The 68,152-nt window shown below is 34.4% G+C and overlaps 5 protein-coding genes and 12 long non-coding RNA genes across 57 annotated transcripts in view; 8 read left to right on the top strand and 9 right to left on the bottom strand.

Annotated features, from left to right (window-relative positions):
• Positions 1–412, top strand: part of LOC130697979 (uncharacterized) — a 1,220-nt gene extending 808 nt beyond the window's left edge. The window contains exon 3 of the mRNA XM_057520768.2: positions 1–412. This exon is cut by the window's left edge and continues 245 nt beyond it. Within this exon, the coding sequence (XP_057376751.1) occupies positions 1–104 (104 nt within the window). The 3' untranslated portion in view covers positions 105–412.
• A 2,782-nt stretch (positions 413–3,194) lies between these two features.
• Positions 3,195–4,033, top strand: LOC130697980 (vitelline membrane outer layer protein 1 homolog). Its single transcript, XM_057520769.2, has 2 exons — positions 3,195–3,552; positions 3,616–4,033. Exons 1-2 carry the CDS (start codon positions 3,242–3,244, stop codon positions 3,932–3,934), a joined length of 630 nt encoding a protein of 209 aa, XP_057376752.1. The 5' UTR covers positions 3,195–3,241; the 3' UTR covers positions 3,935–4,033.
• Positions 4,034–4,869: 836 nt separating this feature from the next.
• On the top strand, positions 4,870–5,611 carry LOC130697982 (vitelline membrane outer layer protein 1 homolog). Its single transcript, XM_057520771.2, has 2 exons — positions 4,870–5,195; positions 5,262–5,611. Exons 1-2 carry the CDS (start codon positions 4,912–4,914, stop codon positions 5,560–5,562), a joined length of 585 nt encoding a protein of 194 aa, XP_057376754.1. The 5' UTR covers positions 4,870–4,911; the 3' UTR covers positions 5,563–5,611.
• Positions 5,612–6,318: 707 nt separating this feature from the next.
• Positions 6,319–7,119, top strand: LOC130697981 (vitelline membrane outer layer protein 1 homolog). Its single transcript, XM_057520770.2, has 2 exons — positions 6,319–6,632; positions 6,722–7,119. The coding sequence occupies exons 1-2, from the start codon at positions 6,376–6,378 to the stop codon at positions 7,053–7,055; spliced, it is 591 nt and encodes a 196-aa protein (XP_057376753.1). The 5' UTR covers positions 6,319–6,375; the 3' UTR covers positions 7,056–7,119.
• Positions 7,120–8,070: 951 nt separating this feature from the next.
• On the top strand, positions 8,071–9,030 carry LOC130697987 (uncharacterized). Its single transcript, XR_009003093.2, has 5 exons — positions 8,071–8,260; positions 8,337–8,466; positions 8,539–8,629; positions 8,693–8,843; positions 8,910–9,030. It is a non-coding gene; the product is annotated as an uncharacterized LOC130697987 (long non-coding RNA).
• Positions 9,031–9,488: 458 nt separating this feature from the next.
• Positions 9,489–13,602, top strand: LOC130697976 (solute carrier family 4 member 11-like). Its single transcript, XM_057520764.2, has 16 exons — positions 9,489–9,647; positions 9,701–9,916; positions 9,997–10,247; positions 10,407–10,447; positions 10,520–10,730; positions 10,805–10,892; positions 10,953–11,076; positions 11,139–11,363; positions 11,428–11,638; positions 11,696–11,809; positions 11,866–12,072; positions 12,137–12,383; positions 12,448–12,554; positions 12,617–12,785; positions 12,851–13,024; positions 13,087–13,602. The coding sequence occupies exons 3-16, from the start codon at positions 10,004–10,006 to the stop codon at positions 13,517–13,519; spliced, it is 2,595 nt and encodes an 864-aa protein (XP_057376747.1). The 5' UTR covers positions 9,489–9,647; positions 9,701–9,916; positions 9,997–10,003; the 3' UTR covers positions 13,520–13,602.
• Positions 13,603–13,873: 271 nt separating this feature from the next.
• On the top strand, positions 13,874–16,074 carry LOC130697984 (uncharacterized). Its single transcript, XR_009003090.1, has 6 exons — positions 13,874–14,289; positions 14,382–14,573; positions 14,661–14,738; positions 15,044–15,639; positions 15,723–15,848; positions 15,911–16,074. It is a non-coding gene; the product is annotated as an uncharacterized LOC130697984 (long non-coding RNA).
• Positions 16,075–18,251: 2,177 nt separating this feature from the next.
• On the top strand, positions 18,252–20,870 carry LOC130697986 (uncharacterized). The gene is made up of 9 exons (XR_009003092.2): positions 18,252–18,931; positions 18,987–19,090; positions 19,156–19,369; positions 19,423–19,808; positions 19,879–19,941; positions 20,016–20,117; positions 20,191–20,258; positions 20,319–20,408; positions 20,470–20,870. It is a non-coding gene; the product is annotated as an uncharacterized LOC130697986 (long non-coding RNA).
• Positions 20,871–36,281: 15,411 nt separating this feature from the next.
• Positions 36,282–36,903, bottom strand: LOC130698202 (uncharacterized). Its single transcript, XR_009003216.1, has 3 exons — positions 36,813–36,903; positions 36,425–36,746; positions 36,282–36,342 (listed from the first exon to the last, which is right to left on the bottom strand). It is a non-coding gene; the product is annotated as an uncharacterized LOC130698202 (long non-coding RNA).
• A 2,491-nt stretch (positions 36,904–39,394) lies between these two features.
• LOC130698003 (uncharacterized) lies at positions 39,395–41,741 on the bottom strand. 3 transcript variants are annotated; one of them, XR_009421757.1, is made up of 10 exons: positions 41,638–41,741; positions 41,453–41,553; positions 41,295–41,378; positions 40,900–41,234; positions 40,645–40,837; positions 40,288–40,586; positions 40,147–40,217; positions 39,933–40,078; positions 39,789–39,864; positions 39,395–39,703 (listed from the first exon to the last, which is right to left on the bottom strand). It is a non-coding gene; the product is annotated as an uncharacterized LOC130698003 (long non-coding RNA). The 3 variants fall into 3 exon arrangements; XR_009003117.1 differs by having other exon boundaries at positions 39,933–40,217; positions 40,288–40,397; positions 40,460–40,586; XR_009421756.1 differs by having other exon boundaries at positions 39,933–40,217.
• A 2,095-nt stretch (positions 41,742–43,836) lies between these two features.
• On the bottom strand, positions 43,837–46,183 carry LOC130698007 (uncharacterized). Of its 7 annotated transcripts, none has more exons than XR_009421727.1 (10): positions 46,080–46,183; positions 45,894–45,994; positions 45,736–45,819; positions 45,341–45,675; positions 45,086–45,278; positions 44,729–45,027; positions 44,588–44,658; positions 44,374–44,519; positions 44,230–44,305; positions 43,837–44,145 (listed from the first exon to the last, which is right to left on the bottom strand). It is a non-coding gene; the product is annotated as an uncharacterized LOC130698007 (long non-coding RNA). The 7 variants fall into 7 exon arrangements; XR_009003139.1 differs by having other exon boundaries at positions 44,374–44,658; positions 44,729–44,838; positions 44,901–45,027; XR_009421726.1 differs by having other exon boundaries at positions 44,374–44,658; positions 45,341–45,488; positions 45,553–45,675.
• A 2,097-nt stretch (positions 46,184–48,280) lies between these two features.
• LOC132088277 (uncharacterized) lies at positions 48,281–48,714 on the bottom strand. The gene is made up of 2 exons (XR_009421710.1): positions 48,675–48,714; positions 48,281–48,589 (listed from the first exon to the last, which is right to left on the bottom strand). It is a non-coding gene; the product is annotated as an uncharacterized LOC132088277 (long non-coding RNA).
• A 113-nt stretch (positions 48,715–48,827) lies between these two features.
• On the bottom strand, positions 48,828–50,628 carry LOC130698006 (uncharacterized). Of its 10 annotated transcripts, XR_009421708.1 has the most exons (8): positions 50,525–50,628; positions 50,339–50,439; positions 50,181–50,264; positions 49,998–50,120; positions 49,786–49,923; positions 49,531–49,723; positions 49,174–49,472; positions 48,839–49,103 (listed from the first exon to the last, which is right to left on the bottom strand). It is a non-coding gene; the product is annotated as an uncharacterized LOC130698006 (long non-coding RNA). The 10 variants fall into 10 exon arrangements; XR_009421705.1 differs by having other exon boundaries at positions 48,828–48,964; positions 49,033–49,103; positions 49,786–50,264; XR_009003130.2 differs by having other exon boundaries at positions 49,174–49,283; positions 49,346–49,472; positions 49,786–50,264.
• Positions 50,629–53,270: 2,642 nt separating this feature from the next.
• On the bottom strand, positions 53,271–55,071 carry LOC130698011 (uncharacterized). 7 transcript variants are annotated; one of them, XR_009421736.1, is made up of 8 exons: positions 54,968–55,071; positions 54,782–54,882; positions 54,624–54,707; positions 54,229–54,563; positions 53,974–54,166; positions 53,617–53,915; positions 53,476–53,546; positions 53,271–53,407 (listed from the first exon to the last, which is right to left on the bottom strand). It is a non-coding gene; the product is annotated as an uncharacterized LOC130698011 (long non-coding RNA). The 7 variants fall into 7 exon arrangements; XR_009003151.2 differs by having other exon boundaries at positions 53,291–53,546; positions 53,617–53,726; positions 53,789–53,915; XR_009421734.1 differs by having other exon boundaries at positions 53,291–53,546; positions 54,229–54,376; positions 54,441–54,563.
• A 2,093-nt stretch (positions 55,072–57,164) lies between these two features.
• On the bottom strand, positions 57,165–59,512 carry LOC130697999 (uncharacterized). Of its 7 annotated transcripts, none has more exons than XR_009421719.1 (10): positions 59,409–59,512; positions 59,223–59,323; positions 59,065–59,148; positions 58,670–59,004; positions 58,415–58,607; positions 58,058–58,356; positions 57,917–57,987; positions 57,703–57,848; positions 57,559–57,634; positions 57,165–57,473 (listed from the first exon to the last, which is right to left on the bottom strand). It is a non-coding gene; the product is annotated as an uncharacterized LOC130697999 (long non-coding RNA). The 7 variants fall into 7 exon arrangements; XR_009003097.1 differs by having other exon boundaries at positions 57,703–57,987; positions 58,058–58,167; positions 58,230–58,356; XR_009421718.1 differs by having other exon boundaries at positions 57,703–57,987; positions 58,670–58,817; positions 58,882–59,004.
• Positions 59,513–61,636: 2,124 nt separating this feature from the next.
• Positions 61,637–63,984, bottom strand: LOC130698004 (uncharacterized). 6 transcript variants are annotated; one of them, XR_009003123.1, is made up of 11 exons: positions 63,881–63,984; positions 63,695–63,795; positions 63,537–63,620; positions 63,142–63,476; positions 62,887–63,079; positions 62,702–62,828; positions 62,530–62,639; positions 62,389–62,459; positions 62,175–62,320; positions 62,031–62,106; positions 61,637–61,945 (listed from the first exon to the last, which is right to left on the bottom strand). It is a non-coding gene; the product is annotated as an uncharacterized LOC130698004 (long non-coding RNA). The 6 variants fall into 6 exon arrangements; XR_009003125.1 differs by having other exon boundaries at positions 62,175–62,459; positions 63,142–63,289; positions 63,354–63,476; XR_009003126.1 differs by having other exon boundaries at positions 62,175–62,459; positions 63,142–63,279; positions 63,354–63,476.
• A 2,278-nt stretch (positions 63,985–66,262) lies between these two features.
• LOC130698000 (uncharacterized) overlaps positions 66,263–68,152 on the bottom strand; it is a 2,348-nt gene continuing 458 nt past the window's right edge. The window contains exons 4-10 of one of the 7 annotated variants that reach the window (XR_009421713.1): positions 67,768–68,102; positions 67,513–67,705; positions 67,156–67,454; positions 67,015–67,085; positions 66,801–66,946; positions 66,657–66,732; positions 66,263–66,571 (exon numbers count right to left, since the gene is read on the bottom strand). This is a non-coding gene — a long non-coding RNA (uncharacterized LOC130698000). Of the gene's footprint in view, positions 66,572–66,656; positions 66,733–66,800; positions 67,086–67,155; positions 67,455–67,512; positions 67,706–67,767; positions 68,103–68,152 lie in introns of all 7 variants that reach the window. The other 6 variants (XR_009003104.1, XR_009421712.1, XR_009421714.1 and 3 more) reach the window with 6 other exon arrangements.

Here is a 68,152-nt window from a genome sequence, read left to right as displayed (position 1 = left end):
AGACAAATACCAAAACGACAACAAAGACTACAACGACGAGTACCAAGACATTCTATTTGTCTGGCTGCAAGCCAAGTCCATTCCCATTTACTTTGTGCAAATGAATAAGAGCCAAAAAAGAAAAACTATATTTATATCATATAAATTTCATTCACCGAGTGTTTTAAAAGTAATCATCCATTTCTTTTTTGTCTTTGCAACTCTCTTTCCAATGCGACATGTTATTTATTTATTTATGGCGTGAAATGGAATGGGCAAGTCACCCATATCTAGCATTGTGTTGAATAATTAACTACATTAACGTTTTCCTTAAAATAGTCTTTATTTAACTTGATTTTTTTAAAAATAATTGTCTGTAGTTTATTTATTTGCTCAACAAGTCGTCGAAAGAAATACAAAATCATAATTTATACGTTGTGATTCATTTCATTTCGTAATTTTGGATTCGTCTGCAATGTCGTGGCCTAAATACAATCGCTGGCACGTCCAGTCAGATCTACAGTGCTAATCTGCACTTTTCTAACAAATTTTTGCTACCTTACCACAAAAGTGCAACTAACTTTCAAAGTACATTTCACTTGACTGGTCAACATGTTCCTGACGAATATCATCCTACTCAATTTTCAGAGCACATTCTGCTACGAGAACTTCCTTGTTTTCATCGGGTCATACGTTTGAGCAAGTATGAACTTGAACGCTGACTTTTAATTTGTCTACGTTTTGATATGGATGTTGGAAATTTCTGGTTTGCTGGCCAGTCTATGACATGTACGCGAATGCGGAAAGGAACACGTTGATGATTGCTTGTGGCAACAGATAGCTGTACCTACGTAGACGCATGAGCACATTTTCCAAGTTTAATGATTTAACTGGAAAATAGATGGCATCTGCCGACACGACATTATCTACTCTGTTGTGCAATACAAATCCATTGGCGTACATCAAAATCAACTACAGTTATATCGTATATACATTAAACTAAAATTAACATCAATTCTACAAATGCGATATTTAAAATATTTATCGATACAGAACGGCTTGCATTACGCAGTACTTCATGGCACATCGAACGACCAGCAGCCGATCTTAAGTTCTGTTACCCTCACAAGCAAGGAAGCAGACTCTAATATTTGTGTCCCGTAACATTAGAAGAACCAAAACTCAAAAATGGCCACAGCCACCAATTTCCATACAAGGTAATGAATATTTAGTGTCCACCTCATTATTTTGATGTTATCGAAGATGTTTCAAAGCTAGACGAAAAAAACACGTTTTGTATCCCTGTCTAGCATTGGACGAGAGGATCAGCACTAAACATATCCTTTTGAGTGAAGGACTGCCATTTTGGGTATTTTGTTAGGTAAGCTGGTTTTCTTTGGTCATAAACTTTTTGCTTCATTTAAAAACATTCTAGTTTTTATTTTTTTATTTTGCCTTTTTTGGTGGTAACGTCCATACTCAATATTTATGTAATGTGTCGGAAAAACAAAATCAATTTTTCCCTGTTTCGAGGGCAAAAGTTCAACGTCTTGTGCTGCCCCTCGTGGCATTGTACTTACATGCAGGAATTCCCCTAAAATTCGTGATAAAACCAAAATAGCAAATTGCTAAGAGTAACGAGACATTAGACAATAACTTTTCATCACATAATTCAGAATAACGTGACCCAACTATCCTTTCGTCTAGTTGCAAACCGATTGACGCATTCGGGGAGTTATGACAACCTCCAATTTGCGAATCGGCATACTTTACACGATAGCCTGGAAAAACCAGGGGGGAAATATTGTTAAGTATCCGACATCAAAGAAAAATCAACAAAGGGGATAGCATCTTTCCAGATGTCGAAACCGGCAGAGACTTTGAATCAATGTGATTAATTATTGCGTTTCGGTTCTAGTTGTCTAACGTGGTCAAACAGCATTTCATTTGCTTATAATACCTGGTTTGATTACTTTGCCCTTATAATGCTATTCATATAGTGATATCTACCGCGTCCTAACTGTTCTACAATTAGGGAAGGAAAAACAAGGTCTCATTAGCCTTTTTTTTAATATATATATACCTACTAGATAGGGACGACTCTAGGCGATAAGAAGAATAATAGAACATCTTTTTTTTTTGTTTATTATTTTTTTGGGGTCATTTGGGAAAGATAAAAAAAAAACTTAATTATTAGCATATTTAAATTGCGCCTACAAGTTCCGAAATTCTGTCCAAATTGAATTGTATCGTCACCATTTGATAATTTCTGATTCATGTCATCGTCCAACAGACAGAGCCAAGCATATCAAACGGAATTAAGCGATGGTCCTTCAACATTCCCGTTAAGGAAACGCCGACAATTAGAAACCTGTTTTTTCCGTTGTCTACCTGTGACATTGCCTGCCGTCAGAAATAATCTCAGATTTTTGTTAGTTACTTGGAGTATGTCAGAGAATATAAAGGCTGTTGAAAAAACCTGAAAAAAAAATATGCAAGATGTAAAGTGATTAATATGTAATGTTTTTTTTTACCTTACCATCAACTATTCTTTGCTCGCAGACCAATTTCGTCAAAATTGTTGCACAGCAAGTTTTTAAAAAATGTATAGTTTTGGGTGAAATTTCGTCGTCAGATGGCATAAGGAAGCTGAGATAAATGACGATATCTTTAACCCAATCCGGTATTGCATCATCGCAGATCTCTGATCACAGTGATACGTGCAGGTTGAAATGAGTGGCAATCGACACGTAGTCCGAAGGACGTGTTACCTTCATCCTTATCAGGAATGTGATAAAAGTGGATCTCTTTCCAAAGTCCCACCACAACCACCACACCTGCTGCAAAATCAATGTAAGCAATTAAACAACAATTAACAAAGATCTCTCATAACTAGAACAATCATTTGTAGCAATTCATTGTAATCAGAGACATACAAAGAAGAAGATGTACTGGCAGGAAATGATGCAAGTAATGGAAGCCCTGAATCCATGAACGCCCCCATGTGAAGCAGACGATTGTAGAACCACATCGATATCTAATTTGTATCTATCTACAGAGTTGGAGCTGGGGAAAACCTAACTTGTCTACGCCTTTCATCGCCTTCCCGTACATGATATGTATTTTCAAAAATATATATCATGTTATTATGTTTCGGTAATGCATATGTCAAAAGGCATAGATATATAGCCTTTATAAATGTGCTATCGTGCTCATCTCCATTAGTTGTTGCTTTGCCGAACGTAGGGCAAGACTTGTTTTTATGATCTTGATTTCTTTGCCTAATTCAGGTAATATTTTCCAATCAGCCATGATTAAGAATGTTGTTGTAGGATATTTAGCCTTGTTCGTGTTCCTTGGCCTCGCTAATGGACAGCAAGTCATTACTGTCACCAACGGCGAGACTGACGGACGTTGGGGACCATTGGAAACTTGTCCATCAGGTTCCAGAGCCGTTAGCTACCAAACTCAGAATGAACTTGATGCTCCCGTCGTTGATGATTCCGCTGTGAACACTATCGCTATCTTTTGCGACGATCCATTGCAAACCAACTTGACTTCCACTCCCGGACAGTAAGTCCATTTCATCTCGAGGAAGAAACTTATAATGTAATTTGATTATTGGCATCCATATAGTACAGGAAATTGGCAAAATGTTCAGACCTGCCCGTTCGGTGCTTACATGAAGAGCTTCCAATTGCGAGTCAGTCCAGCGGGCAACACGACAGATAACACGGCCGTCAACGACATTCGTTTCATGTGCTCCAATGATCGTGACATCAATGGAATCGGCAACAGAGAAGGATATTGGGGCGAATACAGCGCCGAATGTCTAGATGGCATTTGTGGAATTGAAACTCGTGTTCGTCCCGATGGTGGACTTCTGGTTGACAACACCGCCCTTAATGATGTCCGTTTCACTTGCTGCACTGCGGTCGACCTCAAGAAATTTTAAGTTTACGTATCGTTGTCATCTTTATAAAACGCTCTAGGAATGTGAATTAATACTGGCCAATTTCGATACGTCTGTAGTACAGAACGAGGTTGTAATGTCTTTGTACCCCTTCCTATAATAAGCACATTATACAAAAACTTAGCGTTTAACAGTACACAAAATCAATCACTAAGCCAATTACAAGATGCATCGATGCCTACAGTACGATTATTCCAAAACGATAAACGTGAAAGAAAACTTTTTGGGCTGACAAATTGGCGAACAAAGCCATCCCACTATTTTCACGTAGATAATACGAAAACATGGCTACCTTTCCAAATTTGAGGGCGCATTCAGCGACCCCTACTTAAAAAAAAATTTTCGTAATTCAAATGTAAGGAAATGTTTTCAAAACTTATGGAGAGAGCCTCTAATTCCCGTGACCCTGTAAATTTTTTTTTTTTTATTATTGATATTATTCTTTCATCTTTTTATATCTTATTTTAAAACTTGGCATCTCGTATACAATGGACTCGAACAACGAGCAGTCGCCATGTTTTACAGTGCAGTAACGTGTGGTATTCTTTCGCATGTGGTATTTTTATTAAATCATAGATGCGTCTACGTGGTCTGATTAGCCTAAAGTGGATATTCAGGAAGTGAACTGGACAGGTCGAAGATGATGAAAGGTGAATGTAGCATATTAGCCAATGAACTATGGAGCCCGGTAGTCATGTGAAAACAACCAGTCTATTATCTCGTTTCTGTGTTAACCTTGTTTCCAATGCCAGTGTGCAACAATAATGGCGGCACCAGAAACCAGACCAACAGGGAAAACCGTAAGCATTATAGGTGAGCAAAGCTTATCAGATAAAACCATGTATGTTTTTCACTCTTCCTCTTACAACGTCAACACAAGTCATTGTGTTCGAAAGTGAACATTTAATGTGCGGTGTTTTGATGCAAGTTGATCAATTGACGTTTTCTATCAATTTAAGATGGTCGTTCATCGCCTAGTAGCATTTTTTGTCAGCTTTTTAATGTTGAGCCTGGTGCTTCAGCCCAGGAGCACCGAAGCTTTGAAAATCATTTCGGTTACCAATGGGGGAACGGAGGGAAGTTGGGGATTGCTGGAAATTTGCCCTGATGGTTCAAGAGCCATCGGCTATCAAACGCAAAACGATCCACTAGACGTGATACTTTACGACAAAACAGCCATGAATTCCATCCGTTTATTTTGCAATGACACTGCAGGCACCAGTATCACTTCAATACTTGGAGAGTATGTTATTGTTTTTTACCAATTCATCTCTACAGACAATATGACTTGTTATCTTTGTTATTCTAGTACTGGAACTTGGGAATTGAGACAAAATTGTCCTCCAGGTGAAGCATTGTCTTCATTCCGTTTGAGAGTTGAGACATACGACCCGGAATTATCCGACAACACGTCAGTCAACAGCATCCAATTCTATTGCACAGATGGGACTTTATTGAATTTCAATGGCAATTCGGCCGGTATTTGGGGTGATTTCAGTGCTGAGAACTGCGATTTAACGGGCATCTGTGGACTGGAAACTCGTGTTATGCCTATGGGAACTTTGGGTGATAACACCGCTTTAAACAACGTTGGTTTTCTTTGCTGTTGATTCTTTCTGTATTAACCATAAGTGAATTAAAACAAAAGTACATTTAGAACTTTTTGACGTTCCAAATTCATCCAAAAAGAAAATTTACGACAGCTTACTAAAGTAACATATCAATCAGATTGACATCACATGACTTGTTGATAAAAATGTCACTGACAGGAGATAAAATGACGTTTATCAGACGTCATCTACCGTTGCGGATGTTTGCGTGGACGTCATATGACAGGTTTACTTAACTATCTACCCACGGCACAAGCTGATTTTTAAAAAAAAACCTCGCCTCCCATTGTGATGACGTCACGGAGCGGAGGTCTGGTTTAAAACAGACAGCTCTTCAAGGACTTCAATATTTTATTGATAGATGGCTCTACTTTGCAGACAAATTATCAAAATGAAAACTCAGAAATTATCTTCCAAACTTTAATAATATTGATGCTACATGGAACGAAATGATTCATTTGCCACATGTTCGCATGGAGCAGGGGATTCAACTCAAATTATTGCACACAACATAAAAAGCATGAAAAAAAAACAACATCGTTTCAATCGTGACGCCTATGATAGCCGATGCACAACAACAGAACACTAAAAAAATTTAGACTGCGGAAAAACAAACAAGTCAATTTAAATCAAACAAACAAAAGTGAGTCCATTCGTGTTTGTATTGCGTTGTATTGTACCGTACAGGACACACAACTTTATCTTATGAAGCCAATGACACCAATCGTAAGCCATTGCGGATATATAACGACTAGATGCAGGCCAACATAATCCAGTGGTTGGTTTGAGAAGCAAAACTCTTGACCGTTCAACATGATCCGAAACGTATTGAAGTATTTGGCGGTTGCACTCTTCGTTGGCCTCGCCAACGGTCAAGTCATCACCGTCACTAACGGTGAAACTGACGGACGTTGGGGACCATTGGAAACTTGCCCAGCAGGTTCCAGGGCTGTCAGTTACCAAACCACTAATGAAGCTGATGCTCCAATTTTTGACGATTCGGCTCTGAATACCCTCGTTCTTTTCTGTGACGATGCCGGCCAAACTACTTTGACTTCCACCGCAGGACAGTAAGTTCGTTATTAACCTAGTATTAGAAAATAAACATTTTTTTTATATCGTGTTTCTGTACTTCCAATTTTAACTCAAATTTACCTAGTGCTGGAAATACGCAACCCGTACAGAATTGCCCAACTGGTACGTTCTTGAAAAGCTTCCAGTTGCGTGTTAGCCCAGCCGGAAATCAGACGGACAACACTGCCGTCAACAACATCCGTTTTACATGCTCTGATGGCAGCGAGATCAACGGAATTGGCAACACAGGCGGCTTTTGGGGCGATTACAGCGCTGAATGTGTTGATGGTATTTGCGGAATGGAGACTCGCGTCCGTCCAGAAGGCGGACTTTTGGTGGACAACACTGCCCTTAACGACGTCCGTTTCACTTGCTGCGCCCCAGCCTACCGCAAGCGTTCCAAGTTCATTAAACCATAGTAATTACCTTCATTTTTTCCCCAGTATAATGTGAAACAATACACGTTGCAGAATCAATAGCAAATTGATTGTACATTTTCTTTCCTTTCTCCTGTGATTTGTCATAAAAGAGTGTTGGAGTGGTTAAAAAGCATGATAATGATGAGGCATAAATCATCATACATGATTATTATACATATGTGATGTATACATAGTGGGGAAAACAGCCATGCTGCTTCTTCAAAGAGTGCTTTGAGGTATTTCCATTTGATGACCTTTCCTGACAATTAATGCCCCCATCATTTCTGGGGATTGCTTACTTCTGAAAATGCCTATAAAATAAAGCTTAGATTAAACTTCTACAATTTGTAAAGTCTTAGTATGTGGGTGTTCCACGGTTATCACTTTGAAAAGCAGTGAACTAAAAGTAACAACAGGATTTTGAAGGATGATTTTTCTTTAAGCAAATAAAATAATATGTTTTTATTTAAGTTTACCTTATATATCCAACCATTGAGATTAGACACACAACAAAAACAATGTTCTATAGCAAAGCTGACAGCAGGATTATCTCCAACCATATCATATGTTTCACTGTTGAACATCTGAGGTATTTTCTGGGACTGTGATGGCTTCTCATTGTTTAATCAGTTTAATCAGCCATGGCTGCTTTTTGTAAATGCCACAATTGTTGACCTAAAATGAAACATAGTTGGTTCTACATTTTATTATATAAAAAAATGTATGACCTGACAATGTGGGCAGCCATAATTACCAAGTCTGTCCTCCTATCCCTGTTTTTACTTAATTGATATCTTGAACTTTTGAGTCTTGATTAATCAGCAACTAATTTTTAGTTCAATTGGTTATTTACGATTTTCAAATACCGTGCTGGGAGCAACTAGGTTACTTTTCAATCAGCGTTTGCCTTGCTAGCTGATAAAAAAATATTTCATTTGTTATTTTTCACCATGGCCTGTATACTCATCGATATAAACAAAGGACAAAAAAAATGGCGTCCTACAGTTGCAAACGACAAAGGTCTCGAAACGCGTGGACGCCGTGACTTACCATAGGGCACACTGCCATATTCTCGTTTAATCTAAGAAATCGGTCAGCAAAGAATATTCTTTTTACAAAAAAAGCTTGCATGTCGTGTGTGGACAACACGTGGAAAGAAAACAAGTATATTCTCCAAGAAGATCTCATTCTTCAACCATTGCATGGTAGGTTTCTACATCTTCTTCAACAGATTTGCTGCCACACAGACCATCATGGTTTACATAATTTTTCTATTGATAGTACCAAGTTGAAGGATCTAGCTATGTTCTATTTGGCACCTTTTGCCTTTGTATCTCAAAGCCCCACATGAAGTTCGAGTACAAAAAGGTCATCATTATCAGGCCAAAAGTTTTAGAAATGTTTTGAACAGGTAACACCCAACAAGTTAAAATAACTACATTTCTCTTGTTTTTCTCACTGTACTCTTTAACTTTTTGAAAAGAGAGATGGATAACGTGGGGATCTAGAGCATTTTCTCAGCATTTGTCATTTGAAACTAGAAATTATATTTCTGCAGAGATGTGAATACTGGGGTAAATAGCGTGGTTTGTCCTTTAATTAACCACCACATTCTACTTTGCCTAACATTATTCTAGTTCGATTGAGGACAACTACTACTACTACAACAGTAGCATTTCATCAACGTTCTTGTGTTAGATGAACTCTAGGAATAGATTGTTTTATTCTTCAAAAAACAAATCACCAAGAAAGATAACATCTTAAATTCACCTATCCTGGCAAAATGTGGTATGTATATTTTCTACATGATAATAGAAAAGAATAGTCTTTTATTGGTTCTCTTTAATCTCCTAGAAGTTAAAACGAAAAATTATTCAAAGTGTGCGCAAGGCTAAGGACGGTGCCGGACGTTTGAAAACCTTTGGACGCAACTTAACCAATAGTGACCGCTATTAAAGAAGTTCTGTATCAAACTGTGTGTGTGTGTGTGTGGTGTGTGTGTGTGTGTGTGTGTGTGTGTGTGTGTGTGTGTGTGTGTGTGTGTGTGTGTGTGTGTGTGTGTGTGTGTGTGTGTGTGTGTGTGTGTGTGTGTGTGTGTGGGGGGGGGGGGGGGGGGGGGGGAAAAAAATAGAAGGTGGCAACTTTCTCATTTTCCAGTGCAGTATCGAAAAAAAATCAAGCCGCGCTGTATGTAGAAGTTTACATGGCCCCAATTATAGAGGCATGTTGGGAAAATAGGATTTTCACATTTTAGCAAATGCGATAAAAAGAATTGCTGTAAATTATTACAATCGTTTAAAACTTTCACTTTTGCGCTTTCGCTTCGCTGGTAGGTTCACGTATTGTTCGATATTTTTCTTTTCCCTAAATGAAACTCTTTTTACACTTTCAGTTGGATAAGCTATTGCCGCCTCGAGCTATACGTTGTCGCTTCGCCTATGTGCCTCTATCAGAGAAAAATGAATTGGGGAAAAGCGAAAGCAAAATACCTATACAAAAAGGAGAAAGTCTGTAGGTCCGCTGTGCTGTTATGAACTTGAAACCGACAGTGAATTACATCATGGAGCCAAGGCTCATAAGTGGCTATTTATGGTAAGCAGGCTTTAGTTTCCTTACGATAATAAAAGTCTATGGGATTCGCTCAGGACTGCCCCATTAAGACGATGACCAAATTGTAAGGCGCGCTTTCACCATCTAGTTGACCATGCCTTCCTGCGAGATGCTTATAAAAGCTTTCGCTTCATCAGCCTTGTGCAGTACGTTTGGCTGCCGGAATCCGTTGAGTTCACACATGCGTGTCTCGATTGAACTGATTAACAAAGCAAGGCTTCTTGTCATTCGGTTTGACGCTCAATTCTCAAGTATTTAACGAAGATTCCTTCACATTTGATGGTGGTGTTAATTGAATAAAGGTGTCCCATTTATGTTCCTTTATTTCCAGCTAAACCATGAAGGATTTAACAAAGGAAACGCTTGAAGGGATGAGCTGTTATGAAAACAACTTAAATTGTTTACCATCGAATCCTGATTGGCCCTGCCCAAATGCTATGGATATGCATAGTGTCAAGGATTCCCCTGTGCAGTCTGACGGCCAAGTGCATTTGGATATCAATGAAGTAGGCTTACAAACAAGAACTAGCAACACTAGTCCAGTTTGGGAGTTTCGTGATAATGAATGGCGACTCACCTACGGTAAAAACAAGTATTGTATTTCACTTCATTAAGTCCTGGTTTTGGTCTTGATTTAAATTGGGAACTCCTTAATGGCATTCATTGTGGTTAAATGGCTCTTTTCAACTAGTGCTCGTGATTATTATGTTTTATTTATATCTCTAAATTATTATTTTGCAGGGGAATGTGAAGAGACGAGTCTGGTCTATGCCAAATACGAGGTGAGCTTTAAAAATGTCCAAGATCTAAGAAAACCACTTAAAATTTACAAGAATATTTTTATTATGTTGCAGAACTTACCTCTGCAGGATTTTGACGCCGAAGTGAGACCGAGCGTCGATGTAGACCAATTTTTCAACCAGGCGCATGTTCTTTTACTTGACGACGTTGCAGAAGAGACGTACTCGTCCTCAGTCGATTTGGTGGACATGTTGCTGAACAAAATTGGATTACCTATGTCTGTGGTTGAAGAAGCCAAAAATATCCTCTTTACACACAATGCTGGTACGTAGATAAAACATTAAAATGCAGTGCTATTTGGAGCAGGGCCTTTTTTATGATGTGTTCTCATATTCCAGCCTCAAGTAGAACAATTCAGGCCACATACAGCCCCAAAGACAAAATTAATGCCAATTTTGCCTACGAAGAATCTTGGATATGCCTGGTGTAAGCAACTTTGTTCTTGCTGATATTGAACCCTAAAATACCAGACATAATTTTGTTTAGTGGCGATATTCCATCACTTGTGCAGCGACACATGGCCATCGTCAGGCTCAAACATCCAACGAATATGGGAACGAATTGCCGTGATCTCCAACTTTTTGTGCTCATACTCTGTCCAGCTAAAGAGGTAATGACATCAAACAAATATATTCTTTGAATCAAAAGTACTTTGTACACGGCAAATGATAGAAAGGGACAAAGAATGCCTTGGAGACGGGCCGTACATTTGCTACATTGTTAGCTGATCATCATCTGCGCCGTCAATTGGTGGAAGTAGTTACCGAAGAAGGATTCAAGCAGCTTATTTTCAATCGAACGCGAGAATTGATTAAGGAACAGCATCAGAGTCGTTCAGCCGTTTCTAACAAATTGGACGCCGATGTTGAACCACCCAAAAACACCGCAATGAGTAACGTGAGTTTGGCATTCGTTCACAGACATTACGTGTGCAGATAATTATATTCGGTTGTATAATCAGGGTATCGGGAGACTTTGTCAGTTTGGGCAAGGCATCCGAGATGATCTTTCCCGTCGACTACCGCATTATGTATCGGACTATGTCGATGGCATAATTGGAGTAAAAACACCTCAAAAGGTTCTTTCCACCACCTTTTTCCTCTACTTTGCCTGCCTCCTTCCGGCCATCGCTTTCGGTGTTCTCAACGATCACAACACCCACGGGAAAATAGGTAAATTAAATTGAAAGAAACTCAAATCTCCTTGTTTTTACATTTTTCGTCAATTAGGTGTCAAAAAGGTGATCATGGGGCAAACGATTGGTGGTCTATTTTTTGTCATATTTGGTGGCCAGCCACTATTAATTCTTTTAACTACTGCACCTCTAGCACTCTACATCAAAGGTATGCCATTTTTCAATTTATGATTAGGATTTGATCGTAATTTAATCGTTTATCAGTTATTTCCAGCATATGTGATGATTTCCAGTTGGATTTCTATGCCATGTATGGCTGCGTTGGCCTTTGGTGTGCCTTTTTCCTTTTACTCTTTTCGCTTTTTAACGTCTCACGATTGATGCGTTGGTGTACCCGTTCTACAGAGGACATTTTTGGCCTTTTCATTTCGATTGCATTTTGCGTTGATGCTTTTCGGGATACTGCCAAAAGTAAATAATAATAATAATAATTAATTTTTAGAGCATATTTCTTACGTATGATTTAATTTTTCAGATTTTCAAAAGAATTTCAATTCTCCTCAATGTTTGGGCAATGTGAACATGACGGAAGGCATCAAATCATCGCTGTCTTATTATTTAGTGAATGAAAATACAACAAACAGCTCAACGGCAGAAACATTTATGGCGGCCATCGAAAAGCCGATGACGATTGAATGCAATCAAGCCAGTTCGCTGCTTTTCCTTTTACTGATGCTCGGCACCGTTTGGCTAGGCGTTTCCATCTTTAATTTCAAGAAAACGTATGGACACCTGATTTCGATACCGAAATCATTCAAATTGATTAAATTTATTGAATTTTTCAAGGAATTTCCTCTCTACTGGAAAACGGGAAGCCTTGGCAGATTATGCATTGCCCATCGCTGTTGTCACCATGAGTTTTGTTGGTTCTTATCTCTTCCAAAACATTAAAGGTAATTTGATTATCATTTCAGCAGTAATCGTCCAACCAGTTATATCTTGTATTTCATTACAGTTGAGCCGTTCCGTTACGATGACAGTGAAAATGTATTTTCTTTGACACCGTTGGATCGCCTTCCTGGATTGGCCATCGTCGGAGCAATGGGTTTGGGTTTTGCCTTGTCGTTGCTCATTTTGATGGATCAAAATATTTCATCAGCGATGGTGAACACGCCACTCAACAAGTAAAACTCAGGCAGTTATTTCATTTCGCTCCTTTCATGTATATTCCTGTTTTTTTATCTACCAGTTTAAAGAAAGGGCCGGCATACCATTGGGATTTATTTGTAATGGCCATTTTGACGGCTGCATTGTCTGCTGTCGGATTACCATGGATGCATGCACTCGTACCTCACTCGCCACTTCACGCCCGTGCCCTGGCCGATGTCGAGCAACGTGTTCATCAAGGCCACGTCTATCAAATGTAATTCTCATTGCTTTAGATTAAAAAATTTGGACTTTAATCTTAAATAAGAATTTTTAAAGAATTGTTCGAGTGAGGGAGACCCGATTGACCGTTCTATTTTCGCACATCCTCATTGGCTTATCGATTCTGTTGTTGCCCTACCCATTGGCCTACATCCCGCCGGCCGTTCTCAACGGGCTTTTCCTCTATGTGGCCATCACCGGACTCGACGGCAATCAAATGTTTGAACGCATCACACTCTTCTTTACGCAGCAATCCGCTTACCCGCCAAATCACTACATCCGACGTGTTCCACAGCGCAAAATCCATCAGTTCACCGTATATCAAGTAGGTCAGCTAATGTTGATGTGTCTGTTTGGTTTTGTGCCCTGGCCTTACATGAAGATGATTTTTCCTTTAATTCTCCTTTCGCTATTACCGATTCGTCGCATGATTATTACCCGACTAATTGCTGGACGTTTTCTTTCGATCCTTGACAGTAGCGAACATTAAGAAATTTAATGGATGCTATTTTTGTTTTCTTCTTACACAATGTCTTGTACAGGACAGAATATACTTGGAATATGCCCCACGTGGATCGGGTCGATTTTCTGGGTGATCGGGTCGATTCTCGGGGTGATCAGGTGGGGTGGTTTATGTTTTCGGGGCTTCTTATGCGGGTTATGCGTTACTGGTTGTGTTGTATCTGGTTTTGTTCGTGTTGTATGTCGGTGTACGTAACCCAATTGCAATCGGTGGAATGTTTACGAAAGTGCAATCATTTTTCTAGCTGATCATCGAAGGCTTTTTTTTTTAATAATGTGGTTTCATTGAACCCGCCATCTTCTAAAATGATGATAGGGTTATCGGTGTGACCCAGCAACCGTGCCCTGCCACTGCCCCGGTTTATAAAATGTCTCTGTCATCCCGTGATTGGCCCATTCCAGGCATGGAGGAGGTGGTGACCCCGGATCACAGCCAATCAGGTGTTTAGTGCCGGGTTGCCGGCTACTGCTTTCGTTTCGCATTACGACGTATTTGGAAAAGTATGTGAACATAGCATGAGGCATTTTCTGGCGCTTAAGTTACAAGAAAGAAAAGCCTTTCTTCATTTGGGCGCAAAACTCTTAGGCAAGAGGTAAGAAGGTAACATAGCCTTCCTAATCAAAGTGTTTTTTGCCATGCCTGAAACAATGAAGGAAAAAAGGTGTCAAATCAGGCTTCATCTCCGCTCAGTGACAGGGAGGATGAAGAATACATTGTTGGTAAATTCTCGGTCTGAGGTTAGTATGGAAATATATCTAAATATAGTATGTTAATATAAATTGACCGTCTTGTGATTATAACTGAATCTGAAATATCTTATTATGAGAAGAAGGTGAAGTTGGGTATAAGCTGATAGGGATTGGTGTTTCAAACAACGGAAATACTTGGGAGCCCAAGAATATCTTTATTGTAATAATTTCATCGCAGCATTCGAAAGCAGATGTCTACCGTTGAATGAGAATCCCGAAAACAAGCTAAGCCAAGAGAAGAAAATTGTGAAGAAAGAAGAACTAAAGCACAGGTTTGTTTCAAATTCTTAACTTGACGCAATGAACATCAATATGATCAGTAAATCTATAGTTTTCTACATGTCATTATGGATACGCAGTCTTACAACAGGATTTCATCGAATGTAGAGGTGGACACAATTTTTGGAGTGAGCGATGACGTTGAAGAAACTATATAGGTAACCATTTTGTTTTGTTAAAACTTCACCATATCCTTTTCAAGCGAGATTTTTCTTTTGTTTTTAGATAGTTGTAGAGATGTGTAAAGGATGGTGGTTGTAGGGCAGGAGAGTCATTCTTTTATACAATCCCGTTCCATTTTTATTATAAATAGTCTTTTTAGCTGTTGAATGTAGCTGGGACATGAAATATTGGAATGGTAGTGTCAGGACATTTGGCATGCTATGCCTAGTTTTATTGATATTCTATATATTCAATTCTATATTTAGTGGTATTATTATAATAGTATTATGTTTTATTACAGGCTGACCAGAATTACAAACACATTGTCGCAGCAGTCATTCAGTGCTCAGATTAATTTGGCTTAGCATAACATTACTTCGGAAGCACGGGTCTGTTTTAAATTCATAAGTCAGTTTGAAAGGGAAGGTTAAGATAACTTTGTTTTTGAAGTAATTCCTTTCACGCTGAGTCATTGTGTTCTTTTTTTTTCTAAACTTTAGAGAATATCACAAGTTGGGCGCCAAACAGTGACATCTAGCGGATGAAAAGTGAGGTAAGTTTTACGCCAAGCAATGACATCTAACGGGGGAAAAGTGATAAATTGTACGCCAAACACTGGCATCTAACGGGGAAGATGAGGTAAATAGCACGCCATCTAGTAGGAGAAACGTGAGGTAAATGGCACGCCATCTAGTGGCGGAAGTGAGGTAAATGGTACGCCATCTAGTGTTCAATAATACAGCTTGTAATGAATTATGTCAAGTGAAATTGTGACAGAAAAATAAGGATGTTAAATCACGGTACAAACCTTTTTGTTTCACGGTTTGCAAGAAAATGGCTCGGAAATGGAAATGATGTCACTTCAATCTTCAACAACCATTTTTTTGGCAGCAGTAGGTAGGGAAAATTTAATATGCATTGTGTAATTTTTTAGTCAGTGTCTTGCTGAGTGAACTTGCAGTTTTGTAAATTTTTTTAAGATAACTGCAAATGGTAGTCCCTAAATCAGAAGAATTTTGTCCGACATCTTTACTACGTGAACTTTAAAAGGCCTTGTTATACCAAAGGGCGCCTAATGGAGAAATTGGGCTTCATTAACGATTCCAGTAGTTGACATTTACAACTAAATTGTTAATGTTTAAATTTGATTGTATTTTCTTTTATTCAGACTAATTGATTCTAACAGCTTCATCTCCACTCAGTGACATGGATGATGAAGAATACATTGTTGGGAAGTACTCGGTCTGAGCTTAGTATGAACATTTATCTTAATATAGTATGTTAATATAAATTGACCATCTTGTGATTATAATGAATCTGAAATATATTAGGAGAAGCATGGTGTAGTTTGGTATTTGCTGATAGGGATTGGTGTTTCAAACAACAGAAATACTTGGGAGCCCAAGAAAATCTTTATTGTAATAATCTCATTGCAGCATTCAAACAGATGCATACCGTTGAATGAGAATTCTGAAAACAAGCTAAGCCAAGAGAAGAAAATTGTGAAGAAAAAAAGAACTAAAGCACAGGCTTGTTTCAAATTCTTCACTAGATGCAACGAACATCAATATGGTCAGTAAATCTATAGTTTGCTACGTGTCATTATGGATGCCCGGTCTTACAACAGGTTTTGATCGAATTGTGGAGGTGGAGACAATTTTTTGAGTGAGTGGTGATGGTGAAGTAACTATATAAGTAACCATTTTGTTTTGTTAAAACTTCATATCATTTTCAATTGAGATTTTTTTTCATTTTTAGATAGTTGTAGGGATGTGTAAAGAATGGTGGTTGTAGGGCAGGAGAGTCATTCTTTTATACAATCCCGTTACATTTTATTAAAAATAGTCTTATTAGTTGCTGAATGTAGCTGGGACATGAAATATTGGAATTGTAGTGTTAGGACATTTGGCATGCTATATCTAGTTTTATTTATTCTATATATTCAGTTCTATAATTAATTGTATTATTATAAGTAAATTGTTATGTTTTATTACAGGTTGACCAGAATTACAAACACTTGTCGCAGCAGCCTTTCAACGATCATTGTTTTTCAGTGCTCAGAATAATTTGCCTTAGCATAACATTACTTCAGAAACACAGGTCTGTTTTAAATTCGTAACTAGACACAATGAATAACAAGATCTATAGTTTTCTTCATGTTAATATAGATGCCCAATCTTCCAACAGGATTTGATAGAAATGTAGGTGGAGACCTTTTCATTGTTATTATTATAAATCTTGAATTTGATAGGAAATATTGCAATGTTGTTACTGTCATTGTCTAGTTTTATCCGAAAATTATTGTTGGGTAATTATATTTTAATTATTTTTCTGTATAACTTATTATTATATTTATATTTTATTTATTGACCATTGTTTGTATTGTTGGTCACCAGAGTTACAAAGACATTTGATTGCTCGTTGGGAGTCTTTCAATAGAATTGTAGTGACAGAACATCTGCCTGGTGGTGGACAAAGATACTTATCTCTGGGTAATTGTATGTTTTGTTAATCATTTATCTAGTCTATTAATTGAGAAGGAATTTTGTTATAATAACATTATTTTAACGCAGAGTGATCAAATATTAAAACACATCAGCGAAGACTTTTAAAGCATAGGGCTTTCAGTGATCAGATTTAAGGTTAGCATACCAACAGATGATATAATACTTACTCAGCATCGGAACATGTTGAAATATCAAGTAGATACACTGGAATTGTAGCACACAGAATAGATCTTTTAATAATGTGTTGCAAGTAAAAGAATTACATATACTTTTTACAGCTGTATTGATACGAATGTCGATACCTAATAATTACTATTTACATTCAGGAATAGCAGGTCAGTAGTGTGAAATAACGTACATGATTTCGGGATGAGCACCAGCAATAATAAAATCTAGCAGACACAGTGAATACAGTATTGTACTATAAATGATTTCAATAATTAGTGGTACTTAACAATTTTCAATTACTCATTTGATGCAGTTTGAAGGCAGCCAGAGTAAACACTGCAGCATCTACTCGCAAAAGGACTGAAAAATAGTCATTTAAATACTAGTGGTAACAGATTGAATTATTCAAAATTACTTTGCTAACATAGATTTAGAGCTAACTTAATCGAAGTTAATATTTTCTTACTTTCTACAATTATAGAAGAAAATGAAGCATGTTAGCATTAATTCAACTTACCTGACGTAATTCTGAAGGTCGATAGGTTGAAGGGCAAATTTTTATGTCCAGGTGAGCCCGAGGTTATAGCCATTCCCCATCGATTTATCCTACGTTACTTTGATTTTCTTTTGTTACTTTTTTTTTATTCTAAGGGCCTAAAACAGATGAAGAACCTCGGACATTCACAAAAAAGGAGGGGGGAGAGGAAGAGAAAAAGAATCTAGCAGCTCAGTAGCTCTTTCACCTGCACGCGGTGCACTTGTGTAGATTTGTTGCTTGCACTCCTCGTCTAATTATTCTTAGAACTTTCGCACGTGCTCTTAGCTTTCACTAATTGTAGATTCATCAATTAGGCACTGCATCAGCACATGGTGTAGCCTCTGCACTGGTTTGGTTAAGTCTAAATTAAATAGATAAATGTAGATAAAGTTAAGGATAGGTAGGTTTAAAGTTAAGAGTTAAGTTACTTTAAGTAAGGCGTAAGCGTAGCCCACCTCACTTCGTTACTTTGGCACAGGTTACTTTAAGTAAGGCGTAAGCGTAGCCCACCTCACTTCGTTACTTTGGCACAACACCATCTCAGCCATTTTCTTTCACTGTGTTACCCAATTTTTAACTGTAGTCGCCGTTCACAAACCAATTTTCTACAAACAATTGTACGTTTCTTCTTTTTCAGGTTTTTTTTCTCCAATGTAACTGTAACTTGAGTAATTGATCCTGTTAAAATTAAGTTGAAACTTGTTGCTGTTCAAATATTCAAAAATTTCTTCTTTATCTTTTGCTTCCTTGCAATCACGAGGGCAATCTTTGGGACCAAAGAGGACACTGGACAAAGATCACCATTGCAGCCACTGAAATGTCGCCCTGGGTTTTGAGATATATATTTCCAAATTTAGTATCTGTTTATTGTGTGCTATGTTTTAAATTAATGTTGTGTACCTAGTAGGGCTATATTACTGAAGAGGACCTGTGAACAGTGAGGGTCACTGCCAAGATCCTAGCCCAAAATTGCAAGGTATTTAAAACATTTCAAGTTTCTTTCCATGTTCTATGTATTACTCTGTGTATAGGAGGGCTAGCAACACCACCAAGGAGGATTACTGGACCTCGGGATTGCTGCTGAAGTTGCCAAAGATTGTCAAGTATTACCTTAACAATCAGATTTATCACCAAGGTCTGCAAGTTATTAATTTAAAAAATTTTAAGTATTAATTGATGTTTTGGTTTTTATATATGTAGGTGGTCAACGATATTAACGAAGGAGTATCCGTGGACAACGAGGTTCGCCGCCAGTCAAGATCATTGCCAAGCATTTGTCAGGTGTTTACCTTAAACATTGAAATACCTAATCATATTTGCTTTTTGTCATTTTAGGAGGGTCTTTAGCACCACCAAGGAAGAACAACTAGGATGGCCCATGGGTGTACCATTATTTACTGCCAATGTCTTCAAGGTATAAATATTAAGTTTCAGATATGAATTGATGTTTTCTTGATATACATATAGATGGAACCACGACACGACCGAGGGGGACACTGAATAATGTGTGTGTGCAATCAAAATATAATCACCAAGGCTTGAAAGGTAAATAACCTTTAAAGTTTTAGTATATAACCTTGTGTTTTTGTGTGTATTTAAGAGGGCTGACAGCACAAATGAGGGAGATTGCTGTACTCCGAGGATCGTTGATGGGCATTTCGAAATTATCGTCAACGTCGTCAAGTTATTCATTTTCAAAATCTTTATTTGTTATTTGTGTCTGTTGTTTTTTTGTTTTTTTTCAATTTAAATAGGAGATCCACTACACTACCGAAGAGAACCACTGAACAATGAGGGGAATTAAGTAAACTTTACTTACCAGAATGTTCGGAGGCACCAGAAATTGTCATCAGGTTCAGTGTATTAACTTGAAAATTAAAGTGTTAATCGATTTCATTTGTTTTTTTTTGTATTGCATATAAGTGGTCTCATGACATAACCGAAGAACATCACTAGACAATTAGGATTATCGCCAACCATTATAAGGTATTAACCTTATTTTCTAAGTCTTTATTTGTTATTTGTATCCGTTATTGTTTTGTTTTTTTCAATGTACTTAGGGGATATCCACTACACTGTCGAAGAGGACACCTGGACAACGAGGAGAATCAAGTAAAGTTTACTTACCAGAATGTTCAGGAGGCATCAGAAATTGCCATTAGGTTCAGTGTATTAACTTGAAAATTTTTAAGTGTTAATCGATTTCATTTGTGTATGTGTTTTTTTGTATTGCAGATAAGTGGGCTCACGACATAACCGAAGAACATCACTGAACAATTATGATTATCGCCAACCATTATAAGGTATTAACCTTAAAATTTCAAGTGTTAAATCTTGTGTATTTTTCCTTCTTATGTATTTAGACGGCTACAGAGGAGAGATACCTGGCATTGTGGATGTTTAGCCCAGTACTTCAAGCTCACAAGAAGGGTGGAAAATAGCAGATGAAACGGGTGGGTATTGTTAAATCGACATTTGGTTACATTTAATACTTTTATTTGTGTGTTCAATCAGGCACATTTAATTCCTTTTCCTTACCACTATTTTCCATTGAAGTACTGTGGGTTATGGTTTCAACTTCAATGAGCACGTAAATTCACTACACCTTTGCACCGTGGTTCTTTTACTGCTTTTGTTAGCTATAATGTACAGGTTAGGGTTGTTTGTATTTAGTTTATGTAGTCCAGCTTGCATCGGTATCACACTTGGTGTTTAGTTGGTGTATTTTCATTAATACTAATTGCTTTCAACATAAAAACAGTACAAAATCAATTGATTTGATTTGTGTCTACTTCTTTGTTATGAATATGGAACAGTGGAGAATAAAACAATAACAATTTATAGTGGGTTATCGGGTTGTTCACCGTGATACGATAATTTGATAAATGTTTGACGGGGCAACAACCCGGCATTCACATGCCTGCAGGTATTATATGCCTAATAACTTATCTTAGTACCACTTTATATAATTCTGTCATACAGGTTTGGTTTGTTTACTATTATGAAACATACAGCTGAAAACCTGGGTTTACCATGCAATGAAGATTGCATGACGCTCTGGATTCAGCTTCGTGTTATGGGTTTAAGACTAAGGTATCAGTGAATACATTTATTTACAAAAATGTTTGGTCTATATCAATGTTTTTTTGTTTCTTTTAAAGACTGACCAGAATAACCAAGCTGGCAAATGAACTGTGGATTGGAATGTGAGAGAATGAAACATGGATTTGAAAAAAATGGTAAGATAAATAATGATTGTAATCCAAAAGCCAAGAAAGATTGTGGGTTGGTGAAATACAATAATTCCATTTTTTGTGAAATAGATAATGAAAGGTGTAGGAAGAAATATCGATTGATTATCCAGTTACGAATGGTTTATTGCATTTATTTTGACATTGCACGTATGGTAAGAAAACTATAACACTGTTTTTTTTTTTTCTTGCATTAATCCAACAGTTTAAATAAACTAACCATGTTTACTAACTGTTGACAAATTTTAACAGGTCAGAACATTTCCTCGTGGCTATATATTGCAATCAGTCTACACCTACAGGTATTACATGCTTAATAATTAATCGTAGCATCTTCCATAATTCTGTCGTACAGGTTTTTACTGGGAATTTTTGTTAGTTTGTTTGGACAAAACCAAAGTCTCATTTTCTGCGATAACCTCAAGGCAAAATATGTCTTTGCCCTAACGAGTTTCTGTCAGTAAGCATGGAAATAAATCAATTTATTTTATTTATTTAATAATTGGGACATTGTGTAACAGATGAATGGATCAAACATTGTCAACGTATTGTCAGAACAAATCGGCTGCATGCGCCCTGGAGGTGAAAGGAGTTATTTTTGTGATAGAGAGGCCATTAAGCGGGCAGAAACTGCAGCATTAACTGTATTTCCCTTTTTAACATTCGTGGTGACGTACGTGTATTATGCTTATTATGTTTTCCTTTTTGAGTTGTATCCAAAACAAACTTGATTTTGCCTATGTTGTATTTAAAATTTACTATATTCTAAGATAAACAAGTTTATTTTTACCGTTTATTACAGTTACTAATGTAAAGGTATTCCCAGGCTGCAAATCTTAAAGTTTTGCAAAAAAGTAATTTACGTTTTTGTTACTATTTAGTTTTCCTCGTGTGTTCGTTTATATTATTATATTGTATTGTTATGTTGTGTATTTATATTGTTTGTCGTGTGATTTAACCTCGTGAATTTTTGAAGAACCGAATCATGTTTTAAGTTTGAAGTATCTGTATTTTGAACTAGGCAATATTTACACAATTATACAACCATTTCACACAATTTATTATAACTTAGACAATTACACAATTGATATTACATACAACAACTATATACAATTTGACACCCACTTAATTTTCAGTAACTATGGGGTATCGAACCCTATCCATCGGCGTGTCTTGCCGATGCTTAACCATTGAGCTATAGTCACTTACTTTTTCAATGTTTTATACCTTGAGTCAACGCACGAACATATTGTCTAGTTAATATTTTAATCTTAATATACTATTGGTCAGTCTGACCAGTGTTTGAATATGTATCATGGCATATCTGTTGAGGGTCCGGCTACGATGTCAGATGCCAGAGGTTCACATCCAGTAAGGGGTAAAATTGTCAAAATTAAAAATTCGATAATTAATTAAAGTATAATATATTTTTACTGTCACTTAAATGTTTGTAACTGTGGAAAAGATGACGTTTCGCTATACCATTGGTTAGTCTGACCATAGAATTCACAAGTCTTATAGCTTATGTATAGAGAGTCCGGCTACGGTATCAAAAGACTAGGTTTCTAATCGTACGGATTGCTAAAGATATCGGCAAACATGCGTTAAATACTTTAATGTTTATTATTATATTTATTGAATATGTGTAATAGATTTTCTAAAGATGACTTGCAAAAATGGTTGCCGTTAGAATGTAACTCATGGCTCAATGGTAGAGCATCGGCTTCGTAAGACGAATGATTAGGGATCGATCCCCAAAAGAGTTACTATACCATAAAATAAATGATTCAATTGAACAAAATACACGATACAATATTATCAAAGGTTTCTAACATTGATATTGCTATGCAACAATCCCAAATGCAGAAACCATCATGATGTTCGGAATTCTATCATGTGATTCAAATATTGCAATATATTCATCAATCTAAATGCAAAGACTATTAAATATTTTCCTTTCTGCACAGCGAACATAGCTGAATTGGGTGGGTTCAAATCCCATATAACTATGTCGATGCTCTACCATTGAGATACTTGTGACACTTCAGGAAACTTCAAGTCTTTAACAATTACGTAAGGTAACAGTGCGCGCAAGTCAATAGAAAACCTGATCCCACTGGGGGGATATAGGGGGGCAGATGCCAGAAACGCAAAGCGTCCGCTTCCCAACACTAAGGTTCCTGGTTCGATTCCCAGGTCAGGTTTCCTATTCCAAAGGCCTCCTACCTTCCCAGGTGTCACGATTCCACGGGGCCAGTCGAGTTGGGTAACTTCGTGCGAAGCACGCGAACGGATATTTTACCAAAAGGTAATCTCGAAAAAGATAAAAAATTTCAATAAATGGGATATGTTACTCATTATTAAGTACATAGAAATTTTTATAATTTACAACGGATTTTAACCGTAGCAATAGTAAATGTGATATGTACACACAAATTTCTATACACTTTATTGAGTATATAGAAATTTGTATAATTTACAACGGATTTTACCGTAGCCATTAATAAATGAATATTAGAAATCTTATGCAATGATTAGAATTTCATTTAATATCATGGGATCTACTTTTGGGATTATTGCATAGCAATTTTAGAAACCTTTGAAAATACTATATCGTATTCTTTGTTCATTTGAATCAGTTATTTCATGGTTGGACTCTTTTAGGGATCGATCCCTAATCTTTTGACTTACGAAGCCGATGCTCTACCATTGAGCCATGAGTTACATTCAATTAACAACAATTTTTGAAAGTGGTTTTTAGACAAAGCTATTACACATATTCAATAAATATAATTTAATAAACGTAAATGTATGTATTGCATGCTTGCATATTAATTTAGCAATGCAGTAGATTTGAAACCAAATCTTCTGATACCGTAGCCGAACTCTCTACAGACAAGCTATAACAATTGTGAATTGAATGGTCAGACCAACCAATGGTATAGCGAAACGTCATCTTTTACACATTTTAAGTGTCAGTAAAATTATACGATATTTTATATTCAATTTCAATAATGATATGATAATTTTACCCTTCTCTGGATTTGAACCTCTGACTTCTCGCACCGTAGCCGAACCCTCTACAGATATGCCATGATACATATTCAAACGATGGTCAGACTGACATATAGTATAATGAGATAAAAATATTAACTAGACAATATGTTCGTGCGTTGACTCAAGGTATAAAACATTGAAATTGTAAATGAGTGTAGCTCAATGGTTGAGCATCGGCAAGCTACGCCGCAGATTAGGGTTCAATACCACTTAATTACTAAAAATTGCATTGGTGTAAAAGTGTAAATGTGTGTTTCTAATAAATACAATGTGTCAATGTTTCCCAGGTATTGAAAATACAAAAATTAATCAATTAAATATAAATCGGTTCTTCTAATCTACACGATGTTAAATCACAATATAAACGTCATTAAAAAATAAATACTCGCTCTTCAAACGCAAGCATAAAGTTGACATCAATAAACATAAAACGATTTCACGAGCAAAAACCCGCAAAGTGAAAAACTCAAACGAAAAACAAACAAAGTTTTGAATGAAATTCAGTTTTTAGAGTTCACAAAGGAAAAGTTATGGGCAGACAAAGTTATTTTTGCAAGATAAGCTTAACCTGTTTATTGATATTAAAACATGACATTGTTACAGAATTATGCAATGAAATATCCTACTACAAATGTTGACACAAGTTCATGTCACTTTAACGATCAGGACTATACAGATTAGATTAAACCCCTCTTTTTAAATACTGGTTTTATACCATTTTACTGTTAAATAGTGCAATAACAAAAGATTTCAAGTTAATTATATTCTGATTAATCTGTAAAAAAAAAAAAAAAAAAGCATCACATTAATATTTACCATATCCATATATTTTTAGAAATAAATATGTTTCTGCTATACCTCACGCAGCTAAATTCCATATTTAATGCAATGTAATTTGCATTGTTCAGCCGGGTTTACAAATATTAATGCCTCACATTTGTGTTATCGAATATCATAGCCATTCTTCAGCCACTTACACTACAAACGTAAAGTTCCTATCCTATGGCTGACACCTGAAAATTATACATCCGAGTAAATATCTTTAAATAACACTATATCCTCTTTAACCTAGAAATCAATACTTGCTTAAGTTGGCACTGATAAGTCATAGTCGAGGTAACACCCAACCTATTTTTATATATAAAAAAAAAGTTTAAAAAATCAGATCAATACTTTTTTTTTACAGAGTAAGTTCTTCTAAACACCAAATTGAAATGAAATTCTTCTGTACCCTCGACTAAATAATCATCCATTGAATGCCACAATGCTGTAGTGTTTGACCATGATATACAACCAGCCAGTTTCAAAACTGATCTGTGCAATTCATTCCGAGATGCCCCTTGCTGAAATGATATCTACCTGTAAGCAAAGCATAGGATCAAGCAAGATACAAAAAGATACAGAAATTTAACTCGCAGGTCTAGTCTGTTTTTCAAAATCAAGGAGAATATCTATGACTTTGTTTAACTTCTCTTCTGTGGTCAAGATTTAGGTTGGTGTAATGTCGCCGCCATGATGAACTATAGTCCCCCACTTTCGCTAACACATCCTGAAGATTCTAAAATTATCAAATCTGGATTAAATGCCAAATGTGAAATTATCAAATATTCACCGGTATTTCTGGTTTGCTTACAAACTGTCTGCGCATAGAAGACTGAGCTTCATATGCATTTTTGCAGACATGATACAGCGTTGCAAAACATTGAATTGGTTAAAGAAGAACTTGTCAGATTTACAGCCCCGCTTCGATCGGGTCGGATTTTGTTGAGCGGGTTGTTTATATGTTTTTGGGGCAGGTTTAACGGGTTATTACCTTATGATGATTTTATCGGGTTGTCAATCGTTGTACACAACCCGATCACATGCAATTAATTGTTTTAGTATTCCTATTTTTCAAGTCCCTATTCAATATTCAAAATACAACAGTGCTTTTAAAAAAGGAAAACAAAATAAGTAAATGTTTGCAAACCTGCATCAAACAAATACTTGGCGTGTAACCTATGTAACTAACTAAACCACTAATCCCAACCCGGTGCATTAGGTCGAAGACAAGCCGTAAACGAGCCGTGGGATGCAGAGTAGTGCAATTGAGTGCTCAGTGAAAGGTAAATGCTTGAGGGAAAACAATGAGAGAAAATGGAACGAAGCAAACACATCTATCAATCACACAACTCACAATACGAAATAAAGAGAAAGCCAATTTGGCAATACTCAACCGTACCATCTTTATTTCCGTCTTAATGGGCATGAATCTCGGGGCGGGACGGCGACCCTCATTCCTCCAGGGTCCTCTTCGATGCTCCAGCTCTTCAACGGCGGTGAGTCCTCCTAAATACATAAAAACAACGTGAAACCATGGTGTAGAACTTAGAACTTTCAATTTAATACTTGAAAATTTTGGGCGACAATCAGAGTAGCCCCGCCGGCGAACCTTGTTGTCCTATGGTCCTATTCGGTAGTAATGTGGACCATCCTAAATACATAATAAAAAAACATGATTAAACACTTAAATGTGTTAACATATACTTGCAACATCCATGGCGACGATCCTAGATGCCCAGCATCTTCTTCGATGTTGGTAGAGCCCTCCTAAATACACAATATCACAATAAGATCATAGTGTAAGCAAAAAGTTAGTATTAATGAAAATACACCAACCACACACAAATTGTGATACCCATGCAAGCTGGACTACATAAACTAAATACAAACAACCCTAACCAGTGCATTATAACTAACAAAAGCAGTAAAAGAACCACGGTGCAAAGGTGTAGTGAACTTACGTGCTCATTGAAGTTGAAACCATAACCCACAGTACTTCAATGGAAAATAGTGGTAGTGAAAAGGAATTACAGGGAGCCTGGTTGAACACACAAATAATAGTATTAAATGTATTATGATAATAGTATTATGATTTGGCTATACCCACCCCTTTCATCAGCTATTTCCCCCCCCCCCCCTTCTTGTGGGCTTGAAGTGCTGACCTGAACATCTACAATGCCAGATATCTCTCCTCTGTAGCCGTCTATATACATAAGAAAAAGAAAAACACAAGATTACACACTTGAAATTTTAAGGTTAGTACCTTGTAATGGTAAGCAATAATCCTAATTGTCCAGTGATGTTCCTCGGTTATGTCTTGAGCCCACTTATATGCAATACAAAAAAGAAACACATACAGAAAGGCAATCGGTTAACACTTTAAAATTTTCAAGTTATTACACTAAACCTGATAACAACTGGTGCCTTCTGAACATTCTGGTAAGTAAACTTTACTTAATTCCCCTCGTTGTCCAGAGGTCCTCTTCGGTGGTGTAGTGGATATCCCCTATATAAATTGAAAAAAAAAAAAAAACAGACACAAATAACAAATACAGACCTTGAAAATGAATAACTTGACGTCGTTGACGATAATTCCGGTAGCCCCATCAACGATCCTCGGAATACAGCAATCTCCCTCATTTGTGCTGTCAGCCCTCTAAAATACACACAACAACACACGGTTCTATACTAAAACTTTAAAGGTTATTACTTTTCAGGCCTTGGCGATTAGTGTGGTGGCACACACACGTTGTTCTGTGTCCCCCTCGGTCGTGTCGTGGGTCCATCTATATGTATACCAAGAAAACATCAATTAATATCTGAAACTTAAAATTTATACCTTGAAGACATTGGCAGTAAATAATGGAACACCCAGCGGCCATGTTCTTCCTTGGTGGTGCTAAAGAACCTCCTAAAATGACACAAAGCAAATATGTTTAGGCATTTAAATGTTTAAGGTAAACACCTGACAAATACTTGGCAATGATCTTGGTGACTGGCGTCGACCCTCGTTGTCCAGGGATACTTTTCGTTAATATCGTTGACCACCTACATACATAAAAACCAAAACATCAATTAATACTTGAAATTTGTTAAATTAATAACTTGCAGACCTTGGCGATAAATCTGATTGTTAAGGTAATACTTGACAATCTTTGGCAACTTCACCAGCAATCCCCGAGGTCCAGTAATCCTCCTTGGTGGTGTTGCTAGCCCTCCTATACAAAGAGTAATACATAGAACATGGTAAGACACTTGAAATATTTTAAATACTTTGCAATTTTGGGCTAGGATCTTGGCAGTGACCCTCGCTGTTCACCAGTCCTCTTCAGCAATATAGCCCTACTAGATGCACAACATTAATTTAAAAAATCACACAAGAAAATACTAAATATGGAAATATATACCTCAAAACCCAGGGCGATATTCCATTGGCTGCAATGGTGATCTTCGTTGTCCAATGTCCTCTTCGGCCCCGGAGATTGCCCTCGTGATTGCAAAGAAGCGAGAAAAAAAAAAGAAATTTTTGAATATTTGAACAGCAATAAGTTTCTTCTTAATTTTAAGATCAGGTACACAAATTCCTGTTAAATTGGAGGAAAAAAAACCTGAAAGAGAAGAAATGTACAATTGTTTGTAGAAAATTGGTTTGTGAACAGGGACTACAGTTAATAATAGGGTAACATAGTGAAAGAAAATGGCTGAGATGGTGTAGTGCAAAAGTAACGAAGTGAAGTGGACTATGCTTGCGCCTTACTTACAGTAGCCGTACTCTTAACTTAGCTTTAGACCTACTTATCCTTAACTTAATCTATGTTTATCTATTTAATTTAGACTTAACATACTACCCAACTAAACAAAACCAGTGCAGAGGCTAACCCGGGTGCTGATGCAGTGTGTAATTGATGAATCTACAATTTGCGAAAGCTGAGAGCACGTGCGCAAGTTCTAAGTATTATTAGACGTGGATTGCAAGCAACAAATCTACACTAGAGCACCGCGTGCAGGTGAAAGAGCTACTGATCTTTTAGATTCTTTTTCTTCTCCCCCCCCCTTTCCCTTGTTGTGAATGCCCGAGGTTCTTCATTTGTTTTAGGCACTTGGAAACAACTAAATATTTATAGATTAATAAAATTTATATACATCAATAATAATTTATACAGATAAATAATTAAATTATAGTTACCCAAAAATAATTTACTCGTGATTATTGAGGTACACAAACAAAATCATTATACGGGTCAGCGTAAAATGCGGACGCGGACTGCGGACTGGAAAAACTGCGCACTTTTACCTGCGGACTGTCACAAAAATTTTTATGGTAGTCTGCAGTTTATCCATACCACAACGGTCCGCAATCCGCGTATTTTCCGGGAATACAGCATAGCATATGGGATACTTATGGGATACGCCTGAGCAGACAGAAATGCGAAGAGATCAAATTAGTTATCAGGGTAATTGGCAAAATTTTAATTGAGGAAAACTAATTAAAATTTTACATTTCACAATAAAGATATCACGTTTATGAGCGTGTTTTGATTATGCAACATGTTTTTAGGGGGAAATTATCAACAAGTGATGAAGCGCTATTTAAATACAAGGATGGCTGTAAAATTTTAGTTTTAATTAGATGACCGTATATCAAAGAAAGAAAATTTTTACTTTGTGATGAACCAACCATATTTGTGTCAAATGTGTTTATCAGTTAATAAATTACCCTGAGATAGAAATTACTCTTTATTTTCGTATTTCTAATAAACAGTATGTTGACTTCATTATAATTAAGTTTCTTATTTTACTATTTAATAATTTAAATACCGATATCAAGGGTATCGTAATGGGGCCCGCGTAGGCAATGGGTATTGCAATTTAAGTCCGCAAAATACCAGTCCGCTATTTATCCTACCCGTTCCGCAACTTTCAACGTTACACGTACGAAACGGTCCGCATTTTACCCTGAGGTCCGCGAGTATTTTTTTCAAAAATTTTGTGACAGTCCGCAGGTAAAAGTCCGCAGTTTTTCCAGTCCGCAGTCCGCATTTTACGCTGACCCATCATTATCCTACCAGCTATCAACGTTGCAATATTTCCTGTCAAATTCAAAATTTATAACAATAAAAATGAACAGGTTCATACTTCCATTTTAATCAAATCCTGTTGGAAGACTGGGAATCTATAATGACATGTAGATAACTATAAATTTACTCATCTTTGATGTTCATTGTTCCTAGTTAAGAATTTAAAACATACCTGTGCTACCGAAGTCCTGTTATGTAAGCCAAATTATTCTGAGCACTGAAAAACAAAGATAGCTGAAAACTGCTGCGACAATGTGTTTGTTATTCTGGTCAGCCTGTAATAAAACATAACAATTTACTTGTAATATTACAACTAAATATAGAAATGAATGTGTAGAATATAAATAAAACTAGACATGGCATGCAAAATGTCCTGCCACTACAATTCCAATATTTCATGTCCCAGCTACATTCAGTGGCTAAAAAGACTATTTATAATAAAATGTAACAGGATTATATAAAAGAATGACTCTCCTGCCCTACAACCACCATTCTTTACACAACCCTCCAACTATCTAAAAAAAAAAAAAAAAATCTCACTTGAAAATGATATGAAGTTTTAACAAAACAAAATGGTTGCCTATATAGTTTCTTCACCATCATCGCTCACTCAAAAAATTGTCTCCACCTCCACCTTTCGATCAAATCCTGTTGTAAGACTGGGTATCCATAATGACATGTAGAAAACTATAGATTTACTGACCATATTGATGTTCATTGCGTCAAGTTAAGAATTTGAAACAAACCTGTGCTTTAGTTCTTCTTTCTTCACAATTTTCTTCTCTTGGCTTAGCTTGTCTTCAGGATTTTCATTCAACGGTAGAAATTTGCTTTCGAATGCTACAATCAAATTATTACAACAAAGATTTTCTTGGGTTCCAAAGTATTGTCACTGTTTGGAACGCCAATCCATATCAGCAAATACCAAATTTCACCATCATTTTCCTAATATATTTCAGATTCAGTTATAATCACAAGACGGTCAATTCATGTTAACATTTTAAAGTTAGATAAATTTCCAAACTAACCTTAGACTGAGAATTTTCCCAACATTGTATTCTTCATCGTCCATGTCACTGAGCGGAGATGAAGCCTGATTTGACACCTTTTTTCCTTCATTATTTCAGGAATGACAAATATACCTATATATATAACCTATATTAGTTTAACATTTGTTTTACTGTGGTAGAGGATGCAAAATATTCACATTCGTACAGTCTTACCTACACAAATGTACCACAACTATAACACCGTCGTGGATCGATCCACCTGCAGGTAAGTTGAATTTATACTAACTAGCTTCATTGCCTTCTTTAATTGTAGAAACTAAGAGGATATCAACTTCGATTAAATTAGTTCTAAATCTATCTTAGCCCACTAAATCTTAATTAAACAAAACTGTTACCAATAGTATTCCATTTCTTTAGAAAACGACCATTTTCCAGTCCGTGTGTGAGTAGGTGCTCAAGTGTTTACTCTGGCTGCCTCTCAAACTACATCAAATGAGGAATTGAAAATTAAGTATCACTAATTATTAAAAATATTATAGTACCATACTGTGTTCATTGCATCTGCTAGTTTTCATCATTGCTGGTATTCATCCGAACATCATGTAGGTTATTTCACATTACTAACATGCTACTCCTGAATGTAAATAGAAATTTAAGCATCAACAATCTTAGCAATACAGTTGAAATATGTATATGTGATTATTGTTTTTGCAAAACATTAGCAGTAGCCGGCACTAAAGAGCAGATTGGCTGTGATCCAGGGCTCACCACTCTCCCCAATGCCTGGAACGGGCCATTCACGGGATGACTGTGACATTTTCTACTGGTCTCTTAGTGAAGAGTAGAGCTTTTATTTGACCACTGCTAATCTCAGTGGACTGGATGGGAAAATGCAAAAGGTTTGTCACTAGATAACCCCACAAACCAGTACTATCACATCACTGCCAACACAGAGAAGGAAATTAAAAAGTTATTTAAAATTGAATAGATATTTTACTATTAGAATGACACTGCAACACATAGCTCTAGGAGATTCGACGAAGAATTTATCCCATTGTAGAGTAGATCTTGACTTAAACGTAACGCGAATGACATCACCTAAAATTACAAAACTTAGATTACATGCCAGCATAACAAAAATGCTGCAAGCTTACATTTGGTAAACCTTTTCTTTTCTTTTTCCTTTTTTTAAGGTGCCTCCCGTGTGGCGTTGCCATATCGAGAGCGGGTCGTCCTAGGAGACCGAAATTGGCACCGGGAAATTGCTTGGGAAGATGAGGTGATTTTGACTTAAATTAGCAGCGTTTGTGAAGTCCTGATTTCCAGAAGAAATTTAATACCAAATCCCTGATCTTGAATTTGGCGAGGTTGTCACAAACCTTGAATTTATACCGCAGACGACACACCAAACAGTGTAGCCATCTATTGGTAAAGAATTTGGAATCAAGTTTGACTTCACTTAAAAGCTGTCGCTATGCAAGAAAATAGGCTTAAAAATTAGCCCGACAAACTAAGCTTGACAAATTAATCCCGACTTTTCTCAACCTAATGTTGACGCACCAGCACGATGAACAATGAATTTATACTGACAGACGACCCATCAAACAGTATAGCCATCTACTGGTAAGGTATCCAGTTATATTTCACTCAACGGCTCCCGATGTTCAAGAAGTTAGGGCTTGAAAATAAGACCGACAAAATATATAAGCCCGACACCATGGGGACTGTATTGCTTCTTCTCATGTAAAACAATGCAACAAGTGTGACTAGTGAAAATAACATATGGAAATACATAGGATTGAATAACTTTGATGTGTCACGCTAGCGCTGTAGCGTACTGGCGCGCCAGTAGTTTTTAAATTCGGTGTATTTCCAAAACAGTTGATGTTACGAAAAAAATAAAAATTTTCTCGGAATCAGCATGAAATTGTGAGTATATTCTGTCATTTTCAAGCAATTCCAACGATGGTCAATTTTTGACGGTTTTGGAGGCAATTTTCCCACGGTCCTTTTCTTCGTTTTTCTCCATTTTGTTAAGTAAAATGTCAAAACAAAGCCGATATTCGTAATCAGCGTTCAATTTCGAATCGGAATAATGTATTTTAAACTAAATTAAGCAAGGATTACGAAAATTATCATCTTTTACACGTGTACCTTAAGGCATTTGAATGATTAGAAAACTGAATATCGTACCAATAGGTGGCTATAGTGTTTGGGGGACCGTCAGCAGAGAAATTCCTGATACAAAGTTGTTACTCATATTTTATTTGACGCTTAATACTGTTAAATATTATTATTTGGTGCTAACATACAATTTAACGTTAAAATGTCGGGGATATGTTTTAGGGCATTTTCCACTCTTAAAGTTAGCACTTAAAACACTTAAATAATTTGATAAAAATTTAATATGGTAAACAGGAATAAACCCGTTAATAACTTAGTATTGAATAAAAAAAGTCAGGAAAATAGTTGTTAAACTATTAGTTAAGATTGACGATTGACGCTTATTATTGACGATGACGACAGATGGGGGAATTCAACACAGATGCTGAAAAAGAAAGAAAAACAACACATTTCTACATCTTCATTTTGCAGCAGATAGTGAAATTTTCAAGAAATGAAACTAAGCTTCACTACTAACGCTACTTCTCTCCTACATTCATGCTTACATTCAAAATGTAAGAAAAGTTAGTATTGGATTATCCACTAATCAAGCTTACCATCAAACTGAAGTATTGTTTTTTTTTTTTAATTTAACGCCAACTAACGATGTCTATGCTTCTTGTAGTTTGAATAAATCTGTTCAACCAAAAATGTCAAGAATCTAAGTCCAGTACCAATGCCTAGAATTAAACCAAAATTTCTTAAGTGTAAAAAAAAACTTGATTATCACCTTGATTCGTCATGATGTTCATCAGTCACATAGATCATATGAAATCCAAATGATGTAAAAAGACTTCTTTGCTGTGAAATATTGCTTACTTCTTTGGGTTGGCTGTTTGATTCTGAATCAATGGTAGACAGACTCAGTGTTCTTCACATTCCGTTGATACATGGCACAACAAGGCTAAATGCATCCCCCCATCTCAGGAAAGTATAGTCCATCCTTGCTACACGATCCATCGTTAAGTAGAAAGAGTTCGCCACGCCATCGATACCCTTACAGAATTTAAAAATAAAAAAACATGATACACATATAAGTTATCTGCTGAAAATCAATGCATAAACCATTTTTCCGCTACCTCATTATTTAAGAGTTGATAAAACAAACCCTCATGCGTCCCGAACATATTCGCAAAAGTTTGATTAATTAGCACGAACGATTACCTGTGGAATAAAGAGGTTAGTTTTTTATAATAACAAACAACAAATAAGCAGACAAATTAAGTTCAACCTATGTAAAGTTTAGTTTTGCTGCTAGCCATTTGACCAAATAACGGTCCGATCCAGTCCAAGTGAAGGTGCCATTCGGTCCTCGCTTTTGAGTATCGAAAGGTGGTTGCTAAATTCGAATAAATAAAAAATAATTGATAAGCTTCGTACAATAACATTTTCACTCAAGAATAGCACATTTAGGACATCAAGATTATTTCTAACAAGAATACATCTACACTGGTACTTACATCAAACATTAAAATATTGACCAAATCATTGTCAGATTAAACCTCTCAGCTTAGAAACAACTGTGTACCTTGGCATTTGTGAGTGTTGAAGACTGGATTATAAATACATTCATTGCAACACAATGGCTAAAAGCTTGCAACCAGGCTGTTAGAATCAATGATTATGAATAAAAGAAAATACAATCAAATTTAAACATAAACAATTGAGTTGTAAATGTGAACTACTTGCATCGTTAATGATGCACAGTTTCTCCATTGGGCGCCCTTTGGTATAACAAGGCCTTTTAAGGTTAACATAGTAAAGATGACAAACGTTCACGTAGTAAAGATGTCGGACAAAATTCTTCTGATTATGAGACTACCATTTGCAGTTATCTTGAATAACTTTATAAAACTGCAAGCTCACTCAGCAAACCCTAGCAAAAAAAAAATTACATAATACAAATTTCTTACCTACTGGTGCTAAACAAATGGTTCTTGAACATGGACAGTGATATAAATTCCATTTCCGAGTCCTTTCCTTGCAAACCGTGAAACAAAAAGGTTTAGACCATAAGAAAATCATTATTTTTTGTTTTGTTTTGCTGTCACATTTTCGTGAGACTAAATTCAATACAAGCTGTGTTACTGACCACTTGATGGGGTATCATTTGCCGCATTTCACCACTAGATGGCGTACTATTTACATTTTAACTCCCCACTAGATGGCGTCCCACTTGTCTCGATTACCCCCGCCAGATGGCGTATAATTTACCTCGCTTTCCCCCGCTAGATGTCAGTGTTTGGCGCCCCGTTTAAACTTGTTACGATTGTCACAGAACTTGATTTGCTTTTTGTAACTTGATTGTAAGTAAAAATTTTCTGATTAATAAAAAGATTTCTGAAGCTGAAAAAATAAAGTTTTTACACAATCTGACAGTTGTATGAAATCAAATACTCAAGATGAGTGGTTAGCAGCCAGTCGTAAAGCTCACCAGTTTCTGCATATTTGATGTAACAATAATCACACGTTCCTTACAAAAAAAACTATATTAATCGTCAACAAAGTAATTTAAATTAAATCATTTTACCTGTTGACATTAGATCACTTCTCGTGTGTTTCCAACAGAAAGACAATAGCCTAAAAAAATTAGGGGGGAAAAATCTTGTCTTGGAAGGTTTCTTTCCTCGAGTGGCAAAAGGTCAAGTACCCGTGGTATTTGTGATTTTAGTTTTACTTGCCATATGTTATGGTGCTGGCCACTTGTACTGTTTCACAAGTTCTGCATAAGCAAACCGACCGCTTTGGAGGAACAAGAAATTTCTCAATACATCCTTGTTTATGAAGAAAACTTCTAGTTAAACTATACGACAACATAAGGTTGTTAATAATTAATAGCGAAGCAATTGGGGAAAAACACCCATAAAGAGAAAACGAATAAACCCTAAATAAGAGGGAGAGCATCAGAAATTTAAGAGTAATGTAAAAACAATTAAATATGGATTACTTTCAGTTTGAGCGCAAATCCTTTGATGTTTGATACAACTTTCTCGTTTATGTGAAGTGCTGAAATTCAACGAAGGAAATGAAAAAAAAAAAATTTATCTTACCTTTCCCTTTCAAACTGACTTATGAATTTAAAACAGACCTGTGCTTCCGAAGTAATGTTATGCTAAGCCAAATTAATCTGAGCACTGAAAGACTGCTGCGACAATGTGTTTGTAATTCTGGTCAGCCTGTAATAAAACATAGCAATTTACTTATGCCTTTATATTTGGAAGTGAAAGGCTGTTCAACTGCTAGTTTTCAAAGTCACAATATTGGTGACAAAGTTATTATCCCACAAATAATCTACAGATGAAAAATAGACACAATGTTTGTGTCCACACAGAGGGATGTTTAATCATCCAACCAGCCAGATGTTCTGATGCTAAAATTCCAGCATGTTCTGTTCCAGCTATATTCAGCGGCTAAAATGACAAAAATTAAAGCAATAAAAATGGAAAGGTATTATATAAAGGAATGGCTCTCAATACCTGCAACCACCATTCATTACACATCAATACAGCTACCTAAAAACAAATAAAAATCTCACTTGAAAATGACATAGGAAAGTTTCAACAAAACACAAAACAAAGGGTTACCGACATCATGTGTTCTATACACACATGACATAAAATAAAAAATGTACATGGTGACTAAAGCCCAAAGAAAACCTACACAAATACTTATAATTTGATATGAGAATATTTGTTCACTTATATATTTTCATGCCAAACGAGTTGCCAGCTTACTATATTGTTGTTTCTATCGTTCATTGTCCATCCAGGAACAGCAGTAAACAAAAACAAAAATCCTGAAAGAAAAAAATAAGATAAATATTGTTTATTATACCACTATGCCAAACAACTTAATAAAAGGGAAATAAAAGTTATGCTTACAACATTGCTCAGGAGCATTTTCTAGAACTTCAGATGTTTTAGATACGTGACTGCACACCTTCGCTACCGGACTTCGTCTGAAGTTTAGCATAAAAAAAATTGGGGGAACTACTAGTGAAACCGTTATTTATCTAATAGTTTTAACATGGTGAACAACAAATTTCATTTTCGTGAATCTTGTTAAATTTTGATCTAAATCATATATAATATATATTTATTTGACATTAATTTTTTAAGTAGACGTCTGGAATCGGGCCTTAAATTTCTATCGTACCTACTTTTATATTTGAATTAACTCAAAAACCATGAACTCTACATAAAAACAAATTTCATATTCGTCATTCTTGTTAAATTTAGCATCTAACTCATATAAAGTTATCTAGTTTTGTTATATAAATATTTTAGGTAAAAATCGGGCTTGTTGTTTTGTCGGGCCTTAAATTTCTAGCGTACCTACTTTTACATTTGAAATAACTCAATAACCATTAAGTCTACATAAAAACAAATTTCATATTCGTGATTCTTGTTAAATTTAGCATCTAACTCATACAAAGTTATTTAGTTTTGTTAAATTAAATATTTTAGGTAAAAATCGGGCTTGTTGTTTTGTCGGGCCTTAAATTTCTAGCGTACCTACTTTTACATTGGAAATAACTCAATAACCATTAAGTCTACATAAAAACAAATTTCATATTCGTGATTCTTGTTAAATTTAGCATCTAACTCATACAAAGTTATCTAGTTTTGTTAATATAAATATTTTAGGTAAAAATCGGGCTTGTTGTTTTGTCGGGCCTTAAAATTCTAGCGTACCTATTTTTACATTGGAAATAACTCAATAACCATTAAGTCTACATAAAAACAAATTTCATATTCGTGATTCTTGTTAAATTTAGCATCTAACTCATATAAAGTTATCTAGTTTTGTTAATATAAATATTTTAGGTAAAAATCGGGCTTGTTGTTTTGTCGGGCCTTAAATTTCTAGCGTACCTACTTTTACATTTGAAATAACTCAATAACCATTAAGTCTACATAAAAACAAATTTCATATTCGTGATTCTTGTTAAATTTAGCATCTAACTCATACAAAGTTATCTAGTTTTGTTAATATAAATATTTTAGGTAAAAATCGGGCTTGTTGTTTTGTCGGGCCTTAAATTTCTAGCGTACCTACTTTTACATTTGAAATAACTCAATAACTATTAAGTCTACATAAAAACAAATTTCATATTCGTGATTCTTGTTAAATTTAGCATCTAACTCATATAAAGTTATCTAGTTTTGTTAATATAAATATTTTAGGTAAAAATCGGGCTTGTTGTTTTGTCGGGCCTTAAATTTCTAGCGTACCTACTTTTACATTTGAACGATCATTCCTTGCAAAAAAATAAAATAAAGGGTACTACTCCTCTAAGCGCTTAAAATTGGGAGTTTATTTGGCTTTTCGTACAAATGGTGTACCATACGTTTAGTTAAAATTGAACGATTCTGGATTTACAAAAAAGCTTCTACCATGAGGTAATTCCATGTCTTTATTTACTAATTTCTTTAAAGATTTAGAGAGAAAGCTTACAAAGACATGCAATGGACTTTACATGAAATGCAATCCAAATCAAACACAATGATGAGACGAAAAAAAATTGCCTGGAAGAGCAAGTTTAGTAAATCTGCCAAAGCTCAAATGCCAGCAAATTTAAGGTGCAAGTATTTGAAAACCTGTTAATTACTTCTTAGATAACAATAGATTTTATATTTTAAAACAGTGGCTGTGACTACTGCGAGGAATGGTACCATCAAGATTCACAAGGTATTTCATTCGACAACAGTTAGACATTACTAAAGATCAGAAAGTAACTTATCGTACTGATTTAGCATCTCTATACTATTCTTGATTAAACTTGAAAGTATGACTGAAGAATACTTTCTAACAAATGATCTAAAAGGTATAGTAAGTATTTCAGAATTAAGAGTAATTACTTCTAAAAAAATTATTAGTTCTGTTACCTTGTAGTCGTATATTCTGCCTGAAAATTAAAATCAACCTACCTTTTTAATGGTTTCCATCCTAGATTGGTAATATTTCAACAGTCATCTTTCCGTACTGTTTGAATTTCTAGGCAGGAAGTAAAATGTGGGCAGTAACAGTTTCAGAAGTGATGACGGAATTTTCCTGGTTTTTCATCCTAGCAAGACTGCTAACAAAGGTAAGTTGTATTTCTGTGGTAGCTATAACCTCTGAGAATGTGTAGCCAACAGTATCAGTAGCAATATTGAAGGGATTAATCCTGCACCAGAGGGAGTTATTTGTAAACAATATATCTTGAGGGCGGTATGATTCAAGCAAAGTTTTGTGACATGTGCAGTTATAGTGCTGAATATATATAGCGATGGAACAATGATTTTGCTGCAGAACTTGCTTTTTTTTACATTTATCCTGCTGTGATGACACATCTTCGTCACTTTAGCTAACTTCCTAAGCAGCTCTTTTGAGAAGAGGAAAAAAAGTTAGATGTTAGTTAAAAGTCTTTTTGATAAAAGCCATATCTTAACTAGAAATATAAAAGTTACCAGCAGAAGTAATCAAAAGCAATATCTTGTTTAAACTTACACTCTTGAGACAGTGAATAAGACCCCTGCCATTGACCTGTGAAAAAGAACAGTTTACGAAGAATTGACTGAATATATCGTGTAACAACAAATAATTACAACTACCATTTGGAAGCAGGTGTTTGGCAGCGTAATGTTCCATTCTTTTTCTGCAGCTCTTCAAGATAAGTTTGGTTGTTCAAGAAACTCAGTTCCTCGATTGGTTGCGTTTCACAGCTATTCAGCTGTATCGTGAAATGGCTTTCATTTACCTAGAATTTCTCCAATACAAAATTTGTTCATAATTTTTGCCATTCTCAGAATCTTTTGTAAAATGTACTTAAGAGGTTGAATGCTGTCAAGTAGATTTTCACTCTGCAGATAGCTGGTCAACATTCCATGGTTGAATACCTAGAATTATAAGAAATATATAGAAATTACACAGATTATGATCAGTCAATCATAAATTTTTGTTTAATACATTGTTTTCATGAATGGGTTGGTACCATTGCACAAGTAATTTCCATCTAATACAGGTACGAGAACAATAAAAATGTTTTTTGTCAAGTGCTTTTTTATTCCATGGCATTTCTAAAGAACCATGTTAAATGTAGGAATAAACTGATAAAATACAAAAACTTTCTGTTAATGACCTTCTCAATACCAATTTCCAGTATTTTCTTGACAAAAAAAAGTGATCTCCAAGACTGTTAGGGTTGCATATATTCACACACAACATACATTTCCCACAAAGGGAACCAATAGAAGGCAATATGACACCTGAATTTAAAGATTTTTAATGATTTACTTGAATTGTTTGCAATCAAAATAAGTTTACCTGACTAAAGCAACTCTTTTTATAAAGGGAACAAGCTGGTTTGCAAGTTTTTTTTTTTTCAGATTAACAGTCTCACTTTAGAAGTATATGTGTACCTTGGCATTTGTGGGTTTTGAAGACTGGATCAGAAATACATTTATTGCAACGAAATGGGTAAAAGTTTGCAACCAGGCTGTTGTTAGAATCAATGAGTCTGAATAAAAGAAAATGCAGTCAAATTTTAACACTAACATACAAATGGTAAATGTTAACTACTTGAATCGTTAATGAAGCCAATTTCTTCTTTAGGTGCCCTTTGATATAACAAGGCTTTTTCTTAACAGGTTCACGCAAGAAAGATGTCAGATAAAATTCTTCTGATTTAGGGGCTACCATTTCAGTTATCTTGAATACCTTTATAATACTGCAAGTTCACTCAGCCAAACACTGGCAAAAAAATTACAAAATGCAAATTAAATTTTCCTTACCTACTAGTGCTAAAGAGGTAAAACTGTTGAAGTTGAAGATCACAGCAATTTGTTCCCATATTCATTGGATGTTTGAGCCTGACGATGGCCATGTAGCGATGCACAAGTGATGGAATATCGCCACTAAAGAAAAACATGTCTGGTATTTTAGGGTTCAAGATCAGCAAGAACCATGTTGCTTACACCAGGCACATCTAAGATTCATCATTGTCAAAATTGGCATTCGTTTTGTCTTTGGGGCTGCACGTTGCCTGAATTGTTCTACGGCTGGAATACAACAAAACATTATAACAAAGGCCCCGTTCCAAATAGCACTGCATTTTAATGTTTTATCAACGTACCAGCATTATATGTAAAAAGAATATTTTTGGCTTCTTCAACAATCAAATCAGATGATCGTTCATTGTCCATCCAGGAACAGCAGTGAACCAAAACAAAAATCCTGAAAGAAAAACATATGATAAAGATTGTTTTTTATACCGCTATGCCAAACAACTTAATAAAAGGAAATAAAAGTTATGCTTACAACATTGCTCAGGAGCATTTTCTAGAACTTCAGATGTTTTAGATACGTGACAACACACCTTCGCTGCCGGACTTCGTCTGAAGTTTAGCATAGGCAAAAAAATTGGCGGGAACTACTAGTGAGGCTGCGTTGCCTAACCGTTATTTATCTAATGGTTTTAACATGGTGAACAACAAATTTCATTTTCGTGAATCTTGTTAAATTTTGAATCTAAATCATATATAATAACATATATTTATTGACATTAGTTTTTTAAGTAGACGTCTGGAATCGGGCCTTAAATTTCTATCGTACCTACTTTTATATTTGAATTAACTCAAAAACCATGAACTCTACATAAAAACAAATTTCATATTCGTCATTCTTGTTAAATTTAGCATCTAACTCATATAAAGTTATCTAGTTTTGTTATATAAATATTTTAGGTAAAAATCGGGCTTGTTGTTTTGTCGGGCCTTAAATTTCTAGCGTACCTACTTTTACATTTGAAATAACTCAATAACCATTAAGTCTACATAAAAACAAATTTCATATTCGTGATTCTTGTTAAATTTAGCATCTAACTCATACAAAGTTATCTAGTTTTGTTAAATTAAATATTTTAGGTAAAAATCGGGCTTGTTGTTTTGTCGGGCCTTAAATTTCTAGCGTACCTACTTTTACATTGGAAATAACTCAATAACCATTAAGTCTACATAAAAACAAATTTCATATTCGTGATTCTTGTTAAATTTAGCATCTAACTCATACAAAGTTATCTAGTTTTGTTAATATAAATATTTTAGGTAAAAATCGGGCTTGTTGTTTTGTCGGGCCTTAAAATTCTAGCGTACCTACTTTTACATTGGAAATAACTCAATAACCATTAAGTCTACATAAAAACAAATTTCATATTCGTGATTCTTGTTAAATTTAGCATCTAACTCATATAAAGTTATCTAGTTTTGTTAATATAAATATTTTAGGTAAAAATCGGGCTTGTTGTTTTGTCGGGCCTTAAATTTCTAGCGTACCTACTTTTACATTTGAAATAACTCAATAACCATTAAGTCTACATAAAAACAAATTTCATATTCGTGATTCTTGTTAAATTTAGCATCTAACTCATACAAAGTTATCTAGTTTTGTTAATATAAATATTTTAGGTAAAAATCGGGCTTGTTGTTTTGTCGGGCCTTAAATTTCTAGCGTACCTACTTTTACATTTGAAATAACTCAATAACTATTAAGTCTACATAAAAACAAATTTCATATTCGTGATTCTTGTTAAATTTAGCATCTAACTCATATAAAGTTATCTAGTTTTGTTAATATAAATATTTTAGGTAAAAATCGGGCTTGTTGTTTTGTCGGGCCTTAAATTTCTAGCGTACCTACTTTTACATTTGAACGATCATTCCTTGCAAAAAAATAAAATAAAGGGTACTACTCCTCTAAGCGCTTAAAATTGGGAGTTTATTTGGCTTTTCGTACAAATGGTGTACCATACGTTTAGTTAAAATTGAACGATTCTGGATTTACAAAAAAGCTTCTACCATGAGGTAATTCCATGTCTTTATTTACTAATTTCTTTAAAGATTTAGAGAGAAAGCTTACAAAGACATGCAATGGACTTTACATGAAATGCAATCCAAATCAAACACAATGATGAGACGAAAAAAAAAATTGCCTGGAAGAGCAAGTTTAGTAAATCTGCCAAAGCTCAAATGCCAGCAAATTTAAGGTGCAAGTATTTGAAAACCTGTTAATTACTTCTTAGATAACAATAGATTTTATATTTTAAAACAGTGGCTGTGACTACTGCGAGGAATGGTACCATCAAGATTCACAAGGTATTTCATTCGACAACAGTTAGACATTACTAAAGATCAGAAAGTAACTTATCGTACTGATTTAGCATCTCTATACTATTCTTGATTAAACTTGAAAGTATGACTGAAGAATACTTTCTAACAAATGATCTAAAAGGTATAGTAAGTATTTCAGAATTAAGAGTAATTACTTCTAAAAAAATTATTAGTTCTGTTACCTTGTAGTCGTATATTCTGCCTGAAAATTAAAATCAACCTACCTTTTTAATGGTTTCCATCCTAGATTGGTAATATTTCAACAGTCATCTTTCCGTACTGTTTGAATTTCTAGGCAGGAAGTAAAATGTGGGCAGTAACAGTTTCAGAAGTGATGACGGAATTTTCCTGGTTTTTCATCCTAGCAAGACTGCTAACAAAGGTAAGTTGTATTTCTGTGGTAGCTATAACCTCTGAGAATGTGTAGCCAACAGTATCAGTAGCAATATTGAAGGGATTAATCCTGCACCAGAGGGAGTTATTTGTAAACAATATATCTTGAGGGCGGTATGATTCAAGCAAAGTTTTGTGACATGTGCAGTTATAGTGCTGAATATATATAGCGATGGAACAATGATTTTGCTGCAGAACTTGCTTTTTTTTACATTTATCCTGCTGTGATGACACATCTTCGTCACTTTAGCTAACTTCCTAAGCAGCTCTTTTGAGAAGAGGAAAAAAGTTAGATGTTAGTTAAAAGTCTTTTTGATAAAAGCCATATCTTAACTAGAAATATAAAAGTTACCAGCAGAAGTAATCAAAAGCAATATCTTGTTTAAACTTACACTCTTGAGACAGTGAATAAGACCCCTGCCATTGACCTGTGAAAAAGAACAGTTTACGAAGAATTGACTGAATATATCGTGTAACAACAAATAATTACAACTACCATTTGGAAGCAGGTGTTTGGCAGCGTAATGTTCCATTCTTTTTCTGCAGCTCTTCAAGATAAGTTTGGTTGTTCAAGAAACTCAGTTCCTCGATTGGTTGCGTTTCACAGCTATTCAGCTGTATCGTGAAATGGCTTTCATTTACCTAGAATTTCTCCAATACAAAATTTGTTCATAATTTTTGCCATTCTCAGAATCTTTTGTAAAATGTACTTAAGAGGTTGAATGCTGTCAAGTAGATTTTCACTCTGCAGATAGCTGGTCAACATTCCATGGTTGAATACCTAGAATTATAAGAAATATATAGAAATTACACAGATTATGATCAGTCAATCATAAATTTTTGTTTAATACATTGTTTTCATGAATGGGTTGGTACCATTGCACAAGTAATTTCCATCTAATACAGGTACGAGAACAATAAAAATGTTTTTTGTCAAGTGCTTTTTTATTCCATGGCATTTCTAAAGAACCATGTTAAATGTAGGAATAAACTGATAAAATACAAAAACTTTCTGTTAATGACCTTCTCAATACCAATTTCCAGTATTTTCTTGACAAAAAAAAGTGATCTCCAAGACTGTTAGGGTTGCATATATTCACACACAACATACATTTCCCACAAAGGGAACCAATAGAAGGCAATATGACACCTGAATTTAAAGATTTTTAATGATTTACTTGAATTGTTTGCAATCAAAATAAGTTTACCTGACTAAAGCAACTCTTTTTATAAAGGGAACAAGCTGGTTTGCAAGTTTTTTTTTTTTCAGATTAACAGTCTCACTTTAGAAGTATATGTGTACCTTGGCATTTGTGGGTTTTGAAGACTGGATCAGAAATACATTTATTGCAACGAAATGGGTAAAAGTTTGCAACCAGGCTGTTGTTAGAATCAATGAGTCTGAATAAAAGAAAATGCAGTCAAATTTTAACACTAACATACAAATGGTAAATGTTAACTACTTGAATCGTTAATGAAGCCAATTTCTTCTTTAGGTGCCCTTTGATATAACAAGGCTTTTTCTTAACAGGTTCACGCAAGAAAGATGTCAGATAAAATTCTTCTGATTTAGGGGCTACCATTTCAGTTATCTTGAATACCTTTATAATACTGCAAGTTCACTCAGCCAAACACTGGCAAAAAAATTACAAAATGCAAATTAAATTTTCCTTACCTACTAGTGCTAAAGAGGTAAAATTGTTGAAGTTGAAGATCACAGCAATTTGTTCCCATATTCATTGGATGCTTGAGCCTGACGATGGCCATGTAGCGATGCACAAGTGATGGAATATCGCCACTAAAGAAAAACATGTCTGGTATTTTAGGGTTCAAGATCAGCAAGAACCATGTTGCTTACACCAGGCACATCTAAGATTCAGCGTTGTCAAAATTGGCATTCATTTTGTCTTTGGGGCTGTACGTTGCCTGAATTGTTCTACGGCTGGAATACAACAAAACATTATAACAAAGGCCCCGTTCCAAATAGCACTGCATTTTAATGTTTTATCAACGTACCAGCATTATATGTAAAAAGAATATTTTTGGCTTCTTCAACAATCAAATCAGATGATCGTTCATTGTCCATCCAGGAACAGCAGTGAACCAAAACAAAAATCCTGAAAGAAAAACATATGATAAAGATTGTTTTTTATACCGCTATGCCAAACAACTTAATAAAAGGGAAATAAAAGTTATGCTTACAACATTGCTCAGGAGCATTTTCTAGAACTTCAGATGTTTTAGATACGTGACAACACACCTTCGCTGCCGGACTTCGTCTGAAGTTTAGCATAGGCAAAAAAATTGGCGGGAACTACTAGTGAGGCTGCGTTGCCTAACCGTTATTTATCTAATGGTTTTAACATGGTGAACAACAAATTTCATTTTCGTGAATCTTGTTAAATTTTGAATCTAAATCATATATAATAACATATATTTATTTGACATTAATTTTTTAAGTAGACGTCCGGAATCGGGCCTTAAATTTCTATCGTACCTACTTTTATATTTGAATTAACTCAAAAACCATGAACTCTACATAAAAACAAATTTCATATTCGTCATTCTTGTTAAATTTAGCATCTAACTCATATAAAGTTATCTAGTTTTGTTATATAAATATTTTAGGTAAAAATCGGGCTTGTTGTTTTGTCGGGCCTTAAATTTCTAGCGTACCTACTTTTACATTTGAAATAACTCAATAACCATTAAGTCTACATAAAAACAAATTTCATATTCGTGATTCTTGTTAAATTTAGCATCTAACTCATACAAAGTTATCTAGTTTTGTTAAATTAAATATTTTAGGTAAAAATCGGGCTTGTTGTTTTGTCGGGCCTTAAATTTCTAGCGTACCTACTTTTACATTGGAAATAACTCAATAACCATTAAGTCTACATAAAAACAAATTTCATATTCGTGATTCTTGTTAAATTTAGCATCTAACTCATACAAAGTTATCTAGTTTTGTTAATATAAATATTTTAGGTAAAAATCGGGCTTGTTGTTTTGTCGGGCCTTAAAATTCTAGCGTACCTACTTTTACATTGGAAATAACTCAATAACCATTAAGTCTACATAAAAACAAATTTCATATTCGTGATTCTTGTTAAATTTAGCATCTAACTCATATAAAGTTATCTAGTTTTGTTAATATAAATATTTTAGGTAAAAATCGGGCTTGTTGTTTTGTCGGGCCTTAAATTTCTAGCGTACCTACTTTTACATTTGAAATAACTCAATAACCATTAAGTCTACATAAAAACAAATTTCATATTCGTGATTCTTGTTAAATTTAGCATCTAACTCATACAAAGTTATCTAGTTTTGTTAATATAAATATTTTAGGTAAAAATCGGGCTTGTTGTTTTGTCGGGCCTTAAATTTCTAGCGTACCTACTACTTTTACATTTGAAATAACTCAATAACTATTAAGTCTACATAAAAACAAATTTCATATTCGTGATTCTTGTTAAATTTAGCATCTAACTCATATAAAGTTATCTAGTTTTGTTAATATAAATATTTTAGGTAAAAATCGGGCTTGTTGTTTTGTCGGGCCTTAAATTTCTAGCGTACCTACTTTTACATTTGAACGATCATTCCTTGCAAAAAAATAAAATAAAGGGTACTACTCCTCTAAGCGCTTAAAAATGGGAGTTTATTTGGCTTTTCGTACAAATGGTGTACCATACGTTTAGTTAAAATTGAACGATTCTGGATTTACAAAAAAGCTTCTACCATGAGGTAATTCCATGTCTTTATTTACTAATTTCTTTAAAGATTTAGAGAGAAAGCTTACAAAGACATGCAATGGACTTTACATAAAACTCAATCCAAATCAAACACAATGATGAGACGAAAAAAAATTGCCTGGAAGAGCAAGTTTAGTAAATCTGCCAAAGCTCAAATGCCAGCAAATTTAAGGTGCAAGTATTTGAAAACCTGTTAATTACTTCTTAGATAACAATAGATTTTATATTTTAAAACAGTGGCTGTGACTACTGCGAGGAATGGTACCATCAAGATTCACAAGGTATTTCATTCGACAACAGTTAGACATTACTAAAGATCAGAAAGTAACTTATCGTACTGATTTAGCATCTCTATACTATTTTTGATTAAACTTGAAAGTATGACTGAAGAATACTTTCTAACAAATGATCTAAAAGGTATAGTAAGTATTTCAGAATTAAGAGTAATTACTTCTAAAAAAATTATTAGTTCTGTTACCTTGTAGTCGTATATTCTGCCTGAAAATTAAAATCAACCTACCTTTTTAATGGTTTCCATCCTAGATTGGTAATATTTCAACAGTCATCTTTCCGTACTGTTTGAATTTCTAGGCAGGAAGTAAAATGTGGGCAGTAACAGTTTCAGAAGTGATGACGGAATTTTCCTGGTTTTTCATCCTAGCAAGACTGCTAACAAAGGTAAGTTGTATTTCTGTGGTAGCTATAACCTCTGAGAATGTGTAGCCAACAGTATCAGTAGCAATATTGAAGGGATTAATCCTGCACCAGAGGGAGTTATTTGTAAACAATATATCTTGAGGGCGGTATGATTCAAGCAAAGTTTTGTGACATGTGCAGTTATAGTGCTGAATATATATAGCGATGGAACAATGATTTTGCTGCAGAACTTGCTTTTTTTTACATTTATCCTGCTGTGATGACACATCTTCGTCACTTTAGCTAACTTCCTAAGCAGCTCTTTTGAGAAGAGGAAAAAAAGTTAGATGTTAGTTAAAAGTCTTTTTGATAAAAGCCATATCTTAACTAGAAATATAAAAGTTACCAGCAGAAGTAATCAAAAGCAATATCTTGTTTAAACTTACATTCTTGAGACAGTGAATAAGACCCCTGCCATTGACCTGTGAAAAAGAACAGTTTACGAAGAATTGACTGAATATATCGTGTAACAACAAATAATTACAACTACCATTTGGAAGCAGGTGTTTGGCAGCGTAATGTTCCATTCTTTTTCTGCAGCTCTTCAAGATAAGTTTGGTTGTTCAAGAAACTCAGTTCCTCGATTGGTTGCGTTTCACAGCTATTCAGCTGTATCGTGAAATGGCTTTCATTTACCTAGAATTTCTCCAATACAAAATTTGTTCATAATTTTTGCCATTCTCAGAATCTTTTGTAAAATGTACTTAAGAGGTTGAATGCTGTCAAGTAGATTTTCACTCTGCAGATAGCTGGTCAACATTCCATGGTTGAATACCTAGAATTATAAGAAATATATAGAAATTACACAGATTATGATCAGTCAATCATAAATTTTTGTTTAATACATTGTTTTCATGAATGGGTTGGTACCATTGCACAAGTAATTTCCATCTAATACAGGTACGAGAACAATAAAAATGTTTTTTGTCAAGTGCTTTTTTATTCCATGGCATTTCTAAAGAACCATGTTAAATGTAGGAATAAACTGATAAAATACAAAAACTTTCTGTTAATGACCTTCTCAATACCAATTTCCAGTATTTTCTTGACAAAAAAAAGTGATCTCCAAGACTGTTAGGGTTGCATATATTCACACACAACATACATTTCCCACAAAGGGAACCAATAGAAGGCAATATGACACCTGAATTTAAAGATTTTTAATGATTTACTTGAATTGTTTGCAATCAAAATAAGTTTACCTGACTAAAGCAACTCTTTTTATAAAGGGAACAAGCTGGTTTGCAAGTTTTTTTTTTTTCAGATTAACAGTCTCACTTTAGAAGTATATGTGTACCTTGGCATTTGTGGGTTTTGAAGACTGGATCAGAAATACATTTATTGCAACGAAATGGGTAAAAGTTTGCAACCAGGCTGTTGTTAGAATCAATGAGTCTGAATAAAAGAAAATGCAGTCAAATTTTAACACTAACATACAAATGGTAAATGTTAACTACTTGAATCGTTAATGAAGCCAATTTCTTCTTTAGGTGCCCTTTGATATAACAAGGCTTTTTCTTAACAGGTTCACGCAAGAAAGATGTCAGATAAAATTCTTCTGATTTAGGGGCTACCATTTCAGTTATCTTGAATACCTTTATAATACTGCAAGTTCACTCAGCCAAACACTGGCAAAAAAATTACAAAATGCAAATTAAATTTTCCTTACCTACTAGTGCTAAAGAGGTAAAATTGTTGAAGTTGAAGATCACAGCAATTTGTTCCCATATTCATTGGATGCTTGAGCCTGACGATGGCCATGTAGCGATGCACAAGTGATGGAATATCGCCACTAAAGAAAAACATGTCTGGTATTTTAGGGTTCAAGATCAGCAAGAACCATGTTGCTTACACCAGGCACATCTAAGATTCATCATTGTCAAAATTGGCATTCGTTTTGTCTTTGGGGCTGCACGTTGCCTGAATTGTTCTACGGCTGGAATACAACAAAACATTATAACAAAGGCCCCGTTCCAAATAGCACTGCATTTTAATGTTTTATCAACGTACCAGCATTATATGTAAAAAGAATATTTTTGGCTTCTTCAACAATCAAATCAGATGATCGTTCATTGTCCATCCAGGAACAGCAGTGAACCAAAACAAAAATCCTGAAAGAAAAACATATGATAAAGATTGTTTTTTATACCGCTATGCCAAACAACTTAATAAAAGGGAAATAAAAGTTATGCTTACAACATTGCTCAGGAGCATTTTCTAGAACTTCAGATGTTTTAGATACGTGACAACACACCTTCGCTGCCGGACTTCGTCTGAAGTTTAGCATAGGCAAAAAAATTGGCGGGAACTACTAGTGAGGCTGCGTTGCCTAACCGTTATTTATCTAATGGTTTTAACATGGTGAACAACAAATTTCATTTTCGTGAATCTTGTTAAATTTTGAATCTAAATCATATATAATAACATATATTTATTTGACATTAATTTTTTAAGTAGACGTCCGGAATCGGGCCTTAAATTTCTATCGTACCTACTTTTATATTTGAATTAACTCAAAAACCATGAACTCTACATAAAAACAAATTTCATATTCGTCATTCTTGTTAAATTTAGCATCTAACTCATATAAAGTTATCTAGTTTTGTTATATAAATATTTTAGGTAAAAATCGGGCTTGTTGTTTTGTCGGGCCTTAAATTTCTAGCGTACCTACTTTTACATTTGAAATAACTCAATAACCATTAAGTCTACATAAAAACAAATTTCATATTCGTGATTCTTGTTAAATTTAGCATCTAACTCATACAAAGTTATCTAGTTTTGTTAAATTAAATATTTTAGGTAAAAATCGGGCTTGTTGTTTTGTCGGGCCTTAAATTTCTAGCGTACCTACTTTTACATTGGAAATAACTCAATAACCATTAAGTCTACATAAAAACAAATTTCATATTCGTGATTCTTGTTAAATTTAGCATCTAACTCATACAAAGTTATCTAGTTTTGTTAATATAAATATTTTAGGTAAAAATCGGGCTTGTTGTTTTGTCGGGCCTTAAAATTCTAGCGTACCTACTTTTACATAGGAAATAACTCAATAACCATTAAGTCTACATAAAAACAAATTTCATATTCGTGATTCTTGTTAAATTTAGCATCTAACTCATATAAAGTTATCTAGTTTTGTTAATATAAATATTTTAGGTAAAAATCGGGCTTGTTGTTTTGTCGGGCCTTAAATTTCTAGCGTACCTACTTTTACATTTGAAATAACTCAATAACCATTAAGTCTACATAAAAACAAATTTCATATTCGTGATTCTTGTTAAATTTAGCATCTAACTCATACAAAGTTATCTAGTTTTGTTAATATAAATATTTTAGGTAAAAATCGGGCTTGTTGTTTTGTCGGGCCTTAAATTTCTAGCGTACCTACTTTTACATTTGAAATAACTCAATAACTATTAAGTCTACATAAAAACAAATTTCATATTCGTGATTCTTGTTAAATTTAGCATCTAACTCATATAAAGTTATCTAGTTTTGTTAATATAAATATTTTAGGTAAAAATCGGGCTTGTTGTTTTGTCGGGCCTTAAATTTCTAGCGTACCTACTTTTACATTTGAACGATCATTCCTTGCAAAAAAATAAAATAAAGGGTACTACTCCTCTAAGCGCTTAAAATTGGGAGTTTATTTGGCTTTTCGTACAAATGGTGTACCATACGTTTAGTTAAAATTGAACGATTCTGGATTTACAAAAAAGCTTCTACCATGAGGTAATTCCATGTCTTTATTTACTAATTTCTTTAAAGATTTAGAGAGAAAGCTTACAAAGACATGCAATGGACTTTACATGAAATGCAATCCAAATCAAACACAATGATGAGACGAAAAAAAATTGCCTGGAAGAGCAAGTTTAGTAAATCTGCCAAAGCTCAAATGCCAGCAAATTTAAGGTGCAAGTATTTGAAAACCTGTTAATTACTTCTTAGATAACAATAGATTTTATATTTTAAAACAGTGGCTGTGACTACTGCGAGGAATGGTACCATCAAGATTCACAAGGTATTTCATTCGACAACAGTTAGACATTACTAAAGATCAGAAAGTAACTTATCGTACTGATTTAGCATCTCTATACTATTCTTGATTAAACTTGAAAGTATGACTGAAGAATACTTTCTAACAAATGATCTAAAAGGTATAGTAAGTATTTCAGAATTAAGAGTAATTACTTCTAAAAAAATTATTAGTTCTGTTACCTTGTAGTCGTATATTCTGCCTGAAAATTAAAATCAACCTACCTTTTTAATGGTTTCCATCCTAGATTGGTAATATTTCAACAGTCATCTTTCCGTACTGTTTGAATTTCTAGGCAGGAAGTAAAATGTGGGCAGTAACAGTTTCAGAAGTGATGACGGAATTTTCCTGGTTTTTCATCCTAGCAAGACTGCTAACAAAGGTAAGTTGTATTTCTGTGGTAGCTATAACCTCTGAGAATGTGTAGCCAACAGTATCAGTAGCAATATTGAAGGGATTAATCCTGCACCAGAGGGAGTTATTTGTAAACAATATATCTTGAGGGCGGTATGATTCAAGCAAAGTTTTGTGACATGTGCAGTTATAGTGCTGAATATATATAGCGATGGAACAATGATTTTGCTGCAGAACTTGCTTTTTTTTTACATTTATCCTGCTGTGATGACACATCTTCGTCACTTTAGCTAACTTCCTAAGCAGCTCTTTTGAGAAGAGGAAAAATAGTTAGATGTTAGTTAAAAGTCTTTTTGATAAAAGCCATATCTTAACTAGAAATATAAAAGTTACCAGCAGAAGTAATCAAAAGCAATATCTTGTTTAAACTTACACTCTTGAGACAGTGAATAAGACCCCTGCCATTGACCTGTGAAAAAGAACAGTTTACGAAGAATTGACTGAATATATCGTGTAACAACAAATAATTACAACTACCATTTGGAAGCAGGTGTTTGGCAGCGTAATGTTCCATTCTTTTTCTGCAGCTCTTCAAGATAAGTTTGGTTGTTCAAGAAACTCAGTTCCTCGATTGGTTGCGTTTCACAGCTATTCAGCTGTATCGTGAAATGGCTTTCATTTACCTAGAATTTCTCCAATACAAAATTTGTTCATAATTTTTGCCATTCTCAGAATCTTTTGTAAAATGTACTTAAGAGGTTGAATGCTGTCAAGTAGATTTTCACTCTGCAGATAGCTGGTCAACATTCCATGGTTGAATACCTAGAATTATAAGAAATATATAGAAATTACACAGATTATGATCAGTCAATCATAAATTTTTGTTTAATACATTGTTTTCATGAATGGGTTGGTACCATTGCACAAGTAATTTCCATCTAATACAGGTACGAGAACAATAAAAATGTTTTTTGTCAAGTGCTTTTTTATTCCATGGCATTTCTAAAGAACCATGTTAAATGTAGGAATAAACTGATAAAATACAAAAACTTTCTGTTAATGACCTTCTCAATACCAATTTCCAGTATTTTCTTGACAAAAAAAAGTGATCTCCAAGACTGTTAGGGTTGCATATATTCACACACAACATACATTTCCCACAAAGGGAACCAATAGAAGGCAATATGACACCTGAATTTAAAGATTTTTAATGATTTACTTGAATTGTTTGCAATCAAAATAAGTTTACCTGACTAAAGCAACTCTTTTTATAAAGGGAACAAGCTGGTTTGCAAGTTTTTTTTTTTTCAGATTAACAGTCTCACTTTAGAAGTATATGTGTACCTTGGCATTTGTGGGTTTTGAAGACTGGATCAGAAATACATTTATTGCAACGAAATGGGTAAAAGTTTGCAACCAGGCTGTTGTTAGAATCAATGAGTCTGAATAAAAGAAAATGCAGTCAAATTTTAACACTAACATACAAATGGTAAATGTTAACTACTTGAATCGTTAATGAAGCCAATTTCTTCTTTAGGTGCCCTTTGATATAACAAGGCTTTTTCTTAACAGGTTCACGCAAGAAAGATGTCAGATAAAATTCTTCTGATTTAGGGGCTACCATTTCAGTTATCTTGAATACCTTTATAATACTGCAAGTTCACTCAGCCAAACACTGGCAAAAAAATTACAAAATGCAAATTAAATTTTCCTTACCTACTAGTGCTAAAGAGGTAAAATTGTTGAAGTTGAAGATCACAGCAATTTGTTCCCATATTCATTGGATGCTTGAGCCTGACGATGGCCATGTAGCGATGCACAAGTGATGGAATATCGCCACTAAAGAAAAACATGTCTGGTATTTTAGGGTTCAAGATCAGCAAGAACCATGTTGCTTACACCAGGCACATCTAAGATTCAGCGTTGTCAAAATTGGCATTCATTTTGTCTTTGGGGCTGTACGTTGCCTGAATTGTTCTACGGCTGGAATACAACAAAACATTATAACAAAGGCCCCGTTCCAAATAGCACTGCATTTTAATGTTTTATCAACGTACCAGCATTATATGTAAAAAGAATATTTTTGGCTTCTTCAACAATCAAATCAGATGATCGTTCATTGTCCATCCAGGAACAGCAGTGAACCAAAACAAAAATCCTGAAAGAAAAACATATGATAAAGATTGTTTTTTATACCGCTATGCCAAACAACTTAATAAAAGGGAAATAAAAGTTATGCTTACAACATTGCTCAGGAGCATTTTCTAGAACTTCAGATGTTTTAGATACGTGACAACACACCTTCGCTGCCGGACTTCGTCTGAAGTTTAGCATAGGCAAAAAAATTGGCGGGAACTACTAGTGAGGCTGCGTTGCCTAACCGTTATTTATCTAATGGTTTTAACATGGTGAACAACAAATTTCATTTTCGTGAATCTTGTTAAATTTTGAATCTAAATCGTATATAATAACATATATTTATTTGACATTAATTTTTAAGTAGACGTCCGGAATCGGGCCTTAAATTTCTATCGTACCTACTTTTATATTTGAATTAACTCAAAAACCATGAACTCTACATAAAAACAAATTTCATATTCGTCATTCTTGTTAAATTTAGCATCTAACTCATATAAAGTTATCTAGTTTTGTTATATAAATATTTTAGGTAAAAATCGGGCTTGTTGTTTTGTCGGGCCTTAAATTTCTAGCGTACCTACTTTTACATTTGAAATAACTCAATAACCATTAAGTCTACATAAAAACAAATTTCATATTCGTGATTCTTGTTAAATTTAGCATCTAACTCATACAAAGTTATCTAGTTTTGTTAAATTAAATATTTTAGGTAAAAATCGGGCTTGTTGTTTTGTCGGGCCTTAAATTTCTAGCGTACCTACTTTTACATTGGAAATAACTCAATAACCATTAAGTCTACATAAAAACAAATTTCATATTCGTGATTCTTGTTAAATTTAGCATCTAACTCATACAAAGTTATCTAGTTTTGTTAATATAAATATTTTAGGTAAAAATCGGGCTTGTTGTTTTGTCGGGCCTTAAAATTCTAGCGTACCTACTTTTACATTGGAAATAACTCAATAACCATTAAGTCTACATAAAAACAAATTTCATATTCGTGATTCTTGTTAAATTTAGCATCTAACTCATATAAAGTTATCTAGTTTTGTTAATATAAATATTTTAGGTAAAAATCGGGCTTGTTGTTTTGTCGGGCCTTAAATTTCTAGCGTACCTACTTTTACATTTGAAATAACTCAATAACCATTAAGTCTACATAAAAACAAATTTCATATTCGTGATTCTTGTTAAATTTAGCATCTAACTCATACAAAGTTATCTAGTTTTGTTAATATAAATATTTTAGGTAAAAATCGGGCTTGTTGTTTTGTCGGGCCTTAAATTTCTAGCGTACCTACTTTTACATTTGAAATAACTCAATAACTATTAAGTCTACATAAAAACAAATTTCATATTCGTGATTCTTGTTAAATTTAGCATCTAACTCATATAAAGTTATCTAGTTTTGTTAATATAAATATTTTAGGTAAAAATCGGGCTTGTTGTTTTGTCGGGCCTTAAATTTCTAGCGTACCTACTTTTACATTTGAACGATCATTCCTTGCAAAAAAATAAAATAAAGGGTACTACTCCTCTAAGCGCTTAAAATTGGGAGTTTATTTGGCTTTTCGTACAAATGGTGTACCATACGTTTAGTTAAAATTGAACGATTCTGGATTTACAAAAAAGCTTCTACCATGAGGTAATTCCATGTCTTTATTTACTAATTTCTTTAAAGATTTAGAGAGAAAGCTTACAAAGACATGCAATGGACTTTACATGAAATGCAATCCAAATCAAACACAATGATGAGACGAAAAAAAATTGCCTGGAAGAGCAAGTTTAGTAAATCTGCCAAAGCTCAAATGCCAGCAAATTTAAGGTGCAAGTATTTGAAAACCTGTTAATTACTTCTTAGATAACAATAGATTTTATATTTTAAAACAGTGGCTGTGACTACTGCGAGGAATGGTACCATCAAGATTCACAAGGTATTTCATTCGACAACAGTTAGACATTACTAAAGATCAGAAAGTAACTTATCGTACTGATTTAGCATCTCTATACTATTCTTGATTAAACTTGAAAGTATGACTGAAGAATACTTTCTAACAAATGATCTAAAAGGTATAGTAAGTATTTCAGAATTAAGAGTAATTACTTCTAAAAAAATTATTAGTTCTGTTACCTTGTAGTCGTATATTCTGCCTGAAAATTAAAATCAACCTACCTTTTTAATGGTTTCCATCCTAGATTGGTAATATTTCAACAGTCATCTTTCCGTACTGTTTGAATTTCTAGGCAGGAAGTAAAATGTGGGCAGTAACAGTTTCAGAAGTGATGACGGAATTTTCCTGGTTTTTCATCCTAGCAAGACTGCTAACAAAGGTAAGTTGTATTTCTGTGGTAGCTATAACCTCTGAGAATGTGTAGCCAACAGTATCAGTAGCAATATTGAAGGGATTAATCCTGCACCAGAGGGAGTTATTTGTAAACAATATATCTTGAGGGCGGTATGATTCAAGCAAAGTTTTGTGACATGTGCAGTTATAGTGCTGAATATATATAGCGATGGAACAATGATTTTGCTGCAGAACTTGCTTTTTTTTACATTTATCCTGCTGTGATGACACATCTTCGTCACTTTAGCTAACTTCCTAAGCAGCTCTTTTGAGAAGAGGAAAAAAAGTTAGATGTTAGTTAAAAGTCTTTTTGATAAAAGCCATATCTTAACTAGAAATATAAAAGTTACCAGCAGAAGTAATCAAAAGCAATATCTTGTTTAAACTTACACTCTTGAGACAGTGAATAAGACCCCTGCCATTGACCTGTGAAAAAGAACAGTTTACGAAGAATTGACTGAATATATCGTGTAACAACAAATAATTACAACTACCATTTGGAAGCAGGTGTTTGGCAGCGTAATGTTCCATTCTTTTTCTGCAGCTCTTCAAGATAAGTTTGGTTGTTCAAGAAACTCAGTTCCTCGATTGGTTGCGTTTCACAGCTATTCAGCTGTATCGTGAAATGGCTTTCATTTACCTAGAATTTCTCCAATACAAAATTTGTTCATAATTTTTGCCATTCTCAGAATCTTTTGTAAAATGTACTTAAGAGGTTGAATGCTGTCAAGTAGATTTTCACTCTGCAGATAGCTGGTCAACATTCCATGGTTGAATACCTAGAATTATAAGAAATATATAGAAATTACACAGATTATGATCAGTCAATCATAAATTTTTGTTTAATACATTGTTTTCATGAATGGGTTGGTACCATTGCACAAGTAATTTCCATCTAATACAGGTACGAGAACAATAAAAATGTTTTTTGTCAAGTGCTTTTTTATTCCATGGCATTTCTAAAGAACCATGTTAAATGTAGGAATAAACTGATAAAATACAAAAACTTTCTGTTAATGACCTTCTCAATACCAATTTCCAGTATTTTCTTGACAAAAAAAAGTGATCTCCAAGACTGTTAGGGTTGCATATATTCACACACAACATACATTTCCCACAAAGGGAACCAATAGAAGGCAATATGACACCTGAATTTAAAGATTTTTAATGATTTACTTGAATTGTTTGCAATCAAAATAAGTTTACCTGACTAAAGCAACTCTTTTTATAAAGGGAACAAGCTGGTTTGCAAGTTTTTTTTTTTTCAGATTAACAGTCTCACTTTAGAAGTATATGTGTACCTTGGCATTTGTGGGTTTTGAAGACTGGATCAGAAATACATTTATTGCAACGAAATGGGTAAAAGTTTGCAACCAGGCTGTTGTTAGAATCAATGAGTCTGAATAAAAGAAAATGCAGTCAAATTTTAACACTAACATACAAATGGTAAATGTTAACTACTTGAATCGTTAATGAAGCCAATTTCTTCTTTAGGTGCCCTTTGATATAACAAGGCTTTTTCTTAACAGGTTCACGCAAGAAAGATGTCAGATAAAATTCTTCTGATTTAGGGGCTACCATTTCAGTTATCTTGAATACCTTTATAATACTGCAAGTTCACTCAGCCAAACACTGGCAAAAAAATTACAAAATGCAAATTAAATTTTCCTTACCTACTAGTGCTAAAGAGGTAAAATTGTTGAAGTTGAAGATCACAGCAATTTGTTCCCATATTCATTGGATGCTTGAGCCTGACGATGGCCATGTAGCGATGCACAAGTGATGGAATATCGCCACTAAAGAAAAACATGTCTGGTATTTTAGGGTTCAAGATCAGCAAGAACCATGTTGCTTACACCAGGCACATCTAAGATTCAGCGTTGTCAAAATTGGCATTCATTTTGTCTTTGGGGCTGTACGTTGCCTGAATTGTTCTACGGCTGGAATACAACAAAACATTATAACAAAGGCCCCGTTCCAAATAGCACTGCATTTTAATGTTTTATCAACGTACCAGCATTATATGTAAAAAGAATATTTTTGGCTTCTTCAACAATCAAATCAGATGATCGTTCATTGTCCATCCAGGAACAGCAGTGAACCAAAACAAAAATCCTGAAAGAAAAACATATGATAAAGATTGTTTTTTATACCGCTATGCCAAACAACTTAATAAAAGGGAAATAAAAGTTATGCTTACAACATTGCTCAGGAGCATTTTCTAGAACTTCAGATGTTTTAGATACGTGACAACACACCTTCGCTGCCGGACTTCGTCTGAAGTTTAGCATAGGCAAAAAAATTGGCGGGAACTACTAGTGAGGCTGCGTTGCCTAACCGTTATTTATCTAATGGTTTTAACATGGTGAACAACAAATTTCATTTTCGTGAATCTTGTTAAATTTTGAATCTAAATCGTATATAATAACATATATTTATTTGACATTAATTTTTTAAGTAGACGTCCGGAATCGGGCCTTAAATTTCTATCGTACCTACTTTTATATTTGAATTAACTCAAAAACCATGAACTCTACATAAAAACAAATTTCATATTCGTCATTCTTGTTAAATTTAGCATCTAACTCATATAAAGTTATCTAGTTTTGTTATATAAATATTTTAGGTAAAAATCGGGCTTGTTGTTTTGTCGGGCCTTAAATTTCTAGCGTACCTACTTTTACATTTGAAATAACTCAATAACCATTAAGTCTACATAAAAACAAATTTCATATTCGTGATTCTTGTTAAATTTAGCATCTAACTCATACAAAGTTATCTAGTTTTGTTAAATTAAATATTTTAGGTAAAAATCGGGCTTGTTGTTTTGTCGGGCCTTAAATTTCTAGCGTACCTACTTTTACATTGGAAATAACTCAATAACCATTAAGTCTACATAAAAACAAATTTCATATTCGTGATTCTTGTTAAATTTAGCATCTAACTCATACAAAGTTATCTAGTTTTGTTAATATAAATATTTTAGGTAAAAATCGGGCTTGTTGTTTTGTCGGGCCTTAAAATTCTAGCGTACCTACTTTTACATTGGAAATAACTCAATAACCATTAAGTCTACATAAAAACAAATTTCATATTCGTGATTCTTGTTAAATTTAGCATCTAACTCATATAAAGTTATCTAGTTTTGTTAATATAAATATTTTAGGTAAAAATCGGGCTTGTTGTTTTGTCGGGCCTTAAATTTCTAGCGTACCTACTTTTACATTTGAAATAACTCAATAACCATTAAGTCTACATAAAAACAAATTTCATATTCGTGATTCTTGTTAAATTTAGCATCTAACTCATACAAAGTTATCTAGTTTTGTTAATATAAATATTTTAGGTAAAAATCGGGCTTGTTGTTTTGTCGGGCCTTAAATTTCTAGCGTACCTACTTTTACATTTGAAATAACTCAATAACTATTAAGTCTACATAAAAACAAATTTCATATTCGTGATTCTTGTTAAATTTAGCATCTAACTCATATAAAGTTATCTAGTTTTGTTAATATAAATATTTTAGGTAAAAATCGGGCTTGTTGTTTTGTCGGGCCTTAAATTCGGGCTTGTTGTTTTGTCGGGCCTTAAATTTCTAGCGTACCTACTTTTACATTTGAACGATCATTCCTTGCAAAAAAATAAAATAAAGGGTACTACTCCTCTAAGCGCTTAAAATTGGGAGTTTATTTGGCTTTTCGTACAAATGGTGTACCATACGTTTAGTTAAAATTGAACGATTCTGGATTTACAAAAAAGCTTCTACCATGAGGTAATTCCATGTCTTTATTTACTAATTTCTTTAAAGATTTAGAGAGAAAGCTTACAAAGACATGCAATGGACTTTACATGAAATGCAATCCAAATCAAACACAATGATGAGACGAAAAAAAATTGCCTGGAAGAGCAAGTTTAGTAAATCTGCCAAAGCTCAAATGCCAGCAAATTTAAGGTGCAAGTATTTGAAAACCTGTTAATTACTTCTTAGATAACAATAGATTTTATATTTTAAAACAGTGGCTGTGACTACTGCGAGGAATGGTACCATCAAGATTCACAAGGTATTTCATTCGACAACAGTTAGACATTACTAAAGATCAGAAAGTAACTTATCGTACTGATTTAGCATCTCTATACTATTCTTGATTAAACTTGAAAGTATGACTGAAGAATACTTTCTAACAAATGATCTAAAAGGTATAGTAAGTATTTCAGAATTAAGAGTAATTACTTCTAAAAAAATTATTAGTTCTGTTACCTTGTAGTCGTATATTCTGCCTGAAAATTAAAATCAACCTACCTTTTTAATGGTTTCCATCCTAGATTGGTAATATTTCAACAGTCATCTTTCCGTACTGTTTGAATTTCTAGGCAGGAAGTAAAATGTGGGCAGTAACAGTTTCAGAAGTGATGACGGAATTTTCCTGGTTTTTCATCCTAGCAAGACTGCTAACAAAGGTAAGTTGTATTTCTGTGGTAGCTATAACCTCTGAGAATGTGTAGCCAACAGTATCAGTAGCAATATTGAAGGGATTAATCCTGCACCAGAGGGAGTTATTTGTAAACAATATATCTTGAGGGCGGTATGATTCAAGCAAAGTTTTGTGACATGTGCAGTTATAGTGCTGAATATATATAGCGATGGAACAATGATTTTGCTGCAGAACTTGCTTTTTTTTACATTTATCCTGCTGTGATGACACATCTTCGTCACTTTAGCTAACTTCCTAAGCAGCTCTTTTGAGAAGAGGAAAAAAAGTTAGATGTTAGTTAAAAGTCTTTTTGATAAAAGCCATATCTTAACTAGAAATATAAAAGTTACCAGCAGAAGTAATCAAAAGCAATATCTTGTTTAAACTTACACTCTTGAGACAGTGAATAAGACCCCTGCCATTGACCTGTGAAAAAGAACAGTTTACGAAGAATTGACTGAATATATCGTGTAACAACAAATAATTACAACTACCATTTGGAAGCAGGTGTTTGGCAGCGTAATGTTCCATTCTTTTTCTGCAGCTCTTCAAGATAAGTTTGGTTGTTCAAGAAACTCAGTTCCTCGATTGGTTGCGTTTCACAGCTATTCAGCTGTATCGTGAAATGGCTTTCATTTACCTAGAATTTCTCCAATACAAAATTTGTTCATAATTTTTGCCATTCTCAGAATCTTTTGTAAAATGTACTTAAGAGGTTGAATGCTGTCAAGTAGATTTTCACTCTGCAGATAGCTGGTCAACATTCCATGGTTGAATACCTAGAATTATAAGAAATATATAGAAATTACACAGATTATGATCAGTCAATCATAAATTTTTGTTTAATACATTGTTTTCATGAATGGGTTGGTACCATTGCACAAGTAATTTCCATCTAATACAGGTACGAGAACAATAAAAATGTTTTTTGTCAAGTGCTTTTTTATTCCATGGCATTTCTAAACAACCATGTTAAATGTAGGAATAAACTGATAAAATACAAAAACTTTCTGTTAATGACCTTCTCAATACCAATTTCCAGTATTTTCTTGACAAAAAAAAGTGATCTCCAAGACTGTTAGGGTTGCATATATTCACACACAACATACATTTCCCACAAAGGGAACCAATAGAAGGCAATATGACACCTGAATTTAAAGATTTTTAATGATTTACTTGAATTGTTTGCAATCAAAATAAGTTTACCTGACTAAAGCAACTCTTTTTATAAAGGGAACAAGCTGGTTTGCAAGTTTTTTTTTTTTCAGATTAACAGTCTCACTTTAGAAGTATATGTGTACCTTGGCATTTGTGGGTTTTGAAGACTGGATCAGAAATACATTTATTGCAACGAAATGGGTAAAAGTTTGCAACCAGGCTGTTGTTAGAATCAATGAGTCTGAATAAAAGAAAATGCAGTCAAATTTTAACACTAACATACAAATGGTAAATGTTAACTACTTGAATCGTTAATGAAGCCAATTTCTTCTTTAGGTGCCCTTTGATATAACAAGGCTTTTTCTTAACAGGTTCACGCAAGAAAGATGTCAGATAAAATTCTTCTGATTTAGGGGCTACCATTTCAGTTATCTTGAATACCTTTATAATACTGCAAGTTCACTCAGCCAAACACTGGCAAAAAAATTACAAAATGCAAATTAAATTTTCCTTACCTACTAGTGCTAAAGAGGTAAAATTGTTGAAGTTGAAGATCACAGCAATTTGTTCCCATATTCATTGGATGCTTGAGCCTGACGATGGCCATGTAGCGATGCACAAGTGATGGAATATCGCCACTAAAGAAAAACATGTCTGGTATTTTAGGGTTCAAGATCAGCAAGAACCATGTTGCTTACACCAGGCACATCTAAGATTCAGCGTTGTCAAAATTGGCATTCATTTTGTCTTTGGGGCTGTACGTTGCCTGAATTGTTCTACGGCTGGAATACAACAAAACATTATAACAAAGGCCCCGTTCCAAATAGCACTGCATTTTAATGTTTTATCAACGTACCAGCATTATATGTAAAAAGAATATTTTTGGCTTCTTCAACAATCAAATCAGATGATCGTTCATTGTCCATCCAGGAACAGCAGTGAACCAAAACAAAAATCCTGAAAGAAAAACATATGATAAAGATTGTTTTTTATACCGCTATGCCAAACAACTTAATAAAAGGGAAATAAAAGTTATGCTTACAACATTGCTCAGGAGCATTTTCTAGAACTTCAGATGTTTTAGATACGTGACAACACACCTTCGCTGCCGGACTTCGTCTGAAGTTTAGCATAGGCAAAAAAATTGGCGGGAACTACTAGTGAGGCTGCGTTGCCTAACCGTTATTTATCTAATGGTTTTAACATGGTATAACATGGTGAACAACAAATTTCATTTTCGTGAATCTTGTTAAATTTTGAATCTAAATCGTATATAATAACATATATTTATTTGACATTAATTTTTTAAGTAGACGTCCGGAATCGGGCCTTAAATTTCTATCGTACCTACTTTTATATTTGAATTAACTCAAAAACCATGAACTCTACATAAAAACAAATTTCATATTCGTCATTCTTGTTAAATTTAGCATCTAACTCATATAAAGTTATCTAGTTTTGTTATATAAATATTTTAGGTAAAAATCGGGCTTGTTGTTTTGTCGGGCCTTAAATTTCTAGCGTACCTACTTTTACATTTGAAATAACTCAATAACCATTAAGTCTACATAAAAACAAATTTCATATTCGTGATTCTTGTTAAATTTAGCATCTAACTCATACAAAGTTATCTAGTTTTGTTAAATTAAATATTTTAGGTAAAAATCGGGCTTGTTGTTTTGTCGGGCCTTAAATTTCTAGCGTACCTACTTTTACATTGGAAATAACTCAATAACCATTAAGTCTACATAAAAACAAATTTCATATTCGTGATTCTTGTTAAATTTAGCATCTAACTCATACAAAGTTATCTAGTTTTGTTAATATAAATATTTTAGGTAAAAATCGGGCTTGTTGTTTTGTCGGGCCTTAAAATTCTAGCGTACCTACTTTTACATTGGAAATAACTCAATAACCATTAAGTCTACATAAAAACAAATTTCATATTCGTGATTCTTGTTAAATTTAGCATCTAACTCATATAAAGTTATCTAGTTTTGTTAATATAAATATTTTAGGTAAAAATCGGGCTTGTTGTTTTGTCGGGCCTTAAATTTCTAGCGTACCTACTTTTACATTTGAAATAACTCAATAACCATTAAGTCTACATAAAAACAAATTTCATATTCGTGATTCTTGTTAAATTTAGCATCTAACTCATATAAAGTTATCTAGTTTTGTTAATATAAATATTTTAGGTAAAAATCGGGCTTGTTGTTTTGTCGGGCCTTAAATTTCTAGCGTACCTACTTTTACATTTGAAATAACTCAATAACCATTAAGTCTACATAAAAACAAATTTCATATTCGTGATTCTTGTATTTAGCATCTAACTCATATAAAGTTATCTAGTTTTGTTAATATAAATATTTTAGGTAAAAATCGGGCTTGTTGTTTTGTCGGGCCTTAAATTTCTAGCGTACCTACTTTTACATTTGAAATAACTCAATAACTATTAAGTCTACATAAAAACAAATTTCATATTCGTGATTCTTGTTAAATTTAGCATCTAACTCATATAAAGTTATCTAGTTTAATATAATATATTTTAGGTAAAAATCGGGCTTGTTGTTTTGTCGGGCCTTAAATTTCTAGCGTACCTACTTTTACATTTGAACGATCATTCCTTGCAAAAAAATAAAATAAAGGGTACTACTCCTCTAAGCGCTTAAAATTGGGAGTTTATTTGGCTTTTCGTACAAATGGTGTACCATACGTTTAGTTAAAATTGAACGATTCTGGATTTACAAAAAAGCTTCTACCATGAGGTAATTCCATGTCTTTATTTACTAATTTCTTTAAAGATTTAGAGAGAAAGCTTACAAAGACATGCAATGGACTTTACATGAAATGCAATCCAAATCAAACACAATGATGAGACGAAAAAAAATTGCCTGGAAGAGCAAGTTTAGTAAATCTGCCAAAGCTCAAATGCCAGCAAATTTAAGGTGCAAGTATTTGAAAACCTGTTAATTACTTCTTAGATAACAATAGATTTTATATTTTAAAACAGTGGCTGTGACTACTGCGAGGAATGGTACCATCAAGATTCACAAGGTATTTCATTCGACAACAGTTAGACATTACTAAAGATCAGAAAGTAACTTATCGTACTGATTTAGCATCTCTATACTATTCTTGATTAAACTTGAAAGTATGACTGAAGAATACTTTCTAACAAATGATCTAAAAGGTATAGTAAGTATTTCAGAATTAAGAGTAATTACTTCTAAAAAAATTATTAGTTCTGTTACCTTGTAGTCGTATATTCTGCCTGAAAATTAAAATCAACCTACCTTTTTAATGGTTTCCATCCTAGATTGGTAATATTTCAACAGTCATCTTTCCGTACTGTTTGAATTTCTAGGCAGGAAGTAAAATGTGGGCAGTAACAGTTTCAGAAGTGATGACGGAATTTTCCTGGTTTTTCATCCTAGCAAGACTGCTAACAAAGGTAAGTTGTATTTCTGTGGTAGCTATAACCTCTGAGAATGTGTAGCCAACAGTATCAGTAGCAATATTGAAGGGATTAATCCTGCACCAGAGGGAGTTATTTGTAAACAATATATCTTGAGGGCGGTATGATTCAAGCAAAGTTTTGTGACATGTGCAGTTATAGTGCTGAATATATATAGCGATGGAACAATGATTTTGCTGCAGAACTTGCTTTTTTTTACATTTATCCTGCTGTGATGACACATCTTCGTCACTTTAGCTAACTTCCTAAGCAGCTCTTTTGAGAAGAGGAAAAAAAGTTAGATGTTAGTTAAAAGTCTTTTTGATAAAAGCCATATCTTAACTAGAAATATAAAAGTTACCAGCAGAAGTAATCAAAAGCAATATCTTGTTTAAACTTACACTCTTGAGACAGTGAATAAGACCCCTGCCATTGACCTGTGAAAAAGAACAGTTTACGAAGAATTGACTGAATATATCGTGTAACAACAAATAATTACAACTACCATTTGGAAGCAGGTGTTTGGCAGCGTAATGTTCCATTCTTTTTCTGCAGCTCTTCAAGATAAGTTTGGTTGTTCAAGAAACTCAGTTCCTCGATTGGTTGCGTTTCACAGCTATTCAGCTGTATCGTGAAATGGCTTTCATTTACCTAGAATTTCTCCAATACAAAATTTGTTCATAATTTTTGCCATTCTCAGAATCTTTTGTAAAATGTACTTAAGAGGTTGAATGCTGTCAAGTAGATTTTCACTCTGCAGATAGCTGGTCAACATTCCATGGTTGAATACCTAGAATTATAAGAAATATATAGAAATTACACAGATTATGATCAGTCAATCATAAATTTTTGTTTAATACATTGTTTTCATGAATGGGTTGGTACCATTGCACAAGTAATTTCCATCTAATACAGGTACGAGAACAATAAAAATGTTTTTTGTCAAGTGCTTTTTTATTCCATGGCATTTCTAAAGAACCATGTTAAATGTAGGAATAAACTGATAAAATACAAAAACTTTCTGTTAATGACCTTCTCAATACCAATTTCCAGTATTTTCTTGACAAAAAAAAGTGATCTCCAAGACTGTTAGGGTTGCATATATTCACACACAACATACATTTCCCACAAAGGGAACCAATAGAAGGCAATATGACACCTGAATTTAAAGATTTTTAATGATTTACTTGAATTGTTTGCAATCAAAATAAGTTTACCTGACTAAAGCAACTCTTTTTATAAAGGGAACAAGCTGGTTTGCAAGTTTTTTTTTTTTCAGATTAACAGTCTCACTTTAGAAGTATATGTGTACCTTGGCATTTGTGGGTTTTGAAGACTGGATCAGAAATACATTTATTGCAACGAAATGGGTAAAAGTTTGCAACCAGGCTGTTGTTAGAATCAATGAGTCTGAATAAAAGAAAATGCAGTCAAATTTTAACACTAACATACAAATGGTAAATGTTAACTACTTGAATCGTTAATGAAGCCAATTTCTTCTTTAGGTGCCCTTTGATATAACAAGGCTTTTTCTTAACAGGTTCACGCAAGAAAGATGTCAGATAAAATTCTTCTGATTTAGGGGCTACCATTTCAGTTATCTTGAATACCTTTATAATACTGCAAGTTCACTCAGCCAAACACTGGCAAAAAAATTACAAAATGCAAATTAAATTTTCCTTACCTACTAGTGCTAAAGAGGTAAAATTGTTGAAGTTGAAGATCACAGCAATTTGTTCCCATATTCATTGGATGCTTGAGCCTGACGATGGCCATGTAGCGATGCACAAGTGATGGAATATCGCCACTAAAGAAAAACATGTCTGGTATTTTAGGGTTCAAGATCAGCAAGAACCA

This window comes from Daphnia carinata, chromosome 9, assembly GCF_022539665.2.
Source record: "Daphnia carinata strain CSIRO-1 chromosome 9, CSIRO_AGI_Dcar_HiC_V3, whole genome shotgun sequence".
In the NCBI taxonomy this organism is placed as follows: Eukaryota; Metazoa; Arthropoda; class Branchiopoda; order Diplostraca; family Daphniidae; genus Daphnia; species Daphnia carinata.
Note: the sequence above shows the minus strand (reverse complement) of the source record. Positions and strands in the feature narration are given on the sequence as shown.

What these genes read in the sequence shown, in the direction of transcription:
- LOC130697982 (XM_057520771.2), top strand. Translation starts at nt 4,912, where the DNA reads ATGGTCGTTCATCGCCTAGTAGCATTTTTTGTCAGCTTTTTAATGTTG. An exon ending in ATCACTTCAATACTTGGAGA is followed by an intron (nt 5,196 to 5,261) that starts GTATGTTATTGT and finishes TTGTTATTCTAG; the next exon opens with TACTGGAACTTGGGAATTGA.
- LOC130697980 (XM_057520769.2), top strand. Translation starts at nt 3,242, where the DNA reads ATGATCTTGATTTCTTTGCCTAATTCAGGTAATATTTTCCAATCAGCC. An exon ending in TTGACTTCCACTCCCGGACA is followed by an intron (nt 3,553 to 3,615) that starts GTAAGTCCATTT and finishes GCATCCATATAG; the next exon opens with TACAGGAAATTGGCAAAATG.
- LOC130697981 (XM_057520770.2), top strand. Translation starts at nt 6,376, where the DNA reads ATGATCCGAAACGTATTGAAGTATTTGGCGGTTGCACTCTTCGTTGGC. An exon ending in TTGACTTCCACCGCAGGACA is followed by an intron (nt 6,633 to 6,721) that starts GTAAGTTCGTTA and finishes AAATTTACCTAG; the next exon opens with TGCTGGAAATACGCAACCCG.
- LOC130697976 (XM_057520764.2), top strand. Translation starts at nt 10,004, where the DNA reads ATGAAGGATTTAACAAAGGAAACGCTTGAAGGGATGAGCTGTTATGAA. An exon ending in TGGTCTATGCCAAATACGAG is followed by an intron (nt 10,448 to 10,519) that starts GTGAGCTTTAAA and finishes ATTATGTTGCAG; the next exon opens with AACTTACCTCTGCAGGATTT. An exon ending in GTGAACACGCCACTCAACAA is followed by an intron (nt 12,786 to 12,850) that starts GTAAAACTCAGG and finishes TTTATCTACCAG; the next exon opens with TTTAAAGAAAGGGCCGGCAT.